Source organism: Musca vetustissima, unplaced genomic scaffold, assembly GCF_032173495.1.
Source record: "Musca vetustissima isolate MV318-11 ecotype Yass unplaced genomic scaffold, APGP_CSIRO_Mvet_v1 utg237711, whole genome shotgun sequence".
Taxonomy (NCBI): Eukaryota; Metazoa; Arthropoda; class Insecta; order Diptera; family Muscidae; genus Musca; species Musca vetustissima.
In genome coordinates, this window is record NW_026888229.1 from 21854 (window position 1) to 91754 (window position 69901).

At 36.8% G+C, this 69901-nt stretch overlaps 10 protein-coding genes across 13 annotated transcripts in view; 5 read left to right on the top strand and 5 right to left on the bottom strand.

Moving 5' to 3' along the window:
- LOC133336025 (acetylcholine receptor subunit alpha-like 1) overlaps window positions 1-6532 on the top strand; it is a 13051-nt gene extending 6519 nt beyond the window's left edge. The window contains exons 4-8 of the mRNA XM_061544317.1: window positions 866-1046; window positions 2735-3195; window positions 3253-3473; window positions 4751-5022; window positions 6058-6532. Coding sequence (XP_061400301.1) covers window positions 866-1046; window positions 2735-3195; window positions 3253-3473; window positions 4751-5022; window positions 6058-6264 — 1342 coding nt within the window. The 3' untranslated portion in view covers window positions 6265-6532. The remainder of the gene's footprint in view (window positions 1-865; window positions 1047-2734; window positions 3196-3252; window positions 3474-4750; window positions 5023-6057) is intronic.
- A 9635-nt stretch (window positions 6533-16167) lies between these two features.
- LOC133336026 (uncharacterized) lies at window positions 16168-17311 on the bottom strand. The gene is made up of 4 exons (XM_061544318.1): window positions 17174-17311; window positions 16909-17111; window positions 16725-16844; window positions 16168-16363 (listed from the first exon to the last, which is right to left on the bottom strand). Exons 1-4 carry the CDS (start codon window positions 17309-17311, stop codon window positions 16168-16170), a joined length of 657 nt encoding a protein of 218 aa, XP_061400302.1.
- Window positions 17312-21737: 4426 nt separating this feature from the next.
- Window positions 21738-27410, top strand: LOC133336016 (uncharacterized). The gene is made up of 6 exons (XM_061544309.1): window positions 21738-21914; window positions 21974-22185; window positions 26118-26415; window positions 26745-26956; window positions 27040-27150; window positions 27215-27410. The coding sequence occupies exons 1-6, from the start codon at window positions 21738-21740 to the stop codon at window positions 27408-27410; spliced, it is 1206 nt and encodes a 401-aa protein (XP_061400293.1).
- Window positions 27411-27969: 559 nt separating this feature from the next.
- On the bottom strand, window positions 27970-30246 carry LOC133336017 (uncharacterized). The gene is made up of 7 exons (XM_061544310.1): window positions 30097-30246; window positions 29875-30032; window positions 29708-29821; window positions 28744-28969; window positions 28482-28633; window positions 28206-28319; window positions 27970-28090 (listed from the first exon to the last, which is right to left on the bottom strand). The coding sequence occupies exons 1-7, from the start codon at window positions 30244-30246 to the stop codon at window positions 27970-27972; spliced, it is 1035 nt and encodes a 344-aa protein (XP_061400294.1).
- A 10473-nt stretch (window positions 30247-40719) lies between these two features.
- LOC133336018 (uncharacterized) lies at window positions 40720-42268 on the bottom strand. The gene is made up of 3 exons (XM_061544311.1): window positions 41511-42268; window positions 41338-41448; window positions 40720-40858 (listed from the first exon to the last, which is right to left on the bottom strand). Exons 1-3 carry the CDS (start codon window positions 42266-42268, stop codon window positions 40720-40722), a joined length of 1008 nt encoding a protein of 335 aa, XP_061400295.1.
- A 241-nt stretch (window positions 42269-42509) lies between these two features.
- LOC133336019 (uncharacterized) lies at window positions 42510-43390 on the top strand. The gene is made up of 4 exons (XM_061544312.1): window positions 42510-42593; window positions 42651-42961; window positions 43022-43135; window positions 43234-43390. The coding sequence occupies exons 1-4, from the start codon at window positions 42510-42512 to the stop codon at window positions 43388-43390; spliced, it is 666 nt and encodes a 221-aa protein (XP_061400296.1).
- Window positions 43391-45166: 1776 nt separating this feature from the next.
- Window positions 45167-46611, bottom strand: LOC133336020 (uncharacterized). The gene is made up of 4 exons (XM_061544313.1): window positions 46516-46611; window positions 46145-46458; window positions 45409-45519; window positions 45167-45341 (listed from the first exon to the last, which is right to left on the bottom strand). The coding sequence occupies exons 1-4, from the start codon at window positions 46609-46611 to the stop codon at window positions 45167-45169; spliced, it is 696 nt and encodes a 231-aa protein (XP_061400297.1).
- Window positions 46612-49160: 2549 nt separating this feature from the next.
- LOC133336021 (uncharacterized) lies at window positions 49161-50206 on the top strand. The gene is made up of 2 exons (XM_061544314.1): window positions 49161-50005; window positions 50056-50206. Exons 1-2 carry the CDS (start codon window positions 49161-49163, stop codon window positions 50204-50206), a joined length of 996 nt encoding a protein of 331 aa, XP_061400298.1.
- A 2414-nt stretch (window positions 50207-52620) lies between these two features.
- On the top strand, window positions 52621-54929 carry LOC133336024 (exocyst complex component 8). Its single transcript, XM_061544316.1, has 6 exons — window positions 52621-52672; window positions 52735-52890; window positions 52950-53268; window positions 53323-54104; window positions 54165-54694; window positions 54750-54929. Exons 1-6 carry the CDS (start codon window positions 52621-52623, stop codon window positions 54927-54929), a joined length of 2019 nt encoding a protein of 672 aa, XP_061400300.1.
- Window positions 54930-58426: 3497 nt separating this feature from the next.
- Window positions 58427-65130, bottom strand: LOC133336027 (protein groucho). 4 transcript variants are annotated; one of them, XM_061544322.1, is made up of 13 exons: window positions 65027-65130; window positions 64663-64757; window positions 62184-62247; window positions 62071-62115; window positions 61850-61987; window positions 61005-61211; window positions 60847-60942; window positions 60307-60363; window positions 59968-60150; window positions 59614-59888; window positions 58876-59549; window positions 58618-58817; window positions 58427-58554 (listed from the first exon to the last, which is right to left on the bottom strand). In XM_061544322.1, the coding sequence occupies exons 1-13, from the start codon at window positions 65060-65062 to the stop codon at window positions 58447-58449; spliced, it is 2178 nt and encodes a 725-aa protein (XP_061400306.1). In that variant the 5' UTR covers window positions 65063-65130; the 3' UTR covers window positions 58427-58446. The 4 variants fall into 4 exon arrangements, with proteins under 4 accessions (XP_061400306.1, XP_061400304.1, XP_061400307.1 ...); XM_061544320.1 differs by having other exon boundaries at window positions 64925-65109; XM_061544323.1 differs by lacking the exon at window positions 60307-60363.
- Window positions 65131-69901: the final 4771 nt, after the last annotated feature.

Genomic DNA, 69901 nt, shown 5'->3' on the forward strand with positions numbered 1-69901 from the left:
AAATCTGTGTGGCAATTTAAGAATCCGGATCTGCCCCCGTATATAAATGTCATTAAATTATGTTTTTTTTAAGATCATATGACCATCAGATCCGACAGTTCTTCATAATTAGCAATTTATTCGATTTGACTGACGCCATATCATCTCAAAATTACTCGCCTTAGCTGCGAACGACGGTATGACTCACTTGACTTATGAAGTTATTTTCACAAAACCAATATTGAAACATTTTTATTTTTGTTTTTCTTTCCCGAGTTTCGCCAAAATAAACGCCAATGCTCACTGATTTATAGAAGTTTTTTTTTCAATTATATGAGACGATATTCAATTTGGAGTGTTTACAATAAACACTAAATAATCATTTAATTGGATTCTTCCCATTTTTCCTGTTGTTGTTCGTTGTTGAAGGTAATTTTGTTTTATTTCATGGTCACATTGGCGGCTTTCACTTCAGTTACATTCCTAGATGCGGTTCCACGCATAGGGAAGGAATGTCACGGTTTGGGCGAAGAAATACAACGAAATACTTTTTTGCTATTTAATTTTTTGTTGGAGTAAATTTAAATTTCTGGGATCCCCATAAAAATTAAACCAGTCAAAAAAAGCTATTGGAGATGTGTTCGTAGCTCTTGGGCAACACATGGTATACTGTTCGTTACAGTTCAGATGGCTTAATAATGAAACAGTTGCAAATGAGCAGTAAGGTGTGGCTGCATAACATCCATCGCACTATCCGAATATAGTCACTACAATGATCAGACATGCCAGTGGAAACACATTTCTCACTTCACTTCTTTTCGTTTAAATTATAAATTCCCATTTTTCATGGCTTGCCTTTATTTTTCTTTTCCCTCTATGCTTGCAGTGCTGACGGCAATTACGAAGTGACAATAATGACAAAAGCAATCCTCCATCATACCGGGAAAGTGGTGTGGAAGCCGCCTGCCATCTACAAGTCATTCTGTGAAATCGACGTTGAGTATTTTCCCTTCGACGAACAGACGTGCTTCATGAAATTCGGCTCATGGACATATGACGGTTATATGGTAAGTCATCAGCACACATACAAGCGCATCACCTTTGCATTAACACCGTGCGCTTGCTGTTGTTTATGTTAACCGAAAATATAAATATTAAACTATAAGCGATGTTTGAGACAAAGCAAAAAAACGAATGGAATTTGTGACATTGTTGCATTTATGAATATATGACAATTCCACCATATTACCTCGATTACTTCGACGAGTTAAACCACAAATGGAAGTTTTAATGAATTCATTTAATTTGCAAAAAGGTTACAAATTCCAATCGCTCGAATGTATTATCAGAACTACCTGCTCCATTATTGGCAGATTTAAGCAAAATTTCAATTAGACGAATTCGAGTGTTTTATAACAAAATTATTTGGTTTTGGAAAAAATGTTTTGTTTGCTAAAAAATATATTTTTTTAATAAACATACGATTAATGGTAGGTCACTCGAAATCGTTCGTTTAGAATTTTAAGTAAATATGCTGTTAATGTTATGCTTTAGGTTCCAAATCCCTGAGAGTACACAATCAGTTATGTTTGGGGTCTATTCGGGAATCGGACTGGGCTTTGAAAATATTATTAAATTAGAATTCAGTTGCAAAACATTAATGGATAAAATTCGTGCAATTGGTAGGTCCTGTGGCTATAACAATGATGTTGCAGGATAACAAAACACATAGTTATTGCTTGAACGATCTGTATTGGTTAAATCGTCCGTCCATTTAACAGGCCCATGAACACAGTCCCACGATAATTTCACTCACATCTTCTCAGGCCTACTTTGAATGAAATTCCAAATTGAAAGAATTCATTAAATTTCCAGTTCCTGTCATTTTTCAAGCCTGCGCACATGCTTTTATAATTTTTAAGCTTCCTGCCAGATAAATTTCCTTCAATTTTATAATTTACAACAAATAAACATGACATTAATCTCAATTTTATAAACATTAAATCAAAGTGTCTTAGTGCGTGTGTGTGGGATACTGGGTATATGGGCTCTGTCTACGGCATCTGTTCTGTGAAAACAAGGCTGGGGATGGTGTGTGGGCGTGTGTTCAGCTGTCAGATTTATTTGTTAAAATTACTTTTTAACAAAGTTCCCCTCCATTGATAAATGCTGTGCTCCTGACTGATATTCTGGTCCCTATTTGTCTTGTTGACTGGGGGTGGTGGTGGTGGCAACTAAACAAAAACCCAGAAGACGTTAAATATGAAAGAACAGAAAACAGTCCTCAGAGTGGAATGGAAGAGAACAGCTGTCCAAATTGACAATAACATATTTACGCCATATTGGCATAATGTTATCTGGTGATTCCCAGATACTGCCAACCATCCTTCACTGCAGACCGCTGCGAGCGGGAAGTGCAAAGTGAGACGTGGTAGAAGGGAATGTGCAGATTTCTCATAACAGTGAATATAGTAGGTCGAATGTTGCCCAGGCATTGTGCTGCCGGCGGTGATAATGGTAGGCTCATATGTCACCCATATTCAATAGCATCAGATAGCGAATTCATTGTAGAAGGTGAGTATGGAGGGTGATTGTAATGAACTCTCATGGAGTTGAATGGACATTTGAAAAATAACCAAACTGTCAGATAAACAACAGCCCACAGAACAACACAAAATGCGAATTTGTCAATGTCATAGCAACAGAATGTGATTAACTTTCCTCTCTCTCTCTATCTCTCTCTTTTCTGTGTTAGGTGGATTTACGACATCTCAAACAAACACCCGACTCGGATAATATCGAAGTTGGCATTGACCTTCAGGATTATTATATATCTGTGGAATGGGATATTATGCGAGTTCCGGCAGTCAGAAACGAAAAGTTCTACAGTTGTTGCGAGGAACCCTACTTGGACATTGTGTTCAATTTGACGCTGCGCCGAAAGACACTCTTTTATACGGTCAATCTAATCATACCCTGCGTGGGCATATCGTTCTTATCCGTCTTGGTCTTCTATTTACCCAGTGATTCGGGCGAAAAGATCTCATTGTGTATAAGCATTTTACTCTCGCTGACTGTGTTTTTTCTACTGCTTGCGGAAATCATTCCGCCCACCTCATTGACGGTGCCTCTATTGGGCAAGTACTTACTGTTCACCATGATGTTGGTTACGTTATCGGTTGTCGTAACCATTGCGGTGCTAAATGTTAACTTCAGGTAAGTTCCGCCGCGACTGAAAATTGGCTTCTATCTACATTTCACCCGTTTCAACAGGTCCCCAGTGACGCATCGAATGGCGCCTTGGGTTCAAAGAGTTTTTATTGAAATCCTACCCAAACTCTTGTGCATAGAACGTCCCAAGAAAGATGATCCAAACGACGAAGATGACGACCAGCCCCAAGAAGTTTTGACAGATGTCTTCCATCTGCCACCTGATATCGACAAATTCGTAAATTATGATACAAAACGATTCAGTGGCGATTACGGTATACCAGGTAAGTTTTGAGAATCAGAATCTACCGATATTTTCTGGAAAACAAATTATGATGTGTGTCGGTCGCCAGAATCTCCGCGTAAATTACCAAACCAAACGAATTTCCGCAAATTGTCATCTAATCGTTTACTATATGCACGGTTAAACAACATCTACATAACCTAATCCTAATCTTGGTGGCCAAAATGTTAGTATCCCTAATATTCTTAGATACAGCCATAAATTAAAACTTTGTTAATGCTTAAACGAATTATTGTTACAGAGATTTGCAAAGATTTATGAAGATTTCCCTCTACAAGGGCCGTCGTGGGTGTTGTGGGTGTTTTCGAACGAATGCTATGTATGTAAGTGGTCCGCCATTGGGCAACCACTTCCCTTTAAAAGCGGTGTGCAACCAGCCTATTCAACTTGTCCGACCACAAGTCTGTGCTGAATAGACCATTTATCATTTCAAATTTGATAATGTTGTTATAATAAATTGTAGTTATTGTTGTTGGTATTCCCACAGCCAGAAAGCCCGAATGCGTTATTCTGCAGTCTTTCTTATTTTAATTCGAAGCATGACCGATGTTAGTGCTTGCCAGTACCATTTGACATTACAGTGAGTATGTATGTGTGTGTGTGTGCAAACATTTCCAATTCGTATGTGTTGACATAAACTCGCCGATTTCAAGTCTGTCTTCCGTCGCGATAGTGTCGATTTATAAATTGCACAATTCCCACGTATATAGTTATGTGAGCATTGACGCACATTCACCTGCGACACATATGCAGAATGCAAATACAGAAACAAACAAAAATCCATATGGAAAATCCAAATAATCGCGGTTGGATGATTACTTCTAATTGAAATTTCAAATACATAGGGGCACCCATGTACATGTACTTCATGTGCACATGAAGACAACAAGTACATACGTGTTTGCCTGGATATTCGTAAACCGACTTATACTTAAATCCACAGCAAGCTGTAGTGAATTTTCGGTTTTCTATCGGCGAGGGATTCAGCAACTGCCGTTTTTGAATGCCACCACTACTATCAGATCAATGTCTCGACGCAATGGACTCGCATTTCCGTTTCCGTGTTGTGTGTATATATGCGACAAACCGACTATTCTATTTCCGTTTTGATTTTATGCAGAGATATTCTACACAGGCAATACCATTATACCATTTGTTTTTTATTTTCTTTTTTTTTTTTTTTTTTGTTGCTGTTCATTTGTTTTTGATAGACGGCTAATATTTGTATTTTGCTGTTGTTGTGTTGTTTTATTACAGCCATACCGGCACAACGATTCGGCGAGTTTGTCGGCAACGCTGGTATATCTCCTTGTTTCGGAGATCCACCCCTGCCTTCTGCACTGCCATTGCCGGGAGCCGACGATGATCTCTTCAGTCCGACCACTGTTAATGGGGATCTAAGTCCAAGCTGCTGTCCGGCCGACCTTAGTCCTACTTTTGATAAGCCATATATGGGTGAAATGGAAAAGACAATCGAAGGATCCCGCTTTATAGCTCAGCACATGAAAAATAAGGACAAATTCGAAAGTGTAAGTATAAGCTTTTAACAAAGCATAATATCTTCCTTCTCGCTTTATTTGGTACTTTATTTCAGAGGAGACAAATAGGGTAGGGAGTCAAGCTTTATCTTATGACGCCATAACTTTTAGTCTGACAAATTACAAAAATCGACAACATATCACCTTGGAAAGTCAGAGGTTGTGCTTTAAAATACTGATCTGTTGTTTTTAATTAGTGGTGATACTTTTCATATCTATAAAAGGAAAATCTAAAAAGGAAAACAATTTCGAACAGAGCAATATCGTACCATTCTCATCATCATGTATATCTGATCTTACAGACGTACCTTATTGGTACAGTTCTTCATTATCCTAAGATAAGCCAAGCCCAAGTTGTTATCAGTGTTCGAAAAGAAACGGTACACAAAAATAATGTACAGCTCTAGGTACAGAAACACTCAAATATGTTTAGCGTAGGTATGCCGGAACACATAATTAGAAAATATGTTAGTGCAATAAAATCGAACTTATTATCTGGGGTTTGGAAAATTCCTTAGGTCAAGTTTTTGAGTTATGGCATGATGCATTTTTGATGATAACTCTAACGTTCATGCAGATATGCTTTATATGTGCGTTTGTGGCTACACTATTTTGTGTAGCATATCCTCCTTTGTGTAACATATCCAGCTTCAATTCTCTCTAACTCTCGCAAAAATTAAAAATTAAATTTGTGGGCTATACTGAAAAAGCGGTTGGCAATTATAGTACACCAAATGAGTGCAAAACATTAATAAATTCGACGAATAACAGAATAAGTGCATTAATTAAGGGGAAATCTGATATCATTCAATGCTAAATTAAGTTTATTAAGGTCGCACGAACCTTTTGTCGTTAAAAATAAAAAAAATATTTTAAGTATCTCAATTCTCAAAATCATCTTTCAAATCAATGTCGTTTGGTTCAATTTCAAGAGAGAATTGAAACTGAGGGCTTTCCTCATCATTTCAATGCATGTGACTTTGAATTTGCGTTGCCATTGATTTCACATTTTGTTACTCTTTTCAGGTTGAGGAGGATTGGAAGTATGTGGCCATGGTTTTAGATCGATTGTTCCTTTGGATATTCGCCATATCTTGTGTCGTGGGCACTGCATGGATTATATTGCAGGCGCCCAGCTTATACGATCAGTCACAGCCAATTGATATTCTCTATTCGAAAATCGCAAAAAAGAAGTTCGAACTGCTTAAAATGGGCAGTGAAAATAGCTTATAGCGTCCAATTGGGTTCGCAGAGGGCTGGTGGAATATTCTCATCAGGTCTCTGCGAACCCTGTTCGCCGCTCGCGATGACGATCGCGGATAATATCCAGCTGTCATTGTGGAGGTGAACGCGGAGTCACTAAATACAACATTCGCATTCGACATAGGAGAGCAAGTGATCAAAATAGAATTTGATAATGACGATTAGGAAATAGTTTTAATCACAACTTCACAAACAACAACAACAGCAACAAAATACATTGTTTGCATGGCTCAATACCGGAGCAAAAAGTTACAACATGCACACATACAAAGCGACAAAGCATCTCGTTTTTAAATTCTGATAATCGCATTGCGCACCAACACACAAAAATCCCGCCACCTATACACACGTTGTCATACCCTGTCCGTCATTGAAACTGCACACGGTGGACAAATGAAAACAGAACAAACCCCCCACAATATTCACCAGTCGGCGTGCACAAGCGTAAATCCAAACAAATCACAGCAATACAGCATCCGCTCCCCAACCTAATCCCCAATTCCTTGAGACTGCTATCCAAATGCAATTTCAATTAGGTGTAGTGCTCACACACACTCATAAATAAACAATAAACAAAGAGATTGCGCGTATGTTTGTGCATGCATGTGTATTGTGCCAGAACGAGAAAAAAACAGCAACAAAATAAAACACAGAAAACAAACCAAAAACGAGTTCCTTTACCACACCAAACAATTTCAAGCAACCGACAAACAAACAGCACAGAGGACGTATTGAGTCTCAGTTATGCAAAATACAAAATACAAAAGTCAAAATACACCCACCCACACACTCACATACAGCCATTCACATTTCCCACACCACACCACACCACACCACACCACACCACACCACACCACACCACACACGACAACACAAACACACATTAGTTAAGTATTACTATTATTGAAACAAACAAAAGCTTAAGCACATCAACGAATTCTCTAGATATGTATGTATGTCAATAAATTACTGAGACTCGAATGACCCTCGCGTAACAAAAACAAAAGAAACGAAGTGAAATGAAATGAAATCAACACAAAATTAACTCTCAAATAGGATAACTCATTCGATAGATATAGCCTCTTCCTCCCCATTACATTTTCTAGCTCGTTCGTGCTCAAGCACTCTGGCCGTCAGCCCTTCCTTCCCCTTAGATATGACGCGTGAAAGCGCGACATAATAGAGTGCGATCGGCTTCTCCATTGAGAGAGAGAGAGAGTGAATACAGGAATATCTCCAAATTTTGAAATCAAAAAGACTTGGCCTTCGTGGCGTATGGGCACTATTAAGGAATTGATTATACGCAATCGTAGCCTAAGGCAAAGCCGTTGCTTCGCCTAAACCAGACCTCTGTGGCCGGCTTCCTCAACGGGGTTTCCATTTGTATTTATTAAAATTGTTGTAAGTCTTGGTTGACATTTCGAAGGACATGATGACATGCAAATCCAGCTTCCGATTAGATAGCATGGCAATGGGACCTTTACAACACAACATATGTTCAGACGGTTGCAATCGGATTTGGGGGAATACTTATGTGTTATGTGCGATATATGAAGAGGAAGAGATGTGCCCAAATGGAAATGTTTGTTTTTGTTCCTTCATCTTTCTCCATGTTTGGGTGTTCTAATTGATTTCACGATTGAATCTATTACAAACTAGAACAAGACGAATGCAACTATTCAAGCCAAAGGAAAAGACATCAAACAACAACAACACAAAACAAAAAGATAAGTAATTAAATTACCTTCTAAGTGTAAAAATGCAAAAGTAAAGTGGACAAAAAGTTAACATTTTTTTAATAACAATTAGATTTTAATGAACTTAAATTTAACTTACAACAAATAATAAGAAAAACAAAATAAATAAAAGTTAGTGTAAAATAAATGTAAAAAAAAAAACTAAACAAATTTTTTGAAATAAAATTCCAATTAAATTTATAATTAATTATAAAATAACAAAAACAAAAAAAGAAATACAATATAGTACTAAAGAAAAGAACAGAGAGAGAGAAAAGGAAAACAAACATATTGAGACAACAAAAACCAAAATCCCTCTAAAAAAAAAAACAAAACACAAACTCACACACAAACTAGTGGATCTCTCCGTTCGACATGTTTTCTATCGGGTTGTTAGTAACGATGACAGGCAAATCTGCTGTTACAACGGATCCATATAATACTGAGCTTAACAAAAACACTTATAGCCGTTAATGGCGAAGCGAGTGATTAATAGGAACCTTTCAACATCCATTCATTCACACATTTCTCCCACAGATGCAAGGCAATGAATTGCTAGATACTCACAGTAGTCTAAATGGGAAAAATGCAAAATGCATGGAGGTCAATAACTGGGTCCCTTCTTAGGAGTCAATCAACAAAGGCTGATCACACATTTGATATTGAGTAGAAACGGAGAAGGCAGCCGTAACAGTTGCAATCAACCCTCAGCTAAGCATCCACGCACTCTTTCTGCAAAACCTCCCCCCCGCCCCCACACACACACATACACACAATTCGGACATTCACTACCAGAAACGGCATATTAGTACTTCCAAAGTGGTCCCGCCTATACGAGTTACCAATTGAGATTATGTAAGCGTTTATGCGTTGTTTGAAATCGCCATCAACGATTTGTAACTCCTCCATGGCTTCTGCAGCGATATTTGCTCACAGAAAAATCAAAGAATGACAAATCGTTAACATGCATTTATCGTTAAATGTTAGTGGATTTTGGTCATTAAAAAGAAAATATAATTGTCAGAGTATCAGGACTGGGCCACTTTTCAGTACAATTTGCTTGTGGCTCAGTGTTATGTCCAGATAGCATTCTTTTGTAAATAAAATAAAAAGGAAAACATGATCGGAATGAAGCTAACGTATAACGACAACATTTTGTTGAGCTTTTTCACAAATCCGTTTTCTATTGACTTTTTTCCTTTTGGGTTATTAACTTTAGACAATCAGCGGAAATAATAATGCAACACAAAAACAAAAGTCATAACAAAGCCAACAACTATCATAATGCTTCCCCTCACGCCCCACCCCCCTCGTGCATCCAATAATGGTAGGTGCCGTTTTGGTTCACGTTTGCTTTTTGCATGAACTTCCACGTACTCGTTTGACCAAGAACATGCAAAAAGGAAGCAGCATACACCAATACGAATACATACATACAAATACATACATTTCAAATACACAGAAAATAATTAGAAAATCATTTCGCTAAAACAACAACATCAACAACAACAAAGAAAACAAAAACTTATAACAAAAGAACTTTACAATAATATGCTCTCATTGGTTGTGTTTTTAGATAAATAAAAAAAAAGACAAAGAAGAAATGTTTAAAGAAAATTAGACACTATTTTTTTTAATTTCGCTCAAAACTTAAAGCTGATTATATATACTAATCCCCCCACGAAGTCCCTCTTGATTTCCTCTGCCCCCTCTACAACATGTATCATGTAATTATAAAAAGAAATACAACAGTGACAAACTCAAAGTTGCACTAAAAAGCAAACAAATAACAAAAAAACTAAAAACTAAAAAACAAAGCAAGTTTATAGAAACGAAGAACTACAACTTTTGTAAAATTATTTTCCTAAATGACGTTTGTTGAGTCACATTCCATTATATTTTTATTAGTGTTTTTTATTGTATATTTTTATTCGTTGATTCTTTGTTATTTCGCTATAGATATTAAAAAATAAAAGTAAAAGAGAAACGAAAACGAAAAAAATATAAATGCCACAAATTGTGTTTATTTGTAAAGTAATTAGTAATTAAAACACACACATACACACAAACATAAAAACATACAAATAAATATATACTAAATAATAAGAAAGGATTCAAAACAATTATTTGTACATTTAGGATTATTGTAATGGTAATAATAACAATAACTCTAATATAAACCAGCAACTATATATAAATGTTAATTAAACATCAAAACAAAACAACAACAAAAAAACAAAAACAAAACAAAAGAATAAACTGCCACAAAAAAGACAAGGAAAAAAATTTAGTCGACGTAATGTGAAACCGAATAAATTCTCTGTCCCTCTCGCCCTGTCTCTCTCTTTCTCGTATATATATACACACACCACACTCATACGCAACCACATCCCACATCCCACATCCTTACATACTCATACACATACAAGTACATGTAATTGAATTAATTACATATTAACAAATTATAAACGGGGTTCGAAGTTAACATTGTGGGTAAGATTGTATCTAATAGTAAATGTATGTATAAGCCATAATTTCTCACAAAATAAAACACCGTTACATGCTACCATGTCCACACACGAGCCGGCATTTGTAAATATATACCATGACAGAAAACTGAAAACCAACAAAAAAACAATTGATTATATCTCAACAAGGTTTAGCGTTATCAATTCTAAATGTTTTAACAAAATATCAGCAGCGACTACAACACATGCACACTCACACACACCGACACAAAACAAACAATTATACTCGACGTAGTTAGTTATGCAAATAATGTCCTTGCTCGCAAACTCAACAAAAACAGGGAAGGAGAGCGTGAAAAATCTCGTTAATTGCGTTCATTTTTTTTATTTTGTGAAACTTTGCGTTGCGAAAGCTAGGCCGAGCATGTTACCAAAAAATACAGTGGTTTAACATGTCCGACACTTTTTCACATTGATTGCCCTGATAAGTCCAACAACAAATCCGCGCATCCAACTTCTATCGCATAATGTCCATTTGGCACAGTAAAAGCAATAAACAAGAGACAACAAGCCACATATTCGTCAGGGATGGAAAACAACACATTTTTTATCATTCACAGATCCACAGAGATCATGAACAGTAATGCCGGTTCCGTAAACGGTGAATGGGATATCCTCGTAATTATGACGTTATGCTTTCGAAATTTGTTTATAAAGTACTTACCTTTTGCGACTTTCCATCCCTGGCGAAGAGCAAACGATAAACTCCCACGGAACAACAGCCCAAACATACAAACACCTCACAGTCGTACATTTAGTAAATAACGAAGCAATTTGTTCAGATGAATTGTTTTTTTTTTATTCTGCAACAAAAGCAACCAAACACAACTTGAAATTACTTCAGTAATAAAAAATATGCACCACTGAGAGAACAACGAATAAATAAATATGTTTCTTTTTTTGCAACACATTTGCTGTACCCTCCACATTTTGTATGTTGTTTTTTTGTTCAGCTTAATTTCCACTTCGTAGCTAGTTATGTTAAATTTCAAACAGAAAATAACAACAATTGCGGCGTGCTCCTGATTTATGAGCAAACAAGAAAAACAAAACAAAAATTACATAACATAAATGAAAAATCAAAAGTCTTCCAAATGAAAGGTCGTCTTTGCCTAAGAAAAGCACAGCAAATGAAAGTTGGAGAAAACCACCAACTGCATCATTCGTCTTTTATCGACATGCACCAAAACACATGCACACAAATCGCATACTTGAATTTATTTTCTATGCTTGGCTTTTACTTTGAACTGCTTACGTAATCGAAGGGAGAAACGCCCCGCCCCTGCTATGTTTATCCCTTGCTAAATATACCCTTTATCCACACTTAAAATATTATTGATTAAAGTACCTGACAACAAAAGCAATAGAAATTTGTAATCCTCACTTTTGGACACCACATGCAGCATGATTTCACTCTGTCCTGATTTCGACCCAACTGTCCCTCTACTCTGTTTATTGAAATCGGCCAAAAATATTCCAAAAGAACTCCAATGGGTGCCGAGCTGAATTGCGCAATGAAATGGTTTTCACCTAAGAGAATCGCAATAAGATGGCTCCTTTGTAGCCTTTCATCTTTGCCTCTGAAACAGCGTGTTTTTGTTTTGTTGCAAACAATAATATTTCTTTTGACTCGCAAACAAACCAACAAACAAGTCTAATGCAATTTTTGATGATATTCTCCATATTCAATTCAATTCCCATCAAGGCAGCCAAAAATTAAGCAAACACCCCCATTAACATTGCCAACACCATCACCCCACAACACACCAGCAATATACATGCAGCACTGGATTGTATCGGTTTCAATTTCGATCATTAAGCCAACAAAAACACAGAATCACACATTCATACACCTGCAATGTCATCGCTTTGAAAGGAAGAATAAAAATATAACCAGCACGCACACATTCTCATTAACGCTTCTACTCACAGGCACAGGCACACGCAGACACCCACACAAACAGACGTCAAATGCATTAGTTTAAGTACATAGCGTATATGTATGCATGTATGTACCTTGTAATTATAAATCAACACCAAGAGAAGAAGCAAAACCCACAACCACATCAACATAAAACCAAAAACGGGTACTTTTAGAAAAAGCAAATACATAAGAAAAAAAAAATAACAAAAATAAATACAACAAATAGTAACAAAAATTAAAAAAAAAGAAAAAGAAAAAACAAACGAACGAACGAACGAATGAACAAATCAATGTTATTTCTTCCGCAAGGGTTGTGATTGAAGAAATCATCTTTTGAGATTCGCACTATTCGCCACCAAGACGATCTGTTACCATACCCTTTGCCCCTCACAACCTATTCAACTGTCCAAGCTTAGGCTGGCATTGGCCCTCTGTTCGTATTATCATTTTTACACCGACCACGCTAACACCATTCCATTGCATTTTGTATTATAAACCGCCACACTCCCTCATCGCGCATAACATTGAACTAATCTATTTTCGTGAGTGTACATATTTAACAACAATAACAACAACAATAACAACAACAAAAACAACAACAACAACAAAAGACAAAGAACATCATTAGCAATTGAGATTAGGTTAATAAACTTTTTTAAAGCAAACAACAGCAGCAACAAAATAAGAACGAAAGCCACAGACACTACACCATACGAATGTAAACTGGGTTTTAGATAAAACTTAGATAAATAGTAATAAAAACGATATATTTTTTGTATGCTTCATACAATTAACAAAAGAAAGAAAAATAAGAAAAAAAACAAGAACAAATAAGTAATAATTGCAGATACATAATTAACAATAATATTAAATCGAAACACAAAAGAACAAGAGCCGCAAGAACAACAACAACAACATTGCCAAGCAAAACCCCTACAGGGCAATTCGACTACAACAAAAACAAAAAGATCGAATTAAAAATTCTTTTCACTTTCAATGTGGGAATAGGTCACAGCGAAATAGTCCACAATTCTATTATTAATTATTAATTCTATTAATAATGACGATAGTATGGGTAGATTTGAATCGAGAGGCAGGGTCGAATTACTTAAAGCAATCACACCGGAACACTTATATCGTTTTTATTAAGCAGACGAGTTTAATGTCAGCTTCTGCAGATGGGTATTTGTATACCGATATTCCAAAATTGCTAAATATTCGCCTAATTAACTGCATGGTCTTTGCAACACGTCCGATGGCAATTTCGCATCGACTGAATTGCGAAAAGCCTCTGCCAAAGGGGCTATTTAAAATCGTATTGCTTTATCCGGCAAAATGCAAATATTTTTTACTTATGTTTATCACGTATATTCACGTTCGATTAGCTAATCGAAAAATATAGCATGAACTACAGATATCTTATCATTTTGGACTAATGCTGTCTGTACCATCACATTTTGTGAACTTAAGGGCCCCCCCCCCCATTCTCGGTGTCAAAAAATTTTTTGATTTAATTCGAATCTACTCTAATTCTAGAATGAGCCTACAAAATTTCAAGTGAAAATCTCAAGAACTCTTGAAGATATAGCCGATTTATTGTGTAAGCATCAAGTGACGGCTAAAGGGTTTCTCAAACTTTAAACGCGTTTTTCTCAAAACGAATGGCGGGCACGATAACTCAAAAACTAATAATCCAATCGGTTTCAAATTTTGACACGTTTCTCTGGGAATGTGTAGCTCTCGTATGAACTAGGATAAAGCCAATCGGTGAAGATCTTCCTTTTTTTTAACTTTGTTTGTGGTAAAAAATAGGCGATTTTTCATAAAAAAATTTTTCAAAGTTCCGCCATTTTGTTAATTGTTGTGCGAAGTCAATAATCCTAGTTCATACGAGAGCCAGACATGTCCTCTTTCTAACACAGTTGGAATTTTCGGATTCCGACGTTCCAGTGAGGAGTTATCGTGCCCGCCATCGAAAATGTGGACTTTTCTTTGAACCCAAAAAACAACAACAAAACAACAACAACAAATTTTGGTAAATTATTTTTCTTCCTTTTTAAATCTTCAAATATATATGTGCCAAGTTACAAACCTTAACAAGCATTGGTATTCATTTACCAGTCCATTTAAAATCTTAAAAATAAAAAATCGAGAATGGGGGGGTTCCCTTAAAACATATGCCAAAAAGGCTCTGATTGGCAATTGGGTATGCAAACTGTTCAATTATGTGTGTGTTCATTGGAGGTACTGATTTAGTTCCACTGCATTTCTTATAATATAATTCCATCGACGACTCAGAACCTGTGGTTTTTCGTTCGCACTGATCGTGTCCCTGAAGCCCTAAATGTTCCATCATGACGCCCCTCCCTTAAATATTTGTATCTACGAATTTAAGGCAATATTCCGTTTAAATTCCACTTGGCATTTGAATGAGATAGTAAATTTCATATTGCTGCCTCTTCGAATGTATCTCCCTTTAGCGCTTTCTCAAGAACGCCATTGGTGTATTGAAGGCGAACGCACCCTATGGTAATTTTGTTAACTAAACCAGTCAACATTAAATATTAATGGCAACAGCAAACAAACTATCTACTAAATTTAAGAATAAATGTTTAATGTATTTTAACAGAACAAAACGCATTGAAAACTAAAGCAACTAATTATTAGGACAAACGAAAATATGACAAAAAAAAACTAAACTAAATAAACAAAGTAATGCATTTACATTCACATATGAATTACAATTTAAAAGAAACAATTAACATTTTACACAAAACCAAACACAAAAGTCTCTTTCTCTCTCTATCTAAACATGGCAAACAAGGCGTTAAAGTCGAAAATGCGTAGGTAAAACACCAACACCAAGCCATACTTCCCTCCTCACTGCCTCACCCACACATTCATCTGACCATTACTGCACAACCTCAGCCCATCTCCACCAACACACACACACACTCGCACACACATCCACACATTACAATGACGACGAGCCATTTATAAACAAGAAGACATCTACTAGAAGAAGAGAACAAAATAAAAAACCAGACGCATGTGTATAAACATTTTATAGACTAATTAAAAATAAATAAATTTATTAATTATGGAAAATAACAAATAGTTATATAAATTGAAACAGGCGATTTATTATTTAAAAAATAATAAATTCCAACATTTTTTGAACTTATTCAACACTAAAGCAAACCCAAATACTAAACAAATTACCAACAATAACAACAACAACAAAGAGAATGAGAGTAGGGACGAACAACAACATGATGGCAAATCGATAATAGGCTAATTGTAAGAAATTATGGCATTATTAAGTAATACAAAAACAACAATTTCATCACAATTCGAAAAACAATACCAACAAACAAACAAAAAACAAAAGAAAATGTAAGATGTTACGAAAAGAAACAAAACACACACAACAACAATTAAGAAATTTAAACTAATGGCAAAGACAAAAAATAACAGATAACAAATAACAACAACAATAATAATACAAAAAATAAAACCGAAAAAATGATATAACAAAACAAAAAATAATTATTATATAAATGTTACGCGTTATTATTAAAATAAAAAAAAAAAACAACAAAGTAAAATGAAATAATTTGTTTTAAAAAATTGTGCGTAAAGTCTTTTATTTCAAAATGTTCGTGGTAGGTCCGACGCAGATGATCTACATGAAAATCGTGTTCTGGGGTAAATTTTGAACAGGCATTGAATATCGCCCCAAAATTAAATCCAGCAGGGAGATTTGACAACCGGCATATTCCACACTACAATCAATCCGCGATCGTTTTGCCCGGCGATAAACATGAGCGTAGTGGTGATGTTCCGCAGATTCCTCCCGAGTCAACTCCTCCGATGGAAAACTAAAATATCCGAAATATTTCAAATTGGAATAAACAAATGGTTTAGAAATATAGGTGGCACCATGGTAAAACAATACAAAGTAGGACCACTTGAGGTGAGCAACAAAAAATCAACTCTGAAGGTAGTGGCTTCTTCTATCAAATATTAAATACGTCACATGTGTTTGTGTGTATTTGACACTTTTTTCAACCCATAATTGATTTGATAGAATAAGCCACCTTGAGAAAAAAATTTAGGTTTCCATGTTTGGGACAAATCTATACCATTTCGTCAATATTCATTTCAGTTTCGAATTACATATTTCCTATTACTCAATTATTCAGTATGACCGAGTTCGGATACTTAGCATGTGCCACATACCTAAAAATAATTTTGATTAACTCTTCCACCATATTTCCCTTGATTTTCGGAATATCCTTTAAAAATTGTCCACTTTCACATAATGCCCGAGATATGCAGTCTGTTCCGGGAAATCCCATGCTAGAAACAACAACAAAACCATCAGCTTTACTGAAGAGCAGTCATCGCCCATTTATTTACTCACTTATCAACTATGATTTCAAGTTTCTGGTACAGATCTCTGCGAGATCGTCTCTGCACTACAGCTTTCGGCTTATTGGAAAATCCGTTGGAATGTTGGCGTGCCCACTCAAAACTGGGCAAATCATAGGCAACACCCCAGTTCACAGATGAGGTCAGGAAGTCAGTTGGCTTTGAAATTACACCTATAATCATACAAATCGCAGCCTAGCACGGATGAAAGCAAATGATAATTCAACAAGAAAACTACTGTCTTTATCACACCTTACTGAAACTGAGGAGCCTTCGGGAAATGCTACATATCTTCGACGTCGACTCAGCACACTCCGTGTTGTATTCCCCGTACTGAACGCTTCTGACCACAGGATGGCGCCGCTTAGCAATACCACAAGTTCAAGTCGTTTCATTTCGCTCGATGCTATCTCCAACTTTCCACTTGAGTGTATACTTGACGAGTAGTTAATGTAAATTCTAAAAGTTCTTCAAGTTAAATGCCAGCTATCATCCCTCTGCCTCCTCGCTCTCTCTCCATCTGGCCCTTAATGGCCTCTTATTATTTACCTTACAAATTATCACTTTAATTGGTTTTCAAAATTAATTGAAATTCTTTAGTATTTCAAAAACAATTTTTGTTCGCCTTGGTAATGGCAAAACATGACAAAACAAAACCATAACCAAAATGATGCAGGGTGTACCGAAAGTAGAAAGTGTAAATTGAAATAAAGTGCACTTTCTGTCTTCCAAATTATTTCACATAGCGACAAAGAGATGTGAAAACGCCACCGTCCTTTTAGAAGAACAGCAAAAAATAATTATTTATTAATAAAATATTTATGTTTAAAAATTAAATTTAAGATTTTAATGAAAAAATCTCTGTCTGGGTTGATTTTCTAAGCATATCCATAATAATTCATAATTGTGCCTTTTTATTCCCTACACCACATTGTTGTTTTTGGACATTGGACAAGTTACTCAAAGATATGTTTTAGGGTTTACTTAAAATCACTTTTAAATATCCTCCCTCATATTTTCTTTAACCCTTTCAGTGTTAAAAAATAAATTTTGTCAGAATAAAAATCTAAAATTTTGTATTTAAGATCATATAAAGGCACAGAGTTTAGAAAAAAAAAAAACAATTCTCATTTTGACCCTCGGACAGTTTTGTCTGTCTTTCAGCATAAACAAAAACATCAATTGTAACGGTACATAGGATAACCGAAAAATCGCAAAGAAAGAGAGTAATTTTAAATGTCGAATATATTCGAAAAAAACACTGAAAGGGTTAAGAGATTACATTTGACAGGATCTATTTAATGAACCATGGAATTTGTGAACATCCCATCGAATATAAACTTTAACAAAAATTGGTATTTTTGAACGGCATGGGTTTTTACAGTGTTTATGTTCAAATATATATGTATTGTATTCATACATATCAGAAAGGTATTAATTTAAAAAAAAATATATATACAAAAATATTCGAAAATTAAAAAATTCTGATCAAAATTTATTAAAACATAAAATGACATAAAAACAAAAATTTATATGGCGAAAAATACAGCTAATTTCGTAATCTATTGCCCATTTGAAATTTTTGAGAAATCGAAGCCAAAAGTTAAAAACTCCGTTTTTACTGGAGTTTACTGGGTATGTTCAAAGGTGCCCACCTGTGGTATTTTACGGAAATTTATAATAACTTTTTTTGTAGGAAATATATATGAAAGAAAATACATTAGTTATGTTTGAAATGATTGTTGGAATGCAAAAAAAAATTGTTTTACGAAAGAAAACTATCACTGGATTCTTCCTGCGCCCTTACAACCAAAAAATTAAAAAATTACAATTGCAGTGCAAAAACATAGTCACTCATTTAAATTTTGTCGACAACTGAAAAAGCTAGCCAAAATGGATTACGCAGATAAAGAAGAAGATTGACATATAAAAAATTTGCTTGCGGGTCGGAAAAATGTTAAACCGAAATTTTAGGAGCGCTGTTCAAAGGTGCCCCACGTTCAAAGTTACCCCCCTCTCCCCTTCTAGGGTATGACTTTTTGAATATTTTTTATGCCCCATAGTAAGAATGAATAAACTCTTTACAAAAAAGTTCACGCCAAATCAACTTTTAAATTACATTTTTGTGACAAAATTAATTTTCATATTTTTTAACTCATTTTGGAAAGCGATTTGCAAGTTCTTAAAAAATACATGCATTTTACTCCAAATACAGATCCTCAAACGTAAAGGGGCCAGTACAGAGCTTATATTTGTGTACAAAGACAGATTAATTAGTCCAAAACAATTCAATTTGGATGAAAACCTTTACCAATTCCCGAATTCTGTATGGGTGAACCTCGGCTTTATATATTTGGGAATTGGTAAAGTAACTAAATCTAAATTAAATATATTGATTGATCTGTCTTTGCAGAATGTCTTATGGACATATTTAATTTTAATGTATATTGAAATTATATATACAATATAATATAATAAAACATTTGTCCACCTCCATCTACAAGACTTCCCACAAAAAAAAAATTACTACATAAAGTCCGCAATATCTGAATCGTATACCAATGATGTAACAACTCGCAGCCAACTCAATCGACAATGGGGTCCATAAAGCGCAGCACAATTGTCTATGGACTGGTGATATCGTAGAACTCGACCGAATGTGTCGTGATGACGCACCCAGGGAGTAGTGGAACTGAATTAAATTTTCCAATAATCTGAATGTATTCTAATTGAGTCAAATTAATTGATTGCCTACCTCACGAAAATACGTATGATGTCGTGCAACAACGAGTAGCCTTTGGGTAGAAGAAAATGTTTTGATTCACAGAGGGTGCGCATAAAACAATGACGTGGCAAAAATCCATGGCTATAAAATAGACATTCTTAAAAATTCAGTGGACATTTGAAATACAAAAGGTGTAACTCACATCTTCGACCATTGCTCAATAACATCATAAAACATCCTCTGCGATGTTGTTGTTGGATGCGCTGCAACCACACGTTTAGTTCTCCTCAAGCACATTTGTGGCACGCGACCCTTAAACTGTAGCCACTGCTGCTTCGGACATTTCATATCTGTACGCGGGAAAATTGTGGATCCATCTATGCCGACAGGCATTATTGAATTCCAATATTCGGATATAATTGGTTTGGTCGTAGTTGTGGTTGTGCTGGTTGTTGCCTTTCGACCAGCTGATTTATGCTTGAAAAAATCTACTCCAGTCGGCAAGTCATATATCAGAGTGTACTCGAATATTTCATTCAGTCCCTTTGGTGTTCCTGATATTATGGATTTAGCTGCATTGCCCTGTAACTACGTCGACAATTCGAAATATGACCTCGATGTTACTGGACAGAATAGATTTTCCTTACTTACAGTAAAGGTGGACCCCTTTTCGAACACCAAGAAACGTTTTTGTCTTCTGACAATAACTTCGGATCTTTTGCATGTTGCATTTTTAAGCATATTGTCGCCTCTAATGGAACCATAGACAAGTATAGCGACAACAATTTGACTAGCAGTGGATATCTTCATATCTATGTTACCATTCAGCGTTCTGGTCAACTACTGAAATTCAAGTGCCACACATCGTTCCATAAAGGCAAGAAGTTGTATCTTTCACATTCTTTGTCGCATTCAAACTCAAATATTTGTTTAACCAGCTGCTGCATTCCTAGAATTAGTTGGTATGTATTTACTTGTTGTTTTCGCTTGAGTAATGTCGGACGCTGTCAATTATGTATCCATGTCTGAGATTGTATGTTGGTGGCATAAGTGTCAACATGAATTCTAAAGTACATCTCCATGCATGTTCATATTTAATGGATTGTCATCATAGAATCTGTTTTATCAAAAAATACAAAATCAATTATTCCAAACGCTATTATGGTTGTTCGTGTTTGCATCGGTCAGGTAGCACAACGTAGCCAACATTACTGCGACAAGCTTCAGGTGCCCATATATTTTCTTTTGACTTAGACAATTAATATCAAAATATGATTCAAGGGATAATCTGTGACTCGTTCCTTTCAGCAGGTTAGCTCAAATGAAAAACAAACCGTTATATTCGGCACAGGTGCCGAAAAAATTAAATGCACAGCAATTAGTACTCTTTGTGGCCCACTTCCCTCCGACCACCGCCACAAAGTTAACATCAGTCCCCAAGCAAGGGGCCAAGAAATACCTATCAACGATTTTGTTTTAATAGCTGTGTGAAGAGAGTGGACATGCTGTGCGAAAGGGTTTGGTGGGAGCATCAAAAGTGTTTAGCACATTACGAATTGATGTCATGATGGATATTTGAATCGAAATCACCTCAAGATGATATTGTTGTAATATTGTTTGTGGCTTTACTGGATCTGGAGCAAATTAACACAATTCGAATTGACGAGTATATTCGAAAGAACAAGAAGAACTTGTCCTCCATTGCGAGCTAAACATCACGCATACAAACTACCACAAATCGAAGCGCCAAAATTCACACCCTTTCCCTTTCGACTTAGTCTGACTGACTTCATTTGTTCACAAGGTCCGGACTGAGACACACTCGCAAGTGCGTGCCAAGCGAACACGACCAAAGAAAGATCCACTAGATTCGAAGTATTTGCCGACCATTAAACGTGTGCGTGCATCAGTCAGGGTGTGTGGTTGTATCGTCGATTTTATATTGGAATCAAGGCAGAAGTACATAATTTCTCTGCGCCTAAACTCTGCCGAAAGGAAACCAGGCCATGAACTTGGACAAAATGATGGAATTGCGTGCACCTTTCCTACTTTTGTTGCTGGGGACAGTAGAGTTGGTATGCAGTACTCCGAAGAAGATGGACGAGGACACCACGATGACAAACAGTGCAAAGGATATCGATTTTGGAAATGACAACAACAGCTCCTTTGTCGAAAGCAGCAACGTAGCCACCCCTAGTCAAACCCATGTGCCTGATGAAATCCATTCCAGAGCTAAACGTTTTCTTTCCTTTCCTGTGGGTTCTTCTTTTTCGGTAAGTTCTTCCATTCCTTCTCACATCCACGTTCCATCTAATGGAATGCTCATCTACAGAACGCTGTTTGTCTGACAACTGGTGTCATTGGTAATCCAGTAACCGAGTACATCAGTATGGGATTGAATTGGGGCATAGCTTATGACTTGCCAAATACAACGTGGGTTTTGGAGCATGCCAAAGGGTTCGGATCCAAGGATGACAGCGGTGTACAAATAAAACGACGTCATCGGCGTGATCTGTATGGCAAATTGGAAACGATAATTAATGGGTAAGTCCAACTCTTGTAGCAATCCCAGCATACGCATCGATTTAATCGTACACTTCGATATGAGATCTGTCCATTTGTCTCCACATTTGTGTTTAATGTTCGAAGTATATGTACACAGGAACAGGGCCTCTATCGATTAAAATTTTGGCGAATTCTGAACTAGTTTCAAACCTTTTATTACATTTCGAATTGATGGTACTCATTTTTAAATTACATTCACATAATTGTTTTGGAAAACATATTTACATGCATATGTATGAATGTATTTGTGCATGTGTGTTCCCACGATATACTATTGGCCTAAACGAAATGTTTACTACCACATTGAATACATATGCGGTGAGTACAGTGACCAAAACCGAGGAAGGTGTTCATAACAATTGGCCTTTGCCAAACGTTTAGCTTTGAAGTGGTTTTTCCGGCCAACGTTGCCACATTGACGAATAAATCGATTCCAATGGAATTGCAGTTGTGAGAAGTCCACATTTGCAGTTGGGCATTTTCACACACGCACACACACACACACTTTTCACCTCATCGCAATATCTGTTGGCCATCATCAATTAGTTTTTTGAGCACCGAACAAATATGGCAACGGCGAACTAATAGTTGCGGCTTAATATACTTGATTTTATTAGAAACTACAAATTGAAATCGATAGACCGACGTCCACTTTGTGGATAGGGGAAGCTCTATCAGTGCGGTTTTCCAATTAGAATTTGATGATAAAAGGGGAAACGGTCAACGTATGCAATTGTGCCGAAGAATGGTCACTATAAACGATATCAAATAATGCGCAAAACATTTTGTGGGACCTCTGAATATTGTATTTATCGCTTATCACTCAAATTGGTGTCGTTATAAACGAGGATAGCCCACCCTAAGTAATTAAATAACCCATTTATGGTAGTGAACCCAATTTGATTTTTTTGTCTCCGTTTCTGTGCCAAAGTCGTATATTCTCTAGTAATCTGACACAGCAAATGGTGAACTTCATGCCAGTAAAGTGATTTAAAAGTAACAGAAATAACAACTGAGGGGTTTCGCCCTTGTTGGTTGCCTAAGTAGCACACCATCATGAGGGTTCATTTTCTGGGAGCCCCAAAACTGCCTTCTAATAGACAAACAATTTATTTACAAACATTTGGAAATCGACCGCCATAAATGTTTGTTTTATTTACTTTATTAAATTCTAGCTATTCCGTCCACATCGCTATTTGACAGTTGCTTTCGACGTTGCCTCTGCTTTATTTCAATTTTAATTTCATATTCTAACTATGACATTGTTTCCATTTCGATTTTTTGTTGTGCATGACCGCCTAGAGCCGTTTTTTAGGCCAGGAATGAATATAGTTCTCATCTTCAGTTCTCTTCTTGGTACTTTTTCAATGACTTAGTGTTTGAAATGAGTTTGCGAAATCAAAAAAAAAAAAAAAATACCAATAGCATCAAGAATAGAAAGAACAGCCGTAGGCTAATATGGCATAAAACGTCGTTACATAGCATTGCTTAGTGCTGCTGGAAATATCACAATTTAACTGAGACACTTTGGTGGGTGTGTTAGCTCTGTTTAGCCAAACATGGTGAATTTGACGCATAGCCCTACCTTCTTTCCCCGATACGCAGAAACACGAGTGGCCACAAAGGAACGGAGGCAACGGAGGGAACGGTCTCTTAATAAGCTTTTTATTAACTTTTGAACTCAATCCATTTCTCTTCTTTTCTCTTGACTTTTCTCACTTTCTAATTCCCTGCTACAAAATGTAGCCACCATCGGCGTGGAACAATAAACGGGCTTGTGGCAAATTGTCAAACGTTCATTTGTTCGCACTTTGACTGAATCGTTAATTTTGAATAGTGTCCTGTTCCGAAATTCAGACACACGAACTACAATATAGAGAAACGTGATGCATAATTACGTAAACATTTCCATGCGTTTGCGGACAAATTTATTCGCCTCAAAAGCGAAATACTTGCATTTCAATGCATGGCACAGTAATACGCTTCTTTAAAAATTGAGTTTATCTATGACGAAAGAACTGTCATTTCACTATTTCACTCCATGAACTATTTACCAAAACTTCGCGCACTTTCACACAACACAATCTCTAAACAAAATAAAATAAGTATGACAGTGTGTGGGGCCCTTAAAAATGTAACGTTGAACATATTCAACATTGTCAGATTTTTTTTTAAATAGAATTTCATAGAAAATTTGATTTTCTTTTAAAAGTTAATTTTTTTTCAAAATTAAAAAAAAAATCTTTTCATCCCTTTTCGGCGTTTTCAATTGATGTACATTGATGTAAGGTCCTTGTATATTTGGGTAATGCGGAAGTTCAACAAACCCCATAAAGACATTGTATTAGATACGAGCGATATATTCAATTAATTAACTCCTTAATTCAGTGTTGTGAAATGCGGTTTAAATAATCAAATCAATAACACCTCTTGGCTATATCAGTAGAGTTAGCGTTTTTTTTTCTATTCAAAATAGTCAGACATAATGCCAGTTTGTTGTTTGTGCAGTGCTTATTTGGAAGTCACGAATGCATTCAGCAATTGTTGCACGTCCACTAACCAGGTGTGTGTCTGTGTGCAACGTTCCTTTATATACGAAGTAACAGCATTTTAGTGTTGAGATAATAGGATTCTGCAAACTTCAATCATTCTGTCTTCTCACCTGACCAGGCATATGCGTACTAAGACATACACATCACAGATACTCGTACATTTACATCATTCACAGTGGCCCTTTCGGATGTAGTCTAGTCAGTACAGTACGGAGTACAATTCTACTCACCTCATCGTCTTCTTGATTGCTCCAACCAACAGCATGTATATTGCACTGCGTTGAACATAAGGGTTATGACTTTTTGACTTTTTTCAAAAACCACTTAAAATAATAGGAATTAATGGTCGTTTGCCTATTAATAAACGAACTCAATTTTATACTATTTAAAAAAGATTACGCCAAATCCGCTTTAATTTTTTTTTAGAAAGTTGTGTTTTTAATCATACCTTATGAACAAAACGAGACATTGGTTCTAGAAATCGATGAACATTTGACGTTTTTATTTTTTCACAGTAGTTTTTATCAATTCAGAGTAGGTATCCTATGATTCGATTGATTTCCTTTGTATGGGATGCTGATGCCTTTTATGATTTTCACAATTAAAGTCATTTCGTGGGATACAAGGGTATGTCTTTTTGTGTGACTCTAAAGCTTGTGGTTAATTATATTTTTGCTCAAATTCTCATACATGCACACTTTTCAAATGCTTTTGGGCTTGAGGGTTTTTTAAATAATCACCTAATCATTAAGATGTTATATTATGTCTTATGTAAAACTTGATACTTTGAAACGGGGCTGCAAAAAAGTCATAACCCTAATGAACAAATCTACAACATTTTCTAACAAGTGTGTTTACAGCACCTAGTTATTGTTTTGGAACAGCAAATTGAAATCTCTGTGTTCGAATAATTTTCAACCGAATCGAAATCAATGCAAATTACGTATCGTGCGGAATATATATCTTATGAAGCTCTGCTTAGAAACGACATTTAAACGTCCAGGAATTGGAAAGATGGAATGGTCAAGGTAATCTACATAATTGTAGCCATCTGTTCGAGCTGTAACAGTGGCAAAGATTCGATTTCATTCAGTGACTGGTCACTGTATAATTTCGTCTAAGAAAAAACACTTACTTTCGTTATACCCAATCAACCGAAGAAGTGTGGCTCGCTTACTGGCTAAGAGCTGTTAGAAAATGCGATTACATTCTCAATTTGAAGCTGATGATGGCCACGACAACAGCTACGACCCAGGCGCACCGGATTAAGACGTTGTTGGCATTAATGGCCTACAGTGACTTCTTGAAGTACTCCATTTGGTTTAATTTGAATACGATCACGTGTGACTCAGTTGACAGGCATCTTTTGGTGGAAGACAATAGCTGGAACGAAAATTTGAACATATATCCGTCTTTTTTGGTGAAATCCAAAGATCAGCGAAATGATTTCTTACCGACAACAATGTTTTCGGCGGGAATCAACAAGCAGGGCAACGACACTCCAATGATGACGTCGAATGTGTCATCAATATTGTCATTACCTCCACGGATATCGTCCTCATCATCATCACCATCATCAGCTGGAACATCATTACAGAAGCGTTTACTTTCTCGTTCGAAACGCTATCTATCATTTCCAGAGGGATCATCATTTTCTGTATGTACTGACGATGTTTGTGTATGTGTGTGTGAAAGTGTGTATGTCACCATACGCTGCGTGCAGTTTGTACGAGTGAGTGTATGTGTGTGTAGAATTGCTTGTAGCATTCAATAGACAAACATTGCCGTGTCTATGGTGGCTACTGACATTTCCAGAATACGTAAAACCAATGACTGTTTAAAACTTTCGGGTGTTCGGACATTTCGGGTGTTTGCACTGAATGTGACAAACCAACAGTGTGTGTGTGTGTGTGCGTTACTCTCGTTTACTACTGTGATGCACGTGAGTAGAACTCAGGTCTGATCGTTTGTGTATTTGTTCTGCAGGTGGCCGTCTGTTTCACCGTTGGTATTATCGGTAATCCTAGGTATAATTACATGAGTTTCGGTCTCAATTGGGGAGTAGCCTACGATTTGCCCAACTCATCTTGGATTCTCAATCACCTACACGGTTTCGCCAAACGGCCAATACCCGTGGCTATGTGGCATCGTAGATCTCGCAGAACTCTGTACAGCGAAATTGAGAAATTCGTAGAAAAGTGAGACCGTTTATTCAACCTAATTCAGATAGCTTCAGCCTTCCTGCCAACCACATTGAAAATGTTCATTTCTTCTATTACAGCATGGGTTACAACGGCCGTGATTGTGTTTTAAGGGCCCTGTGCGAGAGTCGCCTGTACTTTCAGAATACGAAAATGGGCATGATTGGAGAAATGTTACGAACCATATTTAGGTAAGTTGTTGTTCGTTGCGATCTAGGAAATGTCATGGCTTTGTATCTTTTCATTCTATGCCAGCCTGCCACGCCAACGTGTCTACAGACGAGAAACTGACCAGAGCCCAGATATAAACGTATACGACAGAGCGTACCGTCGACGACGTTCTACGGATTCCGATGACTGTTCTGCCCAATACGACTGCCGATTCTCCCTGCTGGAGTTGGCATTTGGCAAATATTCCCGACCACCACCAGGGTACTATGAGCAACACTGAATTGAAATTGTATTATCATGTATGACCGATTAAACATTAAAAGCTATTCGAAAGAGCATGCAGTTGTTTTTATTAATATTACTACTAAAGGCTACTGTTATTGTTATTTGTTCCCAAAAATACCGATTACCCATAGTTTGTTCTTGATGGAAAATATTGCTTAGTTTATGTATGAAGCGTAACCTAATAAACGGGGTATTCAACAATATTAAATTTTATAAAAATTGTGGACTGCCAAAGTGAAAATTTGCATTTTTGACACTTTTTCGATTTTTTGAAAGTGATATATGGGGATAACTCCTAATATGTATCTATTTCAATAAGTCTGTCTGTGTAGCAAGGCTTATATAAGGTCGCCCAGTAAGCGAATTCATAGAGAAAAAACAAACAACTTGCTGAGTAATTATAACAGGAGAAGTACACAGACCAACATACTAAGGGGATTATTTGAGAATTTTAATGTCAGCTCATTTTACTATTGCTTGGGAGATTGAAAAATAACCAACGCACCATAATTGAGTATTACAACTTTATTTATTTAAAATGTTTTCCAATTATTCTACAGATCGTCAGTGTAGGGCGAAATACTATTGAAACTCAGAGGACAATGGCTGTGCAGAATCTGTTTACAGTTGTCATGTTGTAGATGGGGAAAGTGACGTCTATCCTCGTCGGTTAGTCTGAAAGAAAGGAAGGAAGGAAAAAAGAAAATAATGGTGATTATATAGAAGACAACTCCAGTCGATGTAAGAAGTTCACCAATAATAATCAGAGGAAGCTAGAAGAGTGCCTTACGTAAAGATATATTTCATTAGCTTGAATAACATGCCCTTATTCCACATTGTCCCATTGTCCAGATGAGCGGCACAGTAGGCTTTCAAAATGCAAGCTTGACCATCAAAGCCACTCCTGAAAGTCAAACGTTAAACTCTAGATTTTCTTTTGTGTGGAGGACCTAAAGAGACATGTGCGAATACGTTGGAACCGCGTAAGAAAATGCATTTTCCTTAACTGTACGTTCCTCTTAATGACTCTCTGACTGGTCCTCCTAGTATATGCTAATACACATACCTATCCATTAGCTCCCGCAACACATCGTATGTATCGCGCCTAAATGGCCTAGCTTCCCTGTTATTTTCAATGGGATAATTACAACGAAAACCATAACCATGGGCCCATATTGTCGGCTTGGGAATGATGTTGTTCTTGACATTGACTCGAAACTGTGGAATAGATCAAAAGAAAGCATCCGAATATTACTATTCGCCTCGTCGGGTTCCGCAAAGTGAGGCATAGTTTAGCGTTTGCCGTCCATTCGCTTTGTTATACCCACAATCATGCGACTCCCTTCGATGAAATCTAAATATCTCTTGCTTCGTTTCCGTGGACGCTCTTCTCCTGGTCTGCTGATGACTGTCACATCCCCCGTAGCTGAGGCTTTGGAGCTGCTCAGTTTTGTTTTGCTGACATCTAGATGACTTCCGTTAACGGAAATAAATGCAATTTCCTTATCCGTATCACTTGAACTTGATGCCTGCTCCGTAACCAACAAGGAAGCGCTTGCTAAATTCGTGGTAGAATGCGTAAAAAGCAGGACGACAACTAGACCACCAAAAGCAACAAAACTGTGCGACACTTTGATGTAGAACATTCTACTAATCGGTATCGGCATTTAACTTTTGTAGTTCTCTTTCAGCTACGTTACTTTTTGCTTACTTTGGTTCTTTGTTTGTTATGATCAATATGACGTCCTAGATTCGGTTCAAACTTGGATGCGTCGTTCACTGTACGTCGGTTAGTTTCTGTTTGCAACCAGCTTGTGTCAATAAATATGAAGCTGCATCCGCGAAAGACGTATTTATGTTGTTCTCTTGATTGTAATTATGAAACCATTAGTCCGATGTTCTCGTCGTATGTAATAGTCCATACCAGAGGGTGTTAATTGTGTCATTTGTCGCTTGGTCAACTCACTGATTGGTCAAAAAGTTTTCGTCGAAGAGCGACTAATATTGATTCGGAAATTCGACAATAAACTGAACTAAATCTTCCCCAAATATAAATGACTGGCAATAATATGGGAGATCTTACATGCCTCTGGAATCAGAATATGTTGGTGTATGAATTCTAAATATTGAACTTCGTGCTACTTCAATTAGCACTCTCTAACGAAGTAGTTATTAGAAAAGTAAAATCTCGAAGTTTGATAACTTTCATTATTACCGCAGAATAAACCACAAACAAAATGGACAATAAGAACTACTCGAATTTGGAGTGTCTGCGTCATGTGGGTTACTTACGTGAAGAGTAACTTCAGCAATTTGAACAGCATTCCCTTTCCTAAATTCGAGTCGTCGCTCATGTGAGCTGTGCAAAATGACTTCAGAAGACATGCTTGACCGTCAAAGCCATGTCTGAAAATATCAAAGATTAGTTTATAATTACGAGATAACGGTCACGAGCTTACCCCTCTAAGACATCTGATAAACCTTGAAAGACATCCCTCTTGAAAAATGGCCGTCGTCTGTCTGCTTTATCAGGAAAGGGGAAGTTGGCGCGGAAACCAAAACCATAACCCCACAGAGTATTCACCTTCAGTATATTGTTCTTTACAGTGCAACGCCACTGAAAATGATTGGTATATGAACATTTATTGTTGTGCTACGAAGGCATACTGCCACCTACTAACCGACATACGAGCGCCCTTCGTGAAGTCCAAATAACGCCGGCTTCTTTTCAACAGTGTCGAATTGCTGGGTCCAGGCACATGCCCTTGAGTGGGTAACACCAGGCATGATGTCACCACGACAACTGTTGTAATCAAACCAAACAGCTTCATTCCTATTCCGTACTTTGTCGGACCACACGTCTCCGCTTCTTTCCAATTAGATTTAATTAATAATTTTAATACTCGCTCAATCTCAATCAGTACCGAACTATCGAAAGGGAACACCGGACGATGAGGTGATGGTCATCTAATCAACGATAATTATTTCGCTTCCTCTGGGGAGGATATCGTATGACGATTTGTATATTGCCGATGCTACTCGTGTTGCTGCTGTATTTATTGCGTGTCGATGGTCGTCCTTGCCCCACAACGTCTCCACACGCCGAATACTATAGTTAACCTGCAATGTTAACTAATTAATTATGCACTTTTAATGTTGTCCTTGTATTTCCGCTGCCAGGGTTGTACGATTGTGGTGGTGATGGTTACATTTAATCCTCTTTGAAGTGCACTGACAATGTTCGAATGGCGACTTACGCGCTGAGGTATTTCCACGGTTCTGGTCAGAATAACTCGGAGCGAAAGTACGTTAAATCGAATGCGGTACATAGTATAGCAGCATTAAGAGTGATGAGCTTTTCTCGCGACGGATACCACTCTTCATAATTTTTTGTTTATTTTTCTTCATTCGTCGACGTTCTTTATTTGCATTGGCCAATACTGAGCTATTGTGGCAACATATCATCGTGATTGTCGCATCAGTTAATTCTTGTTAAGACGGCGACAAATTCCATTAACCACATTCAAGGAAGAAAGAAAAAGGTGGACCACGAGAGAGAGAGAGAAGGCAATCACGCGTTAACGTAAACATTGACATGTCCGTGTTTTCTTGAAATGGACCATGATCCCTTCCCGTCCACTTCACTTCAATGTTGACACTTGACAATACGTTGACAATTACTGGGACAAATAAAAAACCTATTGCTTGATATACATACACACATATGTATGTATGTTTGTGTATTCCTGCATGTGTATTGACCAAGTTCTAACTTTAATGAAAAATACAACTAACAACAACAGGGAAAATATTAAGGTATATTGACTGTAGCGATTAGAATAGCTATGAACAAATTTAGACACATAATTTGATTCTGGCATCACAGTGCGGTCAATACTGAAATCGGTGCAAACATGATTCTTCTGATCGTTGACATTAGCATAGACTCAAATTTAAGAACAACAGTTTAACATGAAATACTCTAACCAAGGCGATTTTGTATAATAATCACATTGCCCAATCGATGTGGCCGCACACGTTGGTCCACGTTTAGGCATGCCGTAACATTTGTCAAAGCTGCATTCTGAGGTTCGTAGGCACATTTACAACTTATTTTACGATATTTTGGTTGCATTGTGTTGTCAAATTGTAACTTTTAGTGCTATATATAGCACTTCTTAAACTCGTTAACTCGTTGTAATTTGTCCCAGGATTTTTTTCAAAATATATAGTACCATCCCAAAAAAAATTGTCGTACAATTTTCTGACCTTTAGAGCGATCAGGAAAACGAATAAACATGTTTTTTTGTCGACGTCAACAGCTAAATACTGACAGATTTTACCAAACACAAAAATATCTTCTTTGGCCAGAAGCGATTGCAGATTTTTAATGGACATACGAACGGACACACATATCTACACCAACTTAGCTAGTCGAGATACTAAAAGATGGGTCTAACTCTTAGGCCAAAAAAGCTTATAATACAACAATAGAAATACATTATAATGTGTGGCACAGCGTGATGTATGTTACTACTATAGATACCAGTATACCATTTGTATTTTTGTTTTTGTAAAACATTACTATTTTTAATGAACGAAACGGTGACAGTGAAAAGTGACGCACTTCACTTTATCGCATGTTATTGTATCTGTACGTACGTTAATAATTATTTGGATTGTACCAATTCTATGGCCAAAATAATAAGTGACAATTGAGAGTAAACGATTTCTTTGTACACGGTCGTCTAATAACTAGGGCAATGTCGTGAGGTTTCATTTAGCGGCTCTAGAATAACCCAGCGTTTTGTTGGCAAATACATTTTCCATCTGAGAACCTTTTTATGTTCTATGGCATACATTTCACACAGACGTGTTAAAAGACTAGATTGAAGGCATGTTGGCGGTACCTATTCTTGTGAAATGTACAGCTATTTCCAGAAACACAAACACATACCAATGCTTCATCTATTCCGAAATCCGAAATATAACTTCAGGTCATTCCTATGGACAGCAGTCGGAACATTTTATACCTTGTCCCATGCCTTAAGTCTATCGCACAATTAATTATTTGGATATAGGACGTATAGTTTGAAATGTGTTTCTGAGCGGTTCATTAACGCAATTCTGCACAATGTAATGCACAATTATTCGACGCTTAAGGTTATCATTGTCAATAATTTCCATTAAACGTTAGGTAATATTCAAAAATCAAAATTAGTTTATGGCAGACAGGCACTCTAACAATAAAGTGCTAAATAATTGCCCTATTAAAGATGTTAGTTGCAGCGTTCAGAGTAAATATCGCTTCGGGGCCTTACAGCCGCAAACAAAAGTGTGTAGCGCTTGTGGGTGAACACGCCATGCCATATCCAATGACAGTACTTTTCGTCATTACTGTATTCATGAAGTCCGTTTATTACCTCAATGGTAATTAAATGTGCGGACAGACGTCCAAACAATCTAAGATCCGAAATCGATGAACGGTGGTTACTAAAAGGCATTGGCTTTGTCAGCTCAATAGAAAAGTATTTTATAGGCACTTGGAACGCTTGTGTGAAATAGCAGTGACACCAGAAAACTCTTAGCCATTTAGCTATCGCATTTGTCCAATAATCATCTGTCGCGGCTGAATGAGAATTACAGTCATTAAATTTGGATGTCTTTTTTTTTGGAAGACCGGCATCACCTCACAGCGCAAGTATTAATTTTACGCTTGATTAGTGTGCCGCAATAGATGCAAGACGGCCGAGCAAATTCAAACTGTTTTCACTGCCGGAATAAGTTTGTCGATGCCACCCGGCCCTGCCAGTGTTCGCAGGTCTCCATGCTGCCGGTGCTTTTGATAAATGAGCAATTGCTGGGAACAATTAAAGTATTTTAATTAAACGTAAGAGCAAAAAACATCAACACCAGATACCCACACTGAGGAACATCGTACTCGCTAGTCATTCGCCAAATGCTGCAACGAACAAGAATGGCAAGGCTCCAACAAAAAACGCTTCAATTTTCAACGATGATGATAATAATAATTGTGGGTGCTGAACTTGCATCCTCGAGTGTTGTCCCAAATTCCAAAAAACCCTTTAACGGTGGCATGCTTGGCATTGACAATAATAACGCCGAAGAGCCTGTACACATCATTAACATTTCCGAGGGCACATTGTATGGCAATGAAGACGTCCGCTCCCATCGCCTGTCCTTTGGTACTCCATCACGGACATCAACGTTTGGCACAAGACAGTGGACGGTGCCAATGCCTTGGGGACAGCACTTTGTTCGTCATGAAATTAATAAAAGCAATCAAGAAAACACTAATTCCAAGCGGTGGTCTACCAACTCAACGCAATCTCTTCGGTCAGGTAAATACGCCGACTCATCACAATTGCCTAAGCTCGCAGTATCGGCATCGACACAGTCGGAACGTGTTCCGTTGACAGAATCTCAAGCGTCTACAAAGGAGGACAATATGATATTGTTACACCGACATAAACGTTATCTGGTATTCCCCGAAGGAAGTTCTTTCCAACTGTGTAAGTAAGGTCATTTCCAATTAAAAGAATTCAATCATTTCCACAATTTATTTTTGCGGCCAACAAATAGGCAAAAAGGCTTTGATAGATGGACACAACTATCTGCCATAGCTGGCGAAAAGCATTAAATGGGTGTTGCATTGTGTTGTCAAATGGAAACCCCAAGGTCATGAATAGGGATTCTAACATTAGATATGGTTGCATTTCCAAAAGCACCCAGTCTTGTAGGCTTCGACCAGCAACTTGGTAGTTTTTTTTTTTTTCTCTTAGCATTTACATATACATACAGTCAGACCTCACCACCACCGAGTAGTGCAGAATGTGATTCTAATTTCAATACTGACCATGTTCAATTTCCACGAGATATATCGCAATACTCCGAAGCGGCGCACTGGATGCCCACACCACCACTCACATAACCACATACATAAACTCATGATCACATTTTCAACCTCATTATAGCCTACGATCTTGTCATACCGATCCTGGACTATAAAAACTATGCCCTTTTGGGTATTACATGCGCAATAGCCTGGGAGCTTCCTAGCAAACCGGCTTCAGAAATAATTTCGAATTTACGCGAAAAACTCAATCATGGTACATTTGGTCTGACCAGACGCAACGATTCAATACACGGACATCAATACATTGCCAGGTGGGAGAATGCTGGTCCAATGCTGGCCAAAAAAGAAGTTTTGCATCCGATAATCGACATTCCACAGCCAATTCCTTCCTTCGACTACAATGAGAAACACACTCCGAAATGGATACCACAACACACAACAGCAAAACAATGGCCACCACAGGCATGGGAGAGTGCACAGGTCGAAACTCATAGGAGATGGTAATTAGACACATTTAAACTATTTATTACGGAACCTTGAAACAGCCACATTATTCGTCATATCTTTCGCAAGGCATATGCCAGAAATCAGATTTCAAGAAGAAAACAAGAATCGCAAAATTCTACATAGACACCCCCAACATCGCATCTATCGCATATATGGTAAACGAAGAAGGCGTCGCTTCCTCTCAGCTGCAGCACTTCACCCTGACCACGATGGTCTGACGGAGAAATTACACGAAATCCACACCAAAGAGCATCTGTATACACGCAACAAACTGTATGGGAAAATTGAAAAACTGTACCAAACGTAAGTCCTTTGAAACCTCTCGAACTTGGCCACAAATCTAACATCCTTTGACTTACTTGCTTGCAGACGTGGTTACAATGGCACCGCCTGCGTTCTCCGCACCCTCTGTGAAGTCCACAAAGAGTATCGAAAATACGAACAGCTCTTTGGTCAGCCATCGCCACGACCGTTTGTTATGGAACTATTGCGTGCCATTTTCACCTTGCCCCAAGAGCCAGTTTTGGCCACACCCAGACTCATTGGGCCCCACTACATGGATGCTGTCCAGCGAGCACACCAGGCCCCATCGTGCCATCAACATTACGAATATTGCCAACACCCAATTTGGGATGGAATGCATTTCTAGGGAAGTGGTAGGTACAACATGCCACTGCCACATGGCATGTTAGACGGGGCTGCAGTTTTGCTGCCAGCATAGCATTGAATTGTTTTAATAAACCCAAAAGTGTTATTTCTACAATATACTGTTTCAATTATCCATTCTCAGCTGCTCTTTACAGCTTTAGAATATTGGTAAGTATTTTACACTGGACGCCCTTAAACTTATTATATTCTGAAACATATTTGATTCCATGTTCGTTGCAATACTTTGTTAAGTCAGAAATGTACGGTTGAGGGTCTGTGGCAAACACAGGCACACACATTCATCATTTCACACACATGTGACATGAATATTACTATAAACACGTAATAATAGTTGAGACTAGTTGGACTTGCCATGGTATAAATTATTTTCAAATTCATTATGTTCATTTTCACTCACCCCCTAAACCCAATCGATACAAATTTCAATTCAACTCCCATTCATTCCCCAACAAATATAGGTACTAATGTTAGTACCATTTAGAACTTTTGATATATATAGTTGGAAATTCATGTCGTAAATTTTTGGTACGAGTTTTTACACACCATTTGGCATATCCGCTCTCTCAAGGAGTACTCTATTCGCATCCGCACAGACCCAGCATTATCACACGTCCACGCGCCATTACAGACCACATAGGCAGGTTTGGTCAATTGGTATCCAACTAGGTAAATTGACTCAATGATTGGCTCGTTTGAGACAAACTGAATAAATGTTAGGTTATATTGTTTCTCCAACTATGGAGTGTTTGAATGTATGCTTATATCATCATTTTCGTGCTTCGCGCCCTCAAGAGAATACATATATTTTACAGTTTATAATTTATGCCAGTTTTTTTACTTTCGAGTCTAGCTTATTGATCGAAGTTAGGCTCGACTAGAAAGAGAGAAAAAACTAACTTAAAATTCATTCGAATGGCCATCAAATAAATAGAAATTATTGCAGCTGAGCTCGGCTACGATTCGAACATAGGTTCCTAGGGCAACACAAATCTTGCCAGACCACTTAGCATTCTGAACCAATAAGACACTCCCGAAGGTTTCACAAAACATATGTGTATACCAATCGCTACAACAAAAATCAGCTTTGAAAAGGACTGTTTTTAGAGTGAAAACAAATATCGGACCTTCATAAATTTGAATTTATTTCGCAGATTTGATTTTTATTGAAAAAAGTTTATAATTTATGTTCACTTCTCACAGTCTATAATACAATTCACAAACGATCTTTAAAATGTATGGAAATATATATTTAGAAAGGAAGACAGGTTAGGTGCAACACACTCCATTGAATTTGTTCAAAACGGAATCTTGAAATTCAAATGCAATTTTCGAATTACAGATGAAACATATTTTCCAAATTCAGGTTTTCCGTTGAATATTGGTATTTATAGAAATTTGCCATACTTACTTTACCATTTCAAATGTTACCGAGCGGTATGTCATGGCCTTAGTGAACCATGCTGAAGATTTTGTTTTGTTGTCGTTTTTATAGCCATTGCAAAATGTTTTTATATTTATTTGTTTGTTATTAAAAATGTTGGCAACTAACTTCTGGAATATGACGTTTAATTTCGTTTGAATCTTCTCAGAAATAAGCAATCAGCAGTCCCAATTGAAGATTAATATTTCAAAAAATGCCCTTCACGTTTTTTCTCAGTAATATTACCAACGACTGACAGTATACGTATAGATAAACAGCAAGAATTGCTATCAGTTCTAATCCTCTGTTTTGGTTACCTCACGACGAAACTCTCAATACGCCGATACACATCTCTTCTTCTACGTTTAGACCCACTGTACTTTCCTGATACTTTTCGAATAAGGTGAGCTTTGTTGCACAGTGCAGCATTTTCTGTGACGGAATAATATAGACCTATAATAATGTTAAACGTGTAATTGAGTGGAAGAAGTGGGTGCAAACATATATTTATCTCATTCTCCAGTAGCACCCCATTTCAAAACGTTCCTCTGATAATAGTTGCTAGAAATGAATGATGAGTTGCGATGCATTTGTTTTGTTAGCTTTGCATTGTACTAGGCCGCACTTTCAGCCTGATAAGTCATATGCCTACGAAATGTTTGCATAACAATTGACCGCTACCACCGTTAAACATCTCTTCGGCGAGACCTTAATAATGGGTGCTGAAATTAAATACAAACAAACTGTTTAAGAAAAAACAACAGTCCCCGACCACGACCACGAAGTAAGAAGTGTACAAAGCAGAATTACAGTTAATTGGTACTAATCAAAAACTAGCACAACGATGGAAATCATTTAGCATTTGCTCTTTAGACTTACTTAAAGTTCTTCTTGCATTTTTGTTACACTTCGTGCACGTCCAGCACGCCGGCTTTTTGGTATGGGGGAAAATCACGAATATCGATTGTCCAGCACAGTGCTACAAAACTTAGACAAATAATATTCTTATTTTTGGATCAACATGTTCCTGTAATCGGTCTGGTCAATTTAGCCATTCAAGTGCATTTTAAATGTGGTCCCTGGTGCGCCTTTGCATGTGCCGTTCAATTGTATTATGCCAACGCGTATGCCTATGAAAGACTTCTTCGCCCATTAAACTATCCATTATTTTTGTTAAACCCAAAATACTGTGATTGACATTTCCATAAGACTGTTCTGTGAAAACCGGTTACTTCGCGCATTCAACTTCTTATGCCTCTTTGTCTTGCTAATAAGCGAAAAAGAAAGCTTACCTGACGTTGTTGTTCGCATCGCATTCTCTTGTGCGGCTTTATAGGGGCTGCCATTGAAAAGCGTGATTTCCCCATGTAACGATTAAGAATAATAGCAGTATCAAATCGGACTACAAACAGTTTGCTCAATTGGAAAATCCAAGACAATTTCGGGGAACCAAAATGAATCTCTACAAATTTACGTATGTCCTACAGACGCTGGCATTATTACTTCTGGTACAAAGTCCCATAACGAGGACTGCAAAAAATACAAGCTACACATCCCTCGAACAGGCCATTGAAGATAAACTTGCAGAAGAACGTAACAGTAATGGTATTCAGTTAAACCGAAAGCGCAGATATTTGGAATTTCCCGAAGGATCTTCATTTCAGTTGGGTAAGTCGATGCAATAGAAGACGATTTGAAACAACGTCAAGACTTGTCTTCCTTCCACCATAGTTTATGATTTGATTGTGGGCATTGTGGACTACACCAACTATCTAATTCTGGGTGTTACCGTGGCCTTGGCTTGGGAATTGCCGAGCAAGCCACCCAGTGAAATTCTGAATGATCTTACAGATCGGCTAAAGGATGGAACCCTGGGTACCTCGCGTAACGATACAATTTCAAAAATCAAATATGTGGACACGAAAACCAACAGTGCAATCTCATCACCTACGAAATATTACGACAACCTGCAGCCAGTCTTCAGGCCTCCCATGCATTCGCAGTATTATATTAATCGTACCCCCGATAGTTACTATAAAGCTAGAGATTACTCTAGGTGGGAAAACATGTACAATGGAAAGCAGACATGGGCCAGAAAGGACAATAACTACTACTACAGCCTAAAACCCCCACATCCCTTCTCCAAGTGGTCGACAAATCACTCAACTTACAACAATATATCTCCTGTACCGACGAAATATCCATGGTGGCATTTACCAACCAGGTGCGCCAATTTAAACATTACCAAAGAAACCGCAATTTTATTATGAGTATATTCTTTTGTAGATTGAGCAGTTATGGAGGAACTCGACCAGTTGTCCAGGGCTCAAGGCGTTTTGATCAAGGTTCCAAAAATCTAGGAAATCAAAAATACACCCTTGGCACTGGTCGATCCCAACATCGGGTGTATCCAATCTTCGGAAAACGCAGTTTACGCCAGGATACCAACGACGGGACGAACATTACGCACCGGCACCATCGGCGTGGCATCAGAAGCAGTGATCAATTCACCAAAATCGATCAGATCCACATCCGACACCATCGAAGCACCCGCCATGATCTCTACGAAAGAATCGAAACCTACTTAAACGGGTAAGGCTGACATTATAATTGATTCAAATATCGTTCTTCACCTCCTTCTATGGAGACAAGCGTGCGATTTGGACACACACACATATGCCGCTTCACTAATACAGTTACATTGTATGGAAACGAGTGTTCAGCTTTGTTTATGACATAAGTGTTGATGGCACTTGTGATAAACTAATTGAAGTGCTTCGCATGCTACAAACAAACACTGTGGAAGGTTTTCGCAAAAATACGCACACACACATTCCCTTTCACGTCGATATAACAATTGAAACTCTGGCAAATCTGTTCAATGGTCCTTTCTCCAATGGAGATACATTTCACAGAAATGTACACTCACACAAATCTACATTTAGGGCAAATCCGTTGCCAAGAAATAGAGTGGCCCCTATCGAATTTAAGCAGACACAGTGGACGAGCTAAAACAGATTTCTGTTAAATATTCGATGTCTGTAAATGTTCTATCGCCATTTCCAGAGTAAATGCGAATTCAATTGGGTATTTCCTGATTAAAGGAAATATTTCCCAATTATTTTACTTTGAACGTAATTTGATTTAACATTGAACCTTGATTCGGTCTGCAATCGATGGTTCCATATCCCATGATAGGTATCTATATACAAACTGCAATCGAAGTAAATAATTCGGAATTAATTCAATTTAATGTTCCATTGTACCAATTGGGAATCCTTAACCCACTGTGCCTTGACAGGCACGCACAGAACCCTAAATAGAAAACCCTTCAGTTTAGACGACTTAGTCATTACAATGCTGTAGCAATGAAGGGAATCCCTCATTAACTGTAGACCATTCGTCTATGCAGGGATTTAAGTGATACAATATTGTCATTAAATAAGGACCACACAATGGAAACACTGGTTCCGCAATCCTCACACACAAGTAACCTTTTCTATTTTTTTATGTTTCTCTTCGTTTGCAGGCGCGGATCAAACGGCCACCACTGTGTCCTCCGAGCTCTGTGTGAAACAGGTCAAAAATCTCACGAAAAACAGCCGGGATCTTTTGTTGGTGAATTGATGCGGGCCATATTTACTCTACCAGAGGCCTTTGATGGAGATCGTGGATACAAGGAACAACGATATGACACAGCCAACTCTCATATCGGTGATTGTGCCTCACGTTATCAACTCTGCAAGGATTCCTTGTGGTCGTCACACTTTGTAATGTAAGAAAAGGGAAATGAAATAAACAAAGACCTCGCATTGACTTATGCTGTTTTATTTAAATAGATTTTTTTGAATTCAAAAACATATCGAGTATACTAATGGGACACTTGTTGTTTAGATGGGCATCGCATGTTTCATAATCAGCCGCCATGATTCGCATGTAGTCGTCCTTGACGCCACTTATTGTCGGAAACCTGCAAAAAGTTGTGCAAATATTAATTTCTTTAAAATATTAAAATGAAAACATCCTTCAATACGATTTAAAGGTAGCTTTAAAAAGGGGCCAAAATCTAAGCTTGACCTCTTGTGGTAAAATGTGGCATTTACTTTAGTATTCATAATTATGAACAGTTAAAGTATTCCGATCGTTTAAGCATATTTTGAGATAGTCAACAGGATCTATTCGATTTCTATTTTACGTATTTTTATCTTTTATACATCGACCGAACTGTTGACAAATTCATCGTCCAACCTTCAAAGTTTTCTCCAAAACATTCATTCTGACAAATTACGAGTTCCCAATATAGCTTCAGCTTTAGAAACGAAATAGGATTCAAACTAATCGATACCCTCAAAGCCTAGTAAAATGTAGAATCTCATGTGCATAGACCATGACAAGAAGTATACCCATCTGAGATGAAGTGATGTAGGGAGGACTTTTGTTAATACTTACGTGAATAACACCCTCATTATATCGTGTGTCAATGAGTATCCCGGAGGCAAAAGGAATCGTTTGCTATCACACATTGCCCTCATAATGCAGGTTTTCATGTCGAATCCCAACCTTAAATAAAATTAGCATTGAGGCTATATGCACCGACATCGTACGCGATAGATTTTACTTACACCTTAGTCAGTCCTTCAAAGTGCTGAAATAAATCCCTGCGGCCTCGGTAAGTATTATAATGGGGATTATCCTCAATGTCATCGATTTCGTCAGTCTCATCGGAACGTATATACCTGTCATGCCGGTTCCAACGGTTGGAATAATTATATTTATCCTGCCACTTATTCCATTTCGTATTTGGATTTGCAGTATACTTCTCCACAAAATGTAATTGCTTGTCGGGACTCCACTGATATTTATTCAAATACTCAGGTGAACTATATTTGCTCCATTTGGGAGCATTACTCGGCCTTACCCCGTTCGCGGGTAGCCACTGAAGTTGGGAGACATTGTAGTCTATTCGCTGCACCAAAGGGAATTTTGTGGCTGGTTTCGCACGATATTTAATTAAGGAACCTGGAATTCCGATTAGGGTGAGAGGGGTTGTTCCGGGTGGCTTAGGAGCCTTAGTGGTGGGCTTTCGAAAACGCTTGGGTATCAAATCTATGCGCGCTCCCGGGATCGGATAATACAATGCCGCCTCCAAGACGAAATTCAAACCCTTTGGGTAAATGGCCAGCAGCCGCTTACTTAGTGATGCCGTAAATTTCAAAGATGCCCCTTTAGGAAACAGCATCCATCTTTTGCGTCTGGAAAATACTCTCTCCACCGGATCCCTTAACGTGCTAATGGTCGTTGAATTATGTTGTGCTCTAGCCCCATTCACCGCTAGTGAAATCAAGAAACACCAAAGCAGCCATAGATGGAAGAGGTTCATTATTTTTCTTTCGACTTGCCGCGTCGCCTAGTTAAAGCTCACTACAGCGACAAATGGAGTTTCGATTTTCGATCCCCCAAATAAGTCATCATATTTTGGTAATGATGTGTAACTTTCTCATTAGCATCTAGTGTGACAGGCGGCGTCTACAATAGTATTTTGACAAACACTGGCCCAATTAATTTCGAAACACTCGGGGCAGCATTCAGTCTGCAGTTCATACTTGACCAAGACAGTGAACATGTGGATTACTGAATTGAGCATTTTAATTCTGGCAATTGGCGGCAGCCACTCACTGCTTTATCCGCAGTCTTCTTCATTAGGTGTAAGTTGGGATATTCGGCAAATAATCCTTTCTCTAATGTCATTCGATGTCCCGTAGCTCGTTGCATCTGTGTCCGTCCCCGTCACTGAGTACTTGCCAGACCGTAGAGTAATTATCGATTGGTGCTTTCAAATGGCTTATGATCTGCCGTATCAGCTATCGTCATTCTATAATATACCCATCTGGCCAGGCAAGCATAGCCCCGTCAAAAATCCTAAACGTTCCATAGCGAACGACAATGTTTCGTCCATAGGCAACCATTGGCACTCCATTGAAGCAATAAACAATACCACGACTTTCGGTAGTAGACATCCAAGTGATTTTACAGCAGGAGAGCTCTACCGAAGTATAGAAGATCTTTTGGTCAGGTAAGTCCGCGAAAAAAACCATTAAATCCAAATGTCTCCAGGACCGTTTTTATGTTTTAGCTATGGATTTGACGAAACATGCTTGCTGCGAAGTGTCTGCGAATTGGCTAAACACCCATTTGACGATGACAATCAAGGGAATATTCTGACCGACATTATCACATTTATTTTAACGTAAGTGTCCCTGTATCGAATCCGGTGCCAACTGGTTCCAAGATCTGTTTCAAATTGACACTGTAATTGTCAATTTCAATTGATTCCCTCCATTGCAGACCGTCACAACATGATGGATTCGATTCGACCGAAACCCTTTACCGTGAAACATATGAGGCCGCCGAGAGAAGTGGATTTCTCGGTGAAAACTGTGCCTATTTATACCCAAAATGTGAAACCGACTTACTAAGTTTGCTGAGCCATATACATTTGTAGGCGCACAAAAGTCCAAATAAACTATTCCATTGAGACTAATTTTGAAATATAATGTTTTATTCAAACATATGTTTGTTAAGAAGACCATTTTGTGACGTCCCAGTCATCGACAATCATGCCCGCCATAAAAAAGAAGGATTTTTTAATAAAAGCAAGAACGTGTTTTTAATTTATTTTCTTCTTCTTCTTCTTTAAGTCTTCAAATACATGCGAAGTTACAAGACTTTAACATAAAGTATGATCATTTGCCATCTGGTTAAAAAATCGTCAAAATTTTAAATCGAGAAGGGTGTAGGGGGGTTCCCTTAAAGTAGTGAACTCAGAATATTCCACACATCATCCTCACATTCCGAATACAATCGATGACACTGGCTGCCAGCACGACCTTGTCGCTCAGCTATGTGGTAAATATGAACCAGACCAGAATCTTCCGACGATGACAGCAGAAGGCGTGACGGACTGTGCAAATAATATGAATAAAGTGAAAGAAAATAAATAAGGAAAGGTTCGATACGAAACGTCCAAAAAATATCCTTGCATATTGTACCTCATCACGAATGTTATGAGATTGGTTAACCAATTACTGCTGCCTTCGTCGAAGGGGTGGAGTGCCAACTCACAGATGGCACGAGTTAAACAAGATCTGTGATAATCGTGTCTGCAAAACATCATATCATAATAAGAGTTGTGTTAATTAGGGTTTTGTAGCGTCATAGCTTCGTGCTCATCTTCATTTTCAAAGTGTCGTTCAAATTAATTTCTATATTTTTAATTTATGGGAAATTACTCTTACAGTACAAAATTGTATATAATATTTCGTTTGTAATCGAAAACGGTTGGAATTAAGATATTTTGAGGGGTGTCAACACATATTTACCGGAATTCGTATCCATTATGGTATAAAGGGTGATTTTTATCTATTATCTCTTTGGCAACTATGGTTTATGTAGTTCACGCTCGATACTACGAATCATAGCGCAAGTGTGAATGGTGAGCGCAACCTTGGCAAACTTGACTTCAGAAATGTTGGAAAGACCATTTACATGAAATAATCTTCAAACATTAATTATATCGACCTAACTATCGATTCAAATAAAGACTTCATGTTTTTTTCTGATTTTTAGTGCCTTTTTTATTTCACATAGCTCTTGAAAATCACCCTTTGTAATTCAATTACGAGAATTATAAATTACAAATAATACAAATGATTGGAATGGGTAATTTTAGCCATAATCCTATGATATGTTGAAATAACGTTTCTGTGCATTTTAATTCTCACCGCATATATAGCACATACCTTTCCAAAATTCTCTCAAATCCTTGGTACAATTGTAGTGGTGTGAAGTCTTCAGAATATAATTCTCTTTTCGACATCGCTTTATCCTTGAAAGGCCAAATTGGAGCCATGTAAAAAGATGACAAATTGAATGGCATATTGTAGTTCATTTGCAATCCCCAATCAAAAAACGCCTTGCGAGTGGGAGGAAGATCCGTAATCGGCAATGACACTGAGCTAATAATCTTAAAAAACAAGTTCCCAATCACTTCTTCAGGTCGCTCCAGCACGAAATGTACTTACTTGAAAAACTGTGGATGCTGGATAGAGCAAAGTACCAAACACTAATCTGTGTGTCCATAGGAACACACAGCAACCTAGCCGTAAATGTGACGCGCTAAGCATGACTAGATTGTGACAACTGTCAGCTGAACTGCAGGACGTGCAAAAATAGAAAAACAACAACTTGGCAATTCCAAACGTTTTTTATTTACTTCTCCTCAACTATTCGAATGGCTAATATCAATTATATTGGTTAAGGTCGTTAGTAAGTCTTCTTCGCATTCACTATAAAGTTCGGCGCAATTGTAGTGCAGAAATCCGTTTCGTTCTGCTGCCTCGTAAACGTCACGGTACAATATCTCAGTGTCGGAGAAAGCCTCATGCAGCGATGGCCTAGAATTCAAACGAAAATGGATTTTTTTGTGTTTGTACATATTCTAATTTTTTGTTTTGAACTCACGACAACACGAATGTTAGAATCTCGGTTAGGAGATTTTTTTGAGCGTCATCAAATGGATGTCGAGCCAACTCACAAACACTTCGCAGTAAACATGTCTCGTGGAAGCCATAACTGGAAAAATAAACAAATAAAATAAAATATTGTCCATGCTCTACTATCGCTCACGATTCATTCTAAATTTATGAGATTTTCGATTTACTTGCGGCAATTCTCAGTATGCAGGTGATGGCGGTGAAATCTTTACCTTGGCATATTAATGTTATTTTATTATGTATAATAGTCCGCCAGAGAAATGAGGTTATGTTAAGTTTGTTTTCCGATTTATAACGAATTGAGTTAAGTCGTAAACATTTTTCACCGACCCGGACCAGCTTCAGACATAGATTATAAAAAAATATAGGGTACACTAAAATGCCGACGTTAACCTGACTTCCCAACCGAATTGGATGTTAAGTGAGTAAAAATTTCCCTAGCAATATCATAAATATTGGTCCCCACAAAACGGTACCCTCTAAATTTCTATATTGTTGTATTCTGGACACATTTACCACCCGAAATGATTGTAATTCGATATTTTGTAATATCAAGATCCTACATCTTTCGGTATAGCTCCTGGAAACAGTAAATATCATTCGTTCTATTATATTGTTATTGTCAATTCACATGTACACCATTACGTTGATCGATATTGTTGGTTGAACTATCCTTGCAGGGTGCAAAAATGGTCAGTTCTTACCTTATTAACAGATTTTCCATTGCATAATAAAACTCTCCAGCAGTAAAGTCACTTGGATGTTTGTTCGCAACATCCTCGTTGTATTTCTCTGCAATTCTCCACCAGGTATGATTCACCGATTTATCGTGGTCTTCATGCAGCCCCCTGCGTCTTCGAATTTCCTCCTCGAATTCATCTTCCCATTTGTTTGGCCATATTGGCACGTTAATAAAATTTTGTGGAGTATAGGGTAAGTCGTAATTAGCCTGAATTCCCCAATCCCAGTATATTTTTCTTACTGGATTCTCAACGGGAGCAGAAACTAAGACTGTCAGCTATAATATTACAAAGCTTGACTATTGAGGCAAAGATCTGAAATACACTGAACTCACTTGCAATGTCGAGGCAGCCGGAAAAAACAATGCAGCCACCGATGTTTGGGTAAACTGCCAGCAAATAATCAACCACAACGGGAGTGGGGAGCTCATGTCTGGACGCTTCTTTTCTGGCCTTTGTTTGTAGACTGATTGTTGATCGAATACAGACGGCAGATTAAAACAATGCCCTCAATGGAATGAAACCATCTACCTGCTGAACATAATTTTTTCTCATGTCATGTGTGTTAATTAAAATTTTACGTAGTTGTTGGTGTAATTCTTTGCTTTGTAGGATTTCCACTATAATAACCTGATGGATTCGATTAGCGTCCAGTGTTCTGATTTTAATTTATCAGATATAGGTTAACGTCATTTATGCTTTACTTTTAAATTTAAAATAATTTAAGGATTTCTAATGTTTTTTTTTCCAAAATATACCAAATAAAGCGAATTCTGTCTCGCCCTCTCTCAGCAACGAAAAAGGTCGATCCTCAAATGCATGCTAATGAATATGATTGTCATCTAATTGAACAACTTAAAATTTGGAATATGACTTCAAAGCAAGCTTCTAATGTGTATGCTTGAGTACTGCTAAAACCAGATAAGAGTGTGGCAAATATGCACATAAGTACACACGTTTGTATGGATGTAAGAGGAAAACGTACATTTGTCGCCAAGAGATCACCAGCAGACTTGTTAATTGCTCCAAATCGGGCGCCGTCATGCAATAACGCATTAAAGACATTCTAGCTAACAGTACAAACTACACAATGCATACAAATAGATCGGATGTGACATATAAAACCTATTTGAGCCCCTGCACTTCTACCATGGAGAAATTCCGACGCATTGACAGAAGTACTAAATTCATACTGTTGGGTTGCATTGCATTAGTACTTGCCCTAGTAGTGGTAATGTTACGATATAATGCTCTTCCCATTTTCGAGAGAACCCGTCACAGCAAGCCATTGAATGAGTCCCGGCCGAACCGTTTCAAACGTTTTATCATATACGATGGTGGAGGCGTTGTCAAAGTAAGTTGGGAAATAAATCGAATGTAGCGTCCATGCCCAGAACTTTGTTCTATTTTCAGCTGGTCCTTGGCACATCATTTCCCATTATTCTGCCGGACAGAAAACGATCACTTAGTGTATTCTACAACTTCCAAATGCAATATACACCCCCGCCCATACCCTTGTACTGGTGGAGCCTTTACAACACCACCACATTTGTCGCACGCAAACAACGTTCGATTGACCGGCTGAGGCAGAAAGATAACAGCCGAAGTCGCCTTTACGAATTCATAGAAGTGTTATTCCATAGGTAAGTCATTGTGTAACCACATGGTTAGTGGCTACTTTTTTACAAAAACAACAAGTAGATCATTCATTTTGCACATAATTTGTCCATAAAATGGCTCTCGCCATTGTCGAACAATACGCCCACCTTCTGTTTCCCACTGGTGCTTACTTGCCTGCAGGCTAGACAGCTCCAACAAAAACTGCTTATTAAAGGTCATTTGTGAGGTGGCACGTGCTCCACTTAGCGAAGAGATTGCCCAGGGGCAAGGAGATGACTACACCGCTGAACATAGAGTTAACGATGACTACGGCCGAAATATTTACCATAGGCTAATAAATGCGATTTTCACGTGAGTTCAGAATAAAAATCAACAAAAATCAATTTTCCCCAATCATTTTTTTAATTACACCATCAGACCGTATTTTCCAAACGTGGATGAACGTTATGTGAATGCTGCTAATGCCGGGGCAAGTGGTGCTACTTGTTCTGAAATATATAGCCAGTGTCCTCTTATTGACGAATGGCTGAAGCGATTCACAATTCTAACCTAAATGAAGCGGGCGACCATGTATTGCATTATTTCACATACTCAATCAATCTCACATAAAAATAGACGTAATGGACCGACCAAATATACCCTACACTATGAAACCTATGATTCCATGTACACTAAAATTTGTTCTATTTAAATTATGTATGTTGCCGAGATACATTATTTTATTTTTAGTGGAGAAATAAGTTTGAAATGCTGATTACAATACAGAAGGGACTTCTATTAACTAATTAAGAAAGTCCCACTGCAATTTGAGTCGGGACCCTTAGGTGTAATATTTTGCTTTAGCAAATAAATGGAGATATGTTTGAACTTTAATTAACGAACATTTTCGGAAAGTTACGACCAAAATAAAGTAGTGCTTAAGTCCAACCGGCTGATATGAGAAAATTGACATAATAATGCATTTTTATATCTAAATTGCGTTACAGAATCGTAAACTTGTGCAGAATTTCCTTTCGAATTCGCAAAAAACTCGGGTGGGGTGCTACGTTGTTGTCCATTGCATAATGTGTCTGCATGATTTCTAAAATGTTCCAAAATCCGTGTAGCGATGAATTGTTTCAAGAGTGTTGACCTGCGTCTTTCGTTCGAAAATTGTTATCGAAATCGTTCCGAAATTCCTGTTTTATTAATCACGAATTTAAGTTCTCACGTTCTAAAATGTCAAACATTGATACCAACCCAATTTCGATAACCTGAATGAAATTAGTTTCAATTAGCACAGACATGGCAACATATTGCCGAGTTTATCAAGAAATAAACACAGTTCAATTTAGAGTGTCAGAGAAGATAGAACATTGAGATGAAGATCCATGATCCCATCTTTTTGTCACTGATATGTGTGTGTATCGTTTTAACAGTTACCAATTGCGGTCTATGCATTTCAACGGAGGCGCCATCTATGCTATGTCAATTCCAAGAAAAAGTTCTGAAGAGACGAACTCGTTCTTTTGTATTCCCCAAAAAAGGTCAACTCCTGCTGACGCCAGTCTTTGCGAAAGCAATCCTTGGTGGTATACCCAAAGGTTTAACATACTCTATGGAATTTGACATGTATCATCCACTACCGGACACCGTTGAAGGTTGGAAACCCACTATACTTTTGAATCAAATTGGAAAGAAGCAGAAAGTGGAAGAAAACCTGACTGTACTGACTACGAACAGTAGCACTGTCACAGGTTCGGGAAACGTGTCTCAAAACTATGCTAATAATGAAGAAAGTTATCATTTCCCCGTTTACGATGATGTGGAGTACGGGACCAATCCATGGGCATATTATAATACAATGATCGATAGTGATCCCAGCCTTATCTTCTCGCATCAAGAAAACCCACACATCGAGAGATCCTCCCAAACACGATCTCATGCTCGACGGTTCCACACGCCGCCCATTAGGAAACCAGTCGACTTCCAAGCAAATGAAGCCGCAGACGCGAATCCACTGCTTAGAGACGGTGAGAAGCTTATTTGGCATAATAACCAAAATTTACGCGAAAGAAGACAAATTTTTGACCAACTGGAAAAACTTGGGAGAATTTTTCAAATCGACATGAACTCCTGCATACAAAGGGCCATGTGTGAAATAAAAACCCATCTACCGCCTTTTGGAGAATCTCTTATGCACGACGTAATGCGAATAATATTAACGTAAGTAAATGCTCAGATTAATTTCTCATTCTCACAGTGAATTTTTGTAGTATACCCAAATCGTCAAAGACATCTAGCGAAAACGAAAGTCCCGATGAATATGGTCGCCAATATGCCAATGTTAATTGTGCTCTTCGATTTTCAGTGTCGTGTCCCTATCCAGTGTTGCCATTTCTAGTAAAAGGATTCAGTCGCTTATAAAGATATATCAAAGTATAATATTTTAATAGATATATGCATAGAGTTTTAATACATTTAATAATATATAAAGATATACAGCATGTCTGTTCTAGAAATTCCAAATATGTACAAAATTTTTACTACGATAACAATTTTATGATATCGAAAAAATTTTTAAAAATGAGTAGATTTTTGCCATTCTGGAACATCAATATTTTATGTTATTTTTGTTTCTTACTTCATCTACTATTAATTATTTGTTTCGATACTTCAGTTTTGTAAAAATACCGTACTTTGTAATTATTCAATAACTAATATATTAATATATTGGTATAGTTTTGACCGTCTGCAAATTAGGTTCATGAATAATATAAGAAAACGACAGCTTATTGTCTACACATAAAATATAGATTTTAAATTGTATTTTATTTATTTTTATTTAACCCAATAAAAACAACTTTCCGAGAATTTTTTGGAGTTAAGAAATGTTTTTCTATATCTTAAGGTAGAAATTTGACTTTTAAGATATGACCACTATTTTTTTGGTGCAAAATTAATCAATACAGCCTCAAGGAAGAAAAAGCAAATTAAAGCTCCGCCTTCTTTGAGACTATACTATATTTTTTGATAGCACAGGATAAAAATACAGTTTAATCAAGTTGAGTTCTCAAGATATCAACATCTAGTAAAGCAGTAGAATATTCTAGGTGATGATATATTAAACAAGTAAAAAAGTGTCAATCGCCCTATGGTTTGCGGAGAAGATCTTCGGAGATATACACAGGTTTTATTATTCGGCACACAGGTTGTGCCATGGTACAATTATACATGGCAGGGTAGCTTTAGTCAGAAAGGAGAAAATACACCTCTACCTTATGGGCAATCATGTCAGAATAAATGAAAACAAATGCAACAAGTAGTTCGAAAAATGAATGCAAGCGTCGTCGATTCATTCTTTCGTGAGCATTTGTTGCTGAATAACATTCTCTTGAAAAACTCAATAAACAAATGTTCGCGAATGCTCGCGAGCACTGTTTAAAACAACAAACAAAAATATCATAAAAAATAATCACACACACAATGAATGACAGTGTGTGTAGCAGAAAGTGTGTGGAATAACAAAACACATGTCCAACAACTATTGAGTTCACCAACGTTTGTTGTTGCCGTTTTGAGCATTCGCGAGAATTCGGGAACGTTTGAATTCATTCCTGAGAGCGTAATTAGAGTTGCGCTATTTTTAATTTTGTAACAAGCGTACTTTTTGTTCACAAAAGGTACGAATTGACATAAACGTACCAAAACAAAAAGTTTTTTATTTTTTTATTGTTCGTGAATACATTTTTTGTTCCTAACTCTCTGGTAAGGTTTTCCAACTCAATTCACAATTTACCAATGAGAGAGAGAAACTCTCAACACCAATCTCAATAAATGTAAAACCCCGCAATGTCCCCGTTGTTGTGTGCTCTCACCCGTTTGTTATGTGTGTGCGAACATTCTTTGGCGAATGCTCGTTTGGTACAGAATTTATCGCCATAAATTCATTCGTGAAATGAGCACAAAACGAAAAGAATTTATTTTGAATCATTCGCGAGCGAATTTTTACGCACCCTGCACAGTTTGAAAATTAGGGATAGGTAAATCGACTTTCGACTAATCGACTTTTTGTAGTGAAAAATCTAAAAGTAGATGTCGACTTTTGATCTATGAGAAAATCGTAAAGTCGACTTTTCAAGATCGACTTTCGATTTTCTTCATAAATACTTTGTTTTTTATCACAAAGCTCAAATTGCCCAAAAATTGGTCAGAGCAAAAATCGAAAAGTCTAAAAGTTGACTTTTGCGCTCGACTACGTATCCCCAGTAAGCGTACTATTATTTTGCTCTGAGTCAGGTTAACAGCTAAAAATTCAAAGATGTTTTGTTATCGGAACCATTCGAACTAGCAAAAATTACTTTATGCCAACTATCGGCACGGTGCCGAAATCATATGGTTTCTGTTTGACGTTATTTACCTTGTCGACGTTATTCGCCACAGAAGTAAGTAGTTAGGTTCGAACCTAATTGAATGCGTAGCGTTGAACGCCCGTATTGCCCAAATACGAAAAGACCTTATCTACATGTATTTCAATTAAAAACTTGGATGATAACATCTTTGTAATTGATTGAATTTTTTCCCAAAATGCGCACTGTCAACCCTGGAAATGTTCAACTTTACATTTTGATACGCAATACGTATTTGGGTAACATTCATTAGACATGTATTTAACTTTTGAGGCGGATATAAACGTATGTATACGCATGCATTTAGGCACGAGCCAAAAATTAATGTTATCATCATAGTATAATTAATTGTACAAGGTAACTGCAGAACTACAACAAAGACAACATAAATCAACAACAACCAAATTACATGTCAAATAAAACGAAACGAAGATGAGCGACCTAATAAAAGTATTTGATAATCCCAATTTTAGCGTTGAAAAGTGTAAGTATTGTTGGTCAATTTTATACATGTATGGAGTGAAGTCAAGAGATATTTTCTTTTAGATACCAAGCAACTGGTAAAGGAATGTGTCGGGGGACCCGATCTTCAGAAAAAGAAGAAGGAAATCCAATCATATAGCGACAAAACTTCTGCCACCCTGAAGAAATCGGTATATGCCAACTACATGCAATTTATTGAGACAGCCAAGGAAATATCAAGTTAGTTTGACAAAGGCTTTAATGGGCGTATCTATGATACATATTTATTATTTTCACAGATCTGGAATCGGAAATGACTCAGTTATCTCTGCTTTTGCATGAGCAACACAATATATTGGCTTCACTAACTGATGGGGCTGTGACAAAGACCGGTGATGACGAAAGGGATACACAAACGCAGGAAGAAGCAGAAAATATGCATGCGACAAGAGCAGTAAAGGAGATGGTGCAAGGTTTCAATGGCAATTTAGAGGGCAAGACATTCCTTTGCGAAGGCGCTCTAACAGAGTTGGACAGCAATGACTATCGTCCCATTCAGAGGGTATTTTTCTTTCTTTTCAATGATGTCCTGATTGTTTGTAAAGTTAAACATGACAAGTATGTGCTTCCGCATTCTTAGATATTATTGGAATTAACTGTGTTAATTTTTAGACGCCTCGAATTTATCGCTGAATATGATCCTAAGAAAATAGCTGTTATTAATATCAAGGACCTTAACGGCGTAAAAAATGCCATAAATATAATAACCCCAGATGGATCTAAGATATATCAAAGTATTACTCCAGCTGGCAAGAGCGAATGGATTGAACAATTTGAAGTGGCATTCAGATGGGACCAACAGCAGAAGAAATCTAAGAAAGGCCTGGCTCCGCAGCCACCGAAAGCAAAAGGTACCAGTACTCCGAATTCGAACTGCGAGAAATCAGCAGATATGAGTCCAAACGAATTGGAGTCGGTTATCGCAAAAGATGAAGAAAATGTGGGACCTGATTGGATACAGTCTGCCTCCGATGAAATTCAAACATTTATAGCACAACGACATTTTGAAGATGCCGAGGCATTGATTAGACGTTGTAAAGAGTTTCTTGTACAAAATAAGAACTTTGTCGGAGTTGTTGAGATTGAGGAGAAGATCAAACATTTGGAGAGGCAATTGGCAGATGTGTTGCTGCAAGAACTATCAAAGTGCCATGCACGCAATCTGGAAGTCGCCTTACGGTCATCTAAACGTTGTCTGCAAATTCTTGTAAATATGGGCAAGGCTCGCCAAGCAAGTGGTACGCTTTTAAGGGTATGCTCTATAGCCTTGCGCACGGCACAAAGAGAGGCCCGCAAAAACAACGCCGAAATATCGGAATTATTCTTTTGTGATTTAGCGCAGGTCGCATGTGCCTTTTTGGTCTCATTTGAATCACAGCCTGCATGCGTGAGTGGTAAGTTCAAAACTACGACGTTTCGACTTTGATTTGGATTAAATTGATTTCATATTTCAGCGCTGGTAGTATGGTGCAATGCAGAACTACAATATTTCGCCAGCCAACTAAAGAAACACTATTTAACCAAAGGAAGTCACTTAGAGTCTATTGCAAAGTGCGTTGAAGGAGTTCGTAAGCCATGTGCTAAGCTAACAGAAATTGGTTTAGATCTCTCCTATCACCTAGAAGGATTGCTCCGAGCGGATCTTGAAGATTTGATCAATGAATCCAGATTAAGACTTTTAGAAACAATAGGGCGCACGGATGATCCTTGGCAACCGTTCAATTTACATACAAAATCTAACTTGAAACGTTTGCTGCTTGATTTGGAAACACTGGGAATTGATATACGCCCTCACACAACTGGGGATACATGGATAAACTTAACCCAGTCCACTCTTAATTTCACACGCCACTATTTGCAATTGACCAACCACTGCTCTTATCTAGCGAAGAGCGAAGCGCTATCAAAATCATGTCAGATTCTATTGAGAGATTTGTTCATTGCACAACATTCCTTGAAACCGGATATCAATATGAGCGTAGATGTAAGTTTTCTATACCTTTGTTGACTTTATTTAATTACTCATTATTTTCTTATAGCCAAATTTCGTTGCGAAGAATAAACGATTTTTATGTGATGAACTTCTTCCAATTGCTATTGCCAATTTTCGGCGTATAAGTGGTAGTAATCCCGACATACTGTTTAATATTGGTGTAACTCGACAAAATGCGGCCCCTATTCCTAAAAAGCGCAGTGTCTACCAAACTGATGTATTTTAGCCATACATTTCACTCGTCAATTTTTTAAAAACACATTTATTTATATTTTCATTAAAGCTGATGACTATTGACTATTGTGTTTAATATAAATCTGATCTGGTATATGGTCTTAGTCACCCGGCGCCTTTAAATCTATATTTTAAAAATTATTTTGCAAATAAATAAATAAAAAATCTGATCTGGAAATAATGATGATGATGATGTTTAGAAAAACTTAACATTAACTCAAAGAGATCTGGCCAAAAATATGAAAAGCTATACTGAATATTATGTCGAAATATTTTTTCATTAATTGGTTAAACACGCCCTTCTGTCCATGTATTTTTGTAAACAAATTATAGGTCAATTTTATTATCCAATATAGTAATTGGAGTGAATTCACTAAAATTCAGATAGAGGCCCCACAAATATGCAGAAGGACAAGGTTGGGATATATATGTCACAGTATGAGCACTAGGGCCACGACGAATTAACGTAAAGCTAAAAAACGAAAATTGAATTTCAATTATAAATTAAATGAATTCCTATTAGTTGTAATTCGCGAATTTCTTCACAAATGGATAAACACATTGGTTTTCTTTCCACACTAGTCAAATCACATTGAAATACGGTATAAAAGTCGTGAAAAACAAATAAAAGCATGAAAATATCTGAACATAAAATAAATTAAATTTTGAATTGCCACAAAATGTTTTTTTTTTTTTAATTTTTGATTTTTTTGGTATGGTTAAGATAATACACCGAAAATCCGGCTTCAAAATGTCAGCATCCATTTTGGGTGGATGCAATGATTATATCGAAAAATCATGTCCATGGGGTATTCTGCAACTTAGTCTCTGATCACATGTGCGTGCGTTGTGTAGTTTAGCCACAAATCAGGAAGGAACACAAAAAAACTCGTTGGCTTCAACACATTTTCAGCCATTTTTTTACATTAACACCATCACAGCTCCCACCGAACTTATTATTTATTACCAATATTTTAAGATTTTAGATTCGATTATATGTAATATGTTAATATTTCGCGAGTTATAACCTTGCAAACCTCAGTTTCAAGGAATTTAAAAGATTTTTGTAATTTCCCAGATATATTTGAAGATTTAAAAAGGAAGAAAAATAATTTACAAAAAGTTGTTGTTGTTGTTTTTTGTGATCAAAGAAAAGTCCTTTTTTGATGGCGGGCATGGAACATAGGAATCCGAAAACTCCAACTGTGTTAGAAAGAGTACATGTCTGGCTCTCGTATGAACTAGGATTATTGACTTCGCACAACAATTAACAAAATGGCGGAACTGTGGCTTAATCCCAGAGAAACGTGTCAAAATTTGGAACTGATTGGATTATTATTTTTTGAGTTTGAGCCGCACAAAATGGCATAATTGAAATAAATAAATGGCTTTAATTGTGAAAATCATGTCAGCTTTCAGCGTCCATAGTTAATTTTAAACAATTAAATGGAATAACTTTTATTTCAGTCAATAATAGGCCACACACAGTTCATTAATTTCTCGATTTTTGTTTTACCAACTCGCTTTTCATTAACAATTCATTGGGAACCCAGAATGACACAGTAAAGTATATTTTGTGAAGAAATTAATCGAAATAAACGACATGTATGATTTGATTACACATAGGGTTTTATTTTATTTGTATTATCTCGTTATTGTTGTATATTATAATTAAATTTAGATCTTCTCTTCATTTATATTTCATAGATCAGTTTGTTTTCCATTTAAAATAAAATTTATTATATAATTATATACATAAATAACCACATGAATTCAAACAGTTTATTACTTATTTCGTATCATGCATATTCTTGTTTTCACTTCATGATTAGTTCTTGATTCTCAATTTCAGCTATGTTTGCTGATGTCTTCTACTTAATAAATACATACTTATTAATTTGTTTCCCATACAAAAAGTTGATTGCTTACTAAATTATTAAAAAATAAAAAAATGCCGTTAAAAACATTCTGTAAAAGAAATGAAGATATATGTGCGCGTGACACAAAGGATAATAAAGACGGAAACACATAGTAAAAATGTATAAAGAAGACATATAAAAAACAACGTTTTCAAATAAACACATTACGAGACAATAGTATTTGTAATATTTTGAAGTAGAAAATTTCGCTACAGAACGGCTTATTTTGTTCATAGTATGTATATGGGAAACGTCGATCAAACTTATATTAAAACGTGGCCTCCTATTTATAAACTATCATCTACAGTATTTGCATTTCCTTACAAGGAGGAAGAGGTGAAAGACGTATATTTAGAGGATCGATCGGGTTAAAGGGACGACGAGGGTCATTAAAAAAACAAGTGTTTTCCAGGTGTGCTATATATTGAGTGTTGGGGCAATCTATATTCGTGTACACCTATTTCTACGTTGTATTTATATTTATATATGATTTTAATGAAATATTTTCATTTGCTTAATCGTTTTTCTTTTTTTTTCTTTTTTGAATTACATTAAAAAATTAACATTAAGATCTTTCTCTTCAGCATCGTTTTATATTAAAATTACAAAACATAAACGTCACTTTCTACAACATGCATTCTCGCCATCCTCGTTGTTGTGTTCTGCAATCGCCTTGAAATGCGCAAGACTTAAGTAGTAGAGCGCTTTATGCATAATAAATTGGGTGAATATGTGGCAGAGCTGTATTATAGATCCGCGAATCGATCCAATTAAAATTGATACTGTTCCTTTCTTTTTGTTTTAAACTTTATTTTTATGTATGTTTTACAATTACGTTACAAAATAAAAAGTAAAAGTAGAAAGATTTTTAACAATATAAACTGCAATGAAATAACTGAGAGCATTGGTTTCCTTCAAAGAAAAAATAAAACAAATTCTCTAAGGAGGTCAGTTTGTCTGTTTCACCTTTGTTTTTTTGTGTTTTTATATCTATATTTATAAGTAAATTAAGAATTGTTTCGTGACATTTTAAGTGAATTTTCAACTCAATTATTTCCAAATGAGTCAACGAATTTTGAATGTGGCAATTGTTGTTTTGCGTTTTTATTACTCTTTCATTTAATTATACACAGACGAGGGATTGCGGATTTCTTTATCATCTTCTTCTTGCAATATTATTAACTGTTTTGTGTTATTAAAGACTTAATGTACTGCACTTAACACCTAAGAAAGAATTGTTTTATATGTATGTATATTTATAATCAAAATGTTTTTGTTATGTTGATGCTTATACTTTCGCGTGTGTGTATTGTATAATGGATGTTGATTTTAATGTGAGTGTATGTTGTTTGTTTTTCACTTTCCATTCATTTTAATGCCATTGACTGACTTCAATAGCTAGCTGTCCTAGTGATAGTTGTATGGTGAGTTCTCGCGAGTTTAAAGTACACGAAACTGAAATCAATCAACATCAAATTATCCGCAGAATACAAACGAGTGAATTACAAAAGATACAATTTGAAATTGAAGACCCCATTCGTTTTTATATTTTTGTGAAGGTATGTGCTGCTGTTGGAGAACAACTATCGATTAGTATATTACTTCGTAAACTGTAGCCTTTTTGTCTCCGGATCCCGTCACAATGTACTTGTCGTCAGTTGATATGTCGCAGCTAAGTACTGAGGAAGTTTCCTTTGACTGGAAGAACAAGTTGAAATAGGTTAGTACTTGAAAGGGAGATGGCGACATTTTATGTATTACCTGGAATATACTTGCTCCGTAAGGTGTTCTCCAAGCATTTAATAGATTATCTTTGCCTGTGGATACGAACCATTTGCCACAGGTTGCAAAACGCAATGACAACACACAGCTTTCATGCAAATGTAATTGATACTTGTCAGGTTTGGATGCGTGTAAAACCTCGACGTGAGAATTTTCCATACCGACTGCCAGCCAGTCGCCTATTATGGGAAGACATTTTTGCATTAATTACCCAAGTACTAGGTTGAAAATACTTACCTGTGGGACAATAGCCCAATGAGAAAATCTGTGAGCTGAAATCGTGCTGTTGTAGCTGGCGGCCCTCACGCAAATCCCATGAGCGCACTGTATTGTCGAGACCACCGGTCCATAGTCGTGTACCGTCTGGGCTAATGTCAATACAAGACGCACCATCTGTATGACCTTGGAATTGGCGCACTAATATTTCGTTGTGCAAGTCCCAAACTGCTATGTTGCCATCGCTGCAACATGAGAAGCAAACTTTCGAATCCGGGCTAATTGCCAGCGCATAACAAGCTGGGGCAGATGACGTTAATTCAGCTTTAATTCTTGGCGTGGGGCTGGCAAGATCCCAAATGGAGAGATTTGACGCCTCACCGCCTACAATCAATGTTCTTCCGTCGGGTAGTAACTTAACTGATCGAATGTAGTTATCGCGCTGCAAGCAATCCAGCTGACTAATGGGGCTCTTGTTCCCGGGCTGCGAAATGTCCCACACTTTCACGCATCCTTTACCGCCTGTGTACACATATTTTGTGGGGTTTGAAATGGTAACTGCACAAACCACTTCACCGTGTGACAAAGTATTTATTTGGCGTGCATGTCTGGGTATTCCAACACCCACCAACGCGTCTGGTGGGAACGGAACTGGTTGTAGGCTACCTTCGCCATTCATATGGAAGGAATAAGCACTGTAAAAAATAAAAACAAATTTGTATTTAGTCTGATCGTCGACCCAATCAGAAAAGATCTTACGGCTTTCCACCGGTAAGCGCAGTCGGATGTGGAATGCCATTGGTTCTAACGTGCGCGTGTGGATCGTAAGGTAGAGGTGGTGGCCTTCCGTAAGCCGGGTCGGAGGGTGGTCTCTGGTATGGATCGGCTGGTCTCTGATATGGTGATGCTGGATAACCAGCCGGCGGAGGACCTCCTTGGGGCATCATTTGTTTGGGATTAACGCCTTGTGCTGGCGGCGCTGCATTGGGAGTAGGAGTGCGAGCTTTTGCACCCGGGGTGCCCGGTTTATCCATCTGCGTTAAAAAGTAATGAATTTATTATGTTCCCGTAAAAAGGTAACGGATTTATAATATTCAACAAAATTATAATTACATCTTTTGTCTTAAGGCTGGGCGTTGATCGTGACGAACTAGAGCCTGAACGTGAAGGTGGTCTATCTGATGGTGGTTTCACACCACTGCTACCCGGTTTATCTAACCTTTCTCCATTTAAACTTTCTCGATCTCTACCTTCCATGGACAAGTGTTCACCATTTGGCCGAGGAGAATGTGATTCCTAAAAAAAAGAAGAAATAAAATTAGATGTAATACGATTATTGTATCAGTTATTTTTATTCCGCCATCTAAATAACATCGATGAATTGGACTCAAACATTCATATTAACTTAATCTGTATAGGAGCAGTGATGTTAAACAATGAAACTCAACTCACCATTTCATTTGCAACATCTACGACTAAATCTTGATCGCTTTTCTCTCCTTCATCCTCCTGGAAAAATTTTGAAAAATAAAATAAAATTGTTAACAAGCGAGCACTTGAGATTTCGCACGACATTATTCTCAACAAAACAAAAGCAAACTTAAAAATTAATTATACTCTATGGGGATTGCTTAAAAGGAGACAGGGAACAAGAGCAAGTGTGTGTATAGTAGTGATATACAAGAAATCAGAGGTAAACAAAAAAAGAGAGAGACGGGAGTCTACGCTAGCAGGGTTCGACTGCTAATTTCTCGCAAAATAAAGATTTACTACATTTAGCAATTAACTACATAACTTCAGATTGGATTGAACTTGATAGGCGGGGAAAGGAGAGATAGTAAGTGAGAGCAAGCAAGTCCTTTTTCGTGAATTTCAAACATAATCCCCTTTTACGTATTAATGGTGAGTTGAGCTTTTTATATTTTTATTTTCTGTTGTTGGCGACGACACAACAGACATGAAATTATCTTAACATACATTGTAAGTACTTACCAATTTTTCTTGCTTGGGACGTTTAGAGTCGTTTTCAATATCGAGGGGCGAACGTGTGCGATATTTTTCACGATCTGCCGGAGAAACCGAATTACGCTGCAGTATAAAAATAATTTAATCATTAGCATGGATAAAAATGTTGTTTCTTCAATACGTACCAGTCGTTCTTCAGCACTTGCCGGCCCTTCTAAGCCCGTTGGTTTAATGTCTGGTCTATGGTGTTCTGGAGGTGCTTTCAACAAACCTTGTGGTCCATGCGGTAAGCCCATAGAGGCTCCCAAAGCGCCAAATGGCCCCCCAAGTGGCCCTAAAGCACCCATTGGCTGAGGTGGACCTCCCGGTACCTGTTGCACATGTATTTGTTGCTGTTGACAAAGGGCAAAAATAAAAAATTCAATTGGTTCTGATTTTCACCTCGTCAGAGGGGTGGTATAAATGTCGGGAACACATAATGCAAATTAACTTTTTGTTGAAAAGCTCGCAGCATACATCAACATAATGGTGTCGTTAAAAATGACATTAAAAACAGTCTTTTTCAGATTTGACAGCAGATAACATGACAATTAAGCGGCACAAAATGTATGATGGTTTACAGTCGGACAAAACACAAAATGATGTCGAAAGCCGTATGCGATTTAGCACAATAGGCAATTATGAGTGGTCGAAACCAATGCGCAAATTGGAATAAAAACAAAAAACGAGAATACTTATCAGTGGATGTTAACTTACAAAAAGTTGCTGCATTCCCTGATGATGTTGCTGCTGTATTTTGCAAAATTTTTTGTAAGGCGCAACCCATGTAATACACGCAGTATGCGGGAAAACAATTGAAACAAAATGTTATTCTGAGTTCAAAAATAACGTAAACAATATGTACTCTAATATTTTTTATATCTGCTGTCAAACCAATTCAGCTTTTTAACAATGTCTCATCTAATGACACTGGAAGCTTTTTGTGTGTTTAATCTCACTGTATCGCTAAATTTACAAGATTCATACTTACCCCTATAATAAGATTTAAGTCCTGCATGGTTACTTGTTTCGCGCGCTCTACCGCCTGTAAGACCTGCTGCTGATGGTCGGCTTGTAAAAAGGGCAGCAATTGGTTAATAAGTGTGTTTAAGCGTTTTGCAATTTCCGTCTACATTGTAAATAAAAAAATTATATCAGTGACTTCCGCACTTTTGCATATTTTTATATACATATATTCTATATTAATGTTACCTGTTTATGCATTTCAACATTTAGTCCGTAAGACATCTCATAGTACTGGGAATGTAGAAAATCATTAGAAACTATATGGATTTTCAAATAAAAAAAAATTGTGTATCTCTTACCATTACGTAATGACGTTGCATTTCGGTCTTTTCATTTGCCAATTTTTCACACTCCAATTTTAGTCTGCGAATAAAAAACACGTACAAGTCGAATAATAGAAATTATTTAAAGTCAAATAACTAGAATAGATTAGCAGACTTTAAAACTCTTTTATCATTTATTTAAATATTTAATTAAATGAAAAACTTTACTCTTCACATCTAAAATATATTATATTATTTATTGTCCCTAGGGAAACAATGTCTGTCTGGCTGGATGGTGCGATTTAATCCAAACTTTGCACATCATTATATTTTTAATAATTTTACGAAATCTAGCGGGTATACGCAGATGCAGCCCATTCCTTCTGGTACCTCCCCAGGAATAAACGGGTAGAATGTACATATTCATTTCATTAGTCCTGATTTATATTAGGCGAATTTACTTGCGGCAATTTTCATCGTTCTCTTTTGAGCTTCATTCGTCTATACAAGGCAAGTCGATTTCAAAAATATTTTTTTGATTGGTATTTCAAACTACAAACTACTACAAACAAAATACACAAAACGAATTGAAAGAAAATTGCGGTACGAGCAATTTTGTTCAATTTCTATTCCTCTTGCCGTTCTCTCCTTCAAGCAAAGACTTGCCGCAATTAAACTCGCCTAATAAAAATTGGGACTTACATAACTAAAAACTAATATATGATTTTTGAAGACATCATGAGTTAACATGGATATTAATGTCAGATAATATAAATCATATTTTTGATATGAGATTGAAAAAAAAAATGTTTCGAAAAAATAAAAAGTAATTAGCCAAGTTACTATAGTCAGAGGAGAATTCATATTTAAGTTTATTTAAATTTGATATAAAAATTAAACAAAAAGTTGTAAACAAAAAAGAGCGAACAACATTGTTCAAATGCCCGTAGAAACTCGAAGATTCAAATAAACATATACTGAATATGTATGAATCTCAATCCAAGTTTCGTCTGTTTGTTTATTGAACGTTTAAGGCTCGAACCTAAATCCTAAATACACAGCGCAAAATGTAAAGTTGTAGCTACCATTTAACACTTCCCATCAATTTAATTCCGAAAAAAAATCACCGATTTTTTTATTGCTAAAAATTTTGATTTTGAATTCTAACATGTTCATGAGCAGATAATTAAAAATCTTTTAAAATCGACGTGTTCGCTAATTATTTTTTATGCATAATCGGTATCATTGAAGACTTTTGTGTTGAGGAATGAATTTGTATACATAAATGCTGTGTTCAAAGAAAATAAAAAAAAAACACATTTTTTCGTTATTTTAGCTAAAATACAAAATATGTAATATTATTAGACAAGCTATTTCAAGAAATCCCTAGTCTTTGACTCTAGACTAGCTTAAAGAAAATTAAGGAAAAACAATATATTCTCATCATTGTTTTGTTCTGACGATATGCTCCATAGATATCTTCATTTGAGAAAGAGCAAGCGTAAGCTACCTAGAGTAAAAACATTATAAACTGGTTTTGGATGCTGTTGATGTTTCTACTTAAGCCGTTTCTTTTGCCCATTAAGAAGAACGACCGCGAATACAACAACAGTAAATCATACAGAAGAGCCTTTAAAAAACAATTATAGGTTCTCAGTTCGCGCCATGTGTACATGTTGTATGGAGGAGAGCAGTTGTGAGTGTGTGTTTGTTGTGTCTGTGTGTATTTACTTAATTCCCCAACATTCGTGTTTTTCAATAACATCCATTTCATCAAATGGCAAGAAGCGCTTTGCTTTCTGATTTATCATAAGAAGACGATGGACAGAAGTGTGCTTTGGTTTGGTTTCGTTGTTTTGATGTTTTTGCTCAACTCCTCGCTCTCTTTGTGTGGCCACTACGTGAATGTTGTGAAGAGAAAAAGGTGTATGTATGATGAGTGCGCCATATAATTGTCCCTACATAAGAGATCCTTGATTTGCAACGGGAAAGAATCATCGCTAATCACAACAATCGCACACACACAAACGCACACATATACCAACTCACATTTGACACAGTTTTCTTTGAATTGTGCCTTTCTTACACGGCGGCGTCTAGAGAAACCCACGAAGAAAAAGCCAAACAGAAAATACTTGTTTTGTGTTAAGGGATTGAGTCTGTTGTTGTGTGTGTGTAAATACAGTGAATGAGGAATGATCACGGCCGGAGTAAATTTCTGTTTTTTTACCTTTGTCCCTATTACTTTGTGATAGTAAAAGCAGAATATTGCGAAAACCATCCTGAGAAACAATTGCCTGCAGAACACATAATTAAACAAGATTTTTCGAAACTACTTCTAAACTTGTATAAAAAATATATTCACGATGGTTTAGTTACAATGACAATTTGCAGGAGCTCAGCTGTTGTACATTTTATGTCAAATGTAAATATTTGCTTTTGAAGTACCTATATTAGATTATCAAGTGTGAGCCTAACTCAACATTTAATGCTATAGAAATGGTGATGTACTTACGTGTGATACTGAGCCTGCAAAAAATTGAATTCCTCTTTGATGCGTTCCAGAGTGTCCACTATAGTGAATTTAAGAGGTCCTTGTGGTGGCGGGCCCTGTGTAATGAGTTATCCAAAGTTTATCACGGAAAGGGTGTGTTGTGGTAGATGAGAAAGCACAAGACAGACGCACGCACACACATGAAAAATGTGAAAAAGGAAAATTGCAAGTTATAAATCTAGACTCAAATTGTTGAGAAAATAAATGTGATTTAGATTTTTACATGAATGGGTGGCATAGTGGGAGTTGGGGTAGTGTGATTAGCAGTAGATGAGTGGGTGCTGAGGTGAAGTGAGTGAGTTTTTACCGTTTGCATATCACTTACCCCCGCCGAAGGGTGCCGCACCGGTGCAGGATACATTTTTCCGTTTGTGCAGAGCTATATTCCTCACAATCCTACTGAATAAATTTTGCGACGGCAATTATTTCCCCGAAAAAGGTGATGTCGCCTGTTTGGTTAAACAGGAAGCGTACAATTTAACGCGTTTACAATGAGGGGGCAGTGGAGTCGCTTGTAACAATCTGTAAAAAAAATTGTTTAAAAACACGCCATAACACTCAGAAAATCTAACATCTCGACGAACCTCCACACCTCCCGGAAAAGTATTTCCGTAAAAGTTCTTTTTTCCAACTTCTTCTTCTTGCTATTCTTAAAGGCTTCGACGGAAGCGTATGTCGTCGGCCTGTCGTTTTATGTTGCAGAGAAGTCACTAAAGTTGTGTCTGGTTACCGCCGTCGTCGTCGTTAGTCTTCTTCTTCTTAATATTCGCCTCTTTCCAACCAAAGGCAACTCCTCTGTCCATGTAGCGATGATGTTTCTTACAATGCTTTTTCAGCTGCTGTTCTGCTGCCTGCCCACTTTTCGTCGCTTTTTCTTCTCGCGTGTTTTCGATACTTTCGCCACTTTACAAACCCAAATATTCACAATAATCGCAGCACCAATCACTTATCTATTTTATTTTGCATATTTGCATTAAATTTCAGATGTTTCTTCACATTCAATCGGATTTTTATTATTTTGCACAATTTTTCGCGTGTGCGCAATCACAACCAAGCTTCTATTTTTTGTCGTCGTCGTCTTTGTTCGTTCTCTTCTTAATATTTTCTACTTCGTTGTCCAACTTCACAATGGCGGATTTTCACATGCGTATATTTGCAAAAAATTTCAACACAACGACCGATATTTCACTACTTCCGTAATTCTTCGGCGCAATTGTGAATTTTCACATGGAAGATTATCCACTTTTCCATCTTTATCTCAGTACACATCAAAAATTTGCAAGCGATTTAATTTCTCTCCAAATAAAAACGACTGAATTTTTCCTGGTAACGCCGAATGACGCTGAAAGCGAAAATGATAAATGAGTAGGGATATAAAAGTCGATATTCGACTTATCGGTTTATCGACGATTTAGCCCCATTTTGATCATCATTCTAATTTGTTAGTTCCGTTCTGGCACGCATTTTCTTATGTACCATTGTGTGAACGTATACGTGAGCAATAATTGCATGGAATTTCCATGGCGCATCCAGTTCAATTGTTCATATGATTTCTTAGCTTTCTATTTCTAATAACGTTCAATTTGTATATTTGGAATCTATGTATTTTTTTATTTTGCTAAAAGTATGCCAATCGGCATATTTTCTTTACAATATATTTTTCAATATACAGTATTTTTCGGTTAATTGACCCTACGGTTAATTGGTTTCCACGCTTAATTGAACCACATGATGGGTCAAAAATATTACATTTCATAGTAAGCGGGCTCGGATAATTGGTTCCTCGGTTAATTGAACAAAAATTTGTGCAAATTTTGATGTGCAATTAACCGAAAAATACTGTATTTGAAATTGATGTCGAGTTATGCCATGTACAGACGGACGTTGTTCGCTCTCTCATGCGTTGTTAGAATGTTCGCGTTAAAGGGCTAAGCAGAATGCTCCCGTTGAGCCATCCGTCGCGTTATATGTTTTCGAAAATACAACAACCACAAGGAAACGATATGCGTTTATGTTATCGTTTCCTTATGGTTGTTGTATTTTCGATAACATATAACGCGACGGATGGCTCAACGCGGGCATTCTGCGTAGCCCTTTAAAGGCTCTGCACAGTGATCGCGTAACGCAGACATTCTGCTCAGCAATGAGTTTTCTGATAATGGAAAATTTATTTAATTTGAATTGGAACATCTTTATTAATTTATTAATACGAGTTTTCTGATAATGGAAAATTTATTTAATTTTAATTGGAATAAAGATAAATAAATAAAGATTTATTTATTAAAAGTCTTAAAAAAAACATAAATTTTTTCGATAACATATAACGCGACGGATGGCTCAACGCGAGCATTCTGCTTAGCCCGTAACGCGCATAAAAAGTTGAAATATATTTATCTCCGAAGCGCAACGCACATCAACTTTGAAGGGCTAAATAGAATGTTCGCGTTGAGCTTTTTTGTTATCGCGTTAACGCACGCAAAAAGTTAAAATATATTTAACTTCAAAGCGCAGCGCACATCAACTTCATGCGTTAGTGTTATCGTTTCCTTGTGGTTGTTGTATTTTCGATAACTCAAAACGCAACGGATGTCTCAACGCGAACATTCTGCTTAGCCCAAGATCTATTAATAAGGTCACCAAGATAGCAATCCAAATCGGAAAACAGCTGTTTTTTCTCAAGTCTAATGTCAAAAATTTCGACTTTGTTTAAGTTTTCATAATGGTGACCATATTAATAGATCTTGGGCTTATGCCATGTACAGACGAGCGTTGTTCGCTCTCTCATTCGTTGTTCGACCCTTAATTATGAAGTAATTACTTAGTTCCCCATACAAAATTGTCTGAGCGAACACCGACTTTTGTACGTTGTTCAATTCGAATCACTCTCTGAATAACCAATAAATTTGCCCCATCCCTAACAATTGAGAGTATTTATCGAAAATAAATTAATTTTGACAGTTTGAAAATATTTATGAAATTTTCAAACTTTTTCAGTAAAATTGAAAATCATGAATGAAAAGTAAAAAATTGTAGAGTTTTTATATATGCAGCAGGATGTAAATTTTGTTTTCTATATAATGCAATATGCATTTCTTTTCCCTTGGTTCTAATTAGCGTACAAAACAAGAAACAAATGTGGGGCAACTCAAACAAAAAATTCTCCAAATTTGTATATGTGACAGTATGTGAAATTTGAATTGAGAAAATATAAAAATGTATTAAAAACAACAACATTTTCAGAAAAAATGGAAAACATGAATGAAAAGTAAATAGATATGGGTTCATACTATATTCAGGAGAAAGAGAATTATTTTTTCTATTTAGATCCCTATGTAATTCACTAAAATATGTTATATTTTTGGTGTAAAACAAGAAACAAAAAGTTTGAAATTAAAAACTCTGATGACATGAATTATGAATAGTGTTGTATGAACGGGTTAATTCATGTACGTAATTCTGAGAGCGAACTACGTTGTTCGGATGACCGTCAGAACATGGCATTAGCCCTTGAGCGTTTGTGCTATCGCTTCCTTGTGGAAACGATAACACAAACGCATATCGTTTCCTTGTGGTTGTTGTATTTTCGATAACAAATAAGGCGACGGATGTCTCAACGCGAACATTCTGCTTAGCCCTTTAAAGGCTCTGCACAGTGATCGCGAAACGCAGACATTCTGCTCAGCTATGAGTTTTCTGATAATGGAAAATTTATTTTATTTGAATTGGAACATATTTATTTATTAATATGAGTTTTCTGATAATGGAAAATTTATTTAATTTGAATTGGAATAAAGATAAATAAATAAAAATTTATTTATTAAAAGTCTTAAAAAAACATAAATTTTCTGTTATGTGTCAATTTACTTACTTTTGTAAAAAAGGTACATACTCAACATCCGTAAACCAAGGACAAATATTGGTGGTAAAATCAAACGAACAAATTTCACCAAAAAACACAGCTGCTTTACAAAATGTTTTGTTTCCGTTTAGATTTGTAGGAAAGCTTAAATGATATAAAATCAAATATATGGGACATTGCATAGTCAAAAGCACGGCATAATTATGCTATGGTAAAAGCATTAAGTGATGTTAATTATTTAAATAGGTATGCTTACTTGACGAAATAAAAAAAAAAATTAGTATAGTGTAATGTCTTATTAAGTCACATTGTTTTTTATTTGGGATATTTTTACAATTTTATTAAATCAGGAAATTATCGCGAAAAATGAATGGAATGTCAAGTTTTCACAATATGGGGTTGCAAATGTAATTAACATCAACGTACAATAACAAGAGGTAGGATAACTTGACAAAATTAACAAAAACTGTAGTCTAGTGTAATGCCTTACAGTGTCAATTTATATATAAACATATTCAAGAGGTTGTTTTGTTTATTTGACATATTTTTACAATTTTATAAAATGGGGAAAATATCGCGAAAAATTAATGAAATTGGGATACGAGCTTGCAAATATAATTATAATAAGAATTCTTCTCAATACTCCGAAAGTTTATTTCTGAGTGCTGTAATGTTGAATTTTAATTACAACTGAATTTGAAAAAATTTTTAATTTTGTTAATATTGTTCAAGACATTACAAACACATTTACAAATTGAGTAATTATTTTGACAGAACAGGGGCACACGAAAGAAAAAATTGTAATCAACAGGTACCATTAACCTACCTGATGTTATTATACCATGGGTGATATGAAAGCTACAGAATTTAATACAGTTGCATCCATAAAAAAACTAAAAAACAAAGCATTAGTCTAGCATGTAATTAAAAGTCATATTGATAGTTCATGGCTGTTAGGCAGTGAACAGAATAAGCCTGACACTCTAACATGGCAAAAACTAAGACCTTATGCTGGTAGAAGAAATCCGCTAGCTGTGTTTTACCTTATCTAATAATTCAAACCCCAGTTTAAAATCGAAAAATCATGAAAAACTTTAAAAAATCATTCTTAAATACTATACCATTTTCAATGAACATACAATTGGTTAATTTTTGATGACTGTGAGAATATAACCTTGAGAAGTCATCCAATTATAAAGAGTTGTTTCTTGAGTTGTTTTATGAAGAGTTGTTTGTTTTTCCTTTGACTATTTTCCTATCATATAGTGTTGGTCGAATTAATAACAAGTTCTAAACCCAGTGAAAAATGCTTTGGAAATGTTTTAGTGCTGCAAAATGTAA

What these genes read in the sequence shown, in the direction of transcription:
- LOC133336016 (XM_061544309.1), top strand. Translation starts at nt 21,738, where the DNA reads ATGGACGAGGACACCACGATGACAAACAGTGCAAAGGATATCGATTTT. An exon ending in TTGGAAACGATAATTAATGG is followed by an intron (nt 22,186 to 26,117) that starts GTAAGTCCAACT and finishes CTCAGTTGACAG; the next exon opens with GCATCTTTTGGTGGAAGACA. An exon ending in ATGTTACGAACCATATTTAG is followed by an intron (nt 27,151 to 27,214) that starts GTAAGTTGTTGT and finishes ATTCTATGCCAG; the next exon opens with CCTGCCACGCCAACGTGTCT.
- LOC133336024 (XM_061544316.1), top strand. Translation starts at nt 52,621, where the DNA reads ATGAGCGACCTAATAAAAGTATTTGATAATCCCAATTTTAGCGTTGAA. An exon ending in GACAGCCAAGGAAATATCAA is followed by an intron (nt 52,891 to 52,949) that starts GTTAGTTTGACA and finishes TTATTTTCACAG; the next exon opens with ATCTGGAATCGGAAATGACT. An exon ending in TGTAAAGTTAAACATGACAA is followed by an intron (nt 53,269 to 53,322) that starts GTATGTGCTTCC and finishes GTTAATTTTTAG; the next exon opens with ACGCCTCGAATTTATCGCTG.
- LOC133336026 (XM_061544318.1), bottom strand. Translation starts at nt 17,311, where the DNA reads ATGAAACGACTTGAACTTGTGGTATTGCTAAGCGGCGCCATCCTGTGG. An exon ending in CTTGAAATCATAGTTGATAA is followed by an intron (nt 16,845 to 16,908) that starts GTGAGTAAATAA and finishes TGTTGTTTCTAG; the next exon opens with CATGGGATTTCCCGGAACAG. An exon ending in TTAATCAAAATTATTTTTAG is followed by an intron (nt 16,364 to 16,724) that starts GTATGTGGCACA and finishes CGGATATTTTAG; the next exon opens with TTTTCCATCGGAGGAGTTGA.
- LOC133336017 (XM_061544310.1), bottom strand. Translation starts at nt 30,246, where the DNA reads ATGAAGCTGTTTGGTTTGATTACAACAGTTGTCGTGGTGACATCATGC. An exon ending in TTATCAGATGTCTTAGAGGG is followed by an intron (nt 29,822 to 29,874) that starts GTAAGCTCGTGA and finishes TGATATTTTCAG; the next exon opens with ACATGGCTTTGACGGTCAAG. An exon ending in TCGAAGGGAGTCGCATGATT is followed by an intron (nt 28,634 to 28,743) that starts GTGGGTATAACA and finishes TCTATTCCACAG; the next exon opens with TTTCGAGTCAATGTCAAGAA.
- LOC133336027 (XM_061544320.1), bottom strand. Translation starts at nt 65,062, where the DNA reads ATGTATCCTGCACCGGTGCGGCACCCTTCGGCGGGGGTAAGTGATATG. An exon ending in TTGCAGGCTCAGTATCACAC is followed by an intron (nt 62,248 to 64,662) that starts GTAAGTACATCA and finishes TTTTATTCGCAG; the next exon opens with ACTAAAATTGGAGTGTGAAA. An exon ending in CAAGTGCTGAAGAACGACTG is followed by an intron (nt 60,943 to 61,004) that starts GTACGTATTGAA and finishes TTTATACTGCAG; the next exon opens with CGTAATTCGGTTTCTCCGGC.
- LOC133336019 (XM_061544312.1), top strand. Translation starts at nt 42,510, where the DNA reads ATGTGGATTACTGAATTGAGCATTTTAATTCTGGCAATTGGCGGCAGC. An exon ending in ATAGAAGATCTTTTGGTCAG is followed by an intron (nt 42,962 to 43,021) that starts GTAAGTCCGCGA and finishes TTTATGTTTTAG; the next exon opens with CTATGGATTTGACGAAACAT. An exon ending in ATTATCACATTTATTTTAAC is followed by an intron (nt 43,136 to 43,233) that starts GTAAGTGTCCCT and finishes CCTCCATTGCAG; the next exon opens with ACCGTCACAACATGATGGAT.
- LOC133336020 (XM_061544313.1), bottom strand. Translation starts at nt 46,611, where the DNA reads ATGAGCTCCCCACTCCCGTTGTGGTTGATTATTTGCTGGCAGTTTACC. An exon ending in CGGCTGCCTCGACATTGCAA is followed by an intron (nt 46,459 to 46,515) that starts GTGAGTTCAGTG and finishes GTAATATTATAG; the next exon opens with CTGACAGTCTTAGTTTCTGC. An exon ending in ATGGAAAATCTGTTAATAAG is followed by an intron (nt 45,520 to 46,144) that starts GTAAGAACTGAC and finishes TTATTTTTCCAG; the next exon opens with TTATGGCTTCCACGAGACAT.
- LOC133336018 (XM_061544311.1), bottom strand. Translation starts at nt 42,268, where the DNA reads ATGAACCTCTTCCATCTATGGCTGCTTTGGTGTTTCTTGATTTCACTA. An exon ending in TTTGAAGGACTGACTAAGGT is followed by an intron (nt 41,449 to 41,510) that starts GTAAGTAAAATC and finishes ATTTTATTTAAG; the next exon opens with GTTGGGATTCGACATGAAAA. An exon ending in ATAATGAGGGTGTTATTCAC is followed by an intron (nt 40,859 to 41,337) that starts GTAAGTATTAAC and finishes AACTTTTTGCAG; the next exon opens with GTTTCCGACAATAAGTGGCG.
- LOC133336021 (XM_061544314.1), top strand. Translation starts at nt 49,161, where the DNA reads ATGAAGATCCATGATCCCATCTTTTTGTCACTGATATGTGTGTGTATC. An exon ending in GTAATGCGAATAATATTAAC is followed by an intron (nt 50,006 to 50,055) that starts GTAAGTAAATGC and finishes GAATTTTTGTAG; the next exon opens with TATACCCAAATCGTCAAAGA.